We start from the raw sequence: 60948 nt of genomic DNA, 5'->3' as shown, positions 1-60948 counted from the left end.
CCTACTCACTTCGGTTCCTATTCCCCACTACTAATAATGAAGCCGAGTACGAAGCCCTCCTGGCCGGACTCCAGTTAGCGCAAAGTCTGCTCGTCAAATCTCTCAAAGTCCATTGTGATTCACAAGTCATAGTAAATCACATGTTGGGTACAAGTGAAGCTCGTGACGAGAGAATGAAGGAGTATTTGGACAAAGCGCAAAGCATCAGCCGAAGTTTCTCCTATTTTCGGATAATCCGCATTCCCAGAGCGGAAAATAGCCGAGCAGATACCTTAAGTAAGTTGGCCTCAGATCCGAGCTCAAAGGCGGAAGAATTAATGCATCGAAGCATTGATGAAGCCGAGGTACATTCAGTATCCAGCTCGCCGAACTGGATGACGCCGATCTTGCAGTATCTGGATCAAGGACAATTGCCCGAGGATAGGAGAGAAGCTCGGAAGATCACGTGCCGAGCACTTCGGTACGAACTTCATGAAGGAGTCCTCTTTAGAAAGTCTTACCTCCAGCCATTATTGCGGTGCGTAGGACCAGAAGAGACGGACTACATCCTCAGAGAAGTTCATGAAGGATCGTGCGGTAGCCACATCGGAGCCAGAGCTTTAGCTAAAAAAGTTCTGAGATGGGGATATTATTGGCCAACCTTGGTACAAGAAGCAGTGCAGCTCGTCAAGACCTGCCCGAAGTGCCAAATCCATGCAAATATCCCAAAGATGCCGCAGACCGATCTATCCACTATGCAGAGCCCTTGGCCTTTCATGCAATGGGGCATAGACATAGTGGGACCACTTCCTCAAGCTCCTCGGCAAATGAAATTCCTAATCGTTGCCGTGGACTACTTTACGAAGTGGGTGGAAGCTGAACCATTAGCTACGATAACGAGCTCGAAGGCATTGGATTTCGTCTGGAAGAACATAGTGTGCCGATTCGGCATACCCCACATCCTCATCTCGGATAACGGGACTCAGTTCACCGACAAGACGTTCAAGAATTGGTGCCAAGAGCTGAATATTCAACAGCGGTTCACTTCGGTCTCTCATCCACAAGCAAACGGACAAACGGAGGTAACAAATCGTATCCTGGTGAAAGGGTTAAAAGCTCGGTTAGAACAAGCCAAAGGACAATGGGTAGAAAATCTCCCTCAAGTCCTATGGTCCTACCGAACTACACCCACAATCTCCAACGGTGAAACTCCGTACAGTCTGGTGTACGGCACTGAAGCCGTAATTCCGGTGGAGATCGGCGTACCCAGTCCCCGAACTCTAAATTTCTCCTCAGAAATGAATGACGACGGACTGAGAGCCGAGCTAGATCTTGCCGAAGAAAAAAGAGAATTGGCATGCATAAAAGCAGCCAAGTACAAGGAGCAAGTAGCCCGGTATTACAACCAAAGGGTGAAGAAGCTGCAATTTCAAGTGGGAGATCTCGTCTTGAGAAACAACGAAGTAAGCCGAGCAGAAAAGCTGGGCAAGCTCGAACCCACATGGGAAGGTCCGTATCGGGTGTCAGAAGTCCTCGGCAAAGGGTCTTACAAATTGGCTCACATGTCAGGAGAACAGGTACCCCGAACATGGCACATTTCCAACCTCAAAAAGTTCCATTTGTAAGAGACAGTCCGGTCAGTCAGTCTTGAGTCCTGTTCGGTCAATGTGCTTTCTTTGGTTTGCTTGGTCTTTATTTGTCTCTGTGCGTTTTGTCTGTGTGTTTTGTCTGTCTCTGTGCGTGTCGTCTCTTACAAATGTTACTGAGGTATCTTGTTCTTCGAAGGCTGATCCCCTTCTTAGAACATGTACAAGCCAACGATTGAGAGTCAAAGCTTCTACAGAAGATACAAGACCACAATTCAGCTTAAACAAGCAGTTCGTCTGAAACGAGCTGCAATAAGCCAACGATTGTGAAGTCCAAGCTTCTAAAGAGGATACAAGACCACAATTCGGCTTAAAAATCAAGCACTTCATCTGAAACGAACTGCAACAAAAGTCCGATTCTCGCGATAAAACTTGCCTGAATTAGGACAAGGGAAAGTCCGATCCACGCGATAAAACTCGCCGAATTAGGACAAGGGAAAGTCCGATCCCCAAATTAGGACAACGGAAAGTCCGATCCGAGCGATAAAACTCGCCAAATTAGGACACAAGCTTAGTCCGGTCAAAGATGTTTATTTCATCAGACCAAAGACGAGTCCGGTCAAAGATGTTTATTTCATCAGGCCAAAGACGAGTCCGGTCAAAGATGTTTATTTCATCAAGACCAAGGACCAAGTCTGGTCAAAGAAGAGTTCACTTCATAAGACCGAGGACAAACATCAACTTACCCCGTACCATTATCCAGGATGCCGAAGTGATTCACTTCGCTCTTCGGGGGGGGTAGTGATGGAGTACGTACTAAACAAGCCAGCACAAAGCCCGAGAAAGAGTATTAGTTCGGCATGACCAAAGAGTTCGGCTAAGAGTTCAGTTCGGCACAACCAAAGAGTTCGGCCTCAGCCTACAGCTCGGTAAAAGCCAACCAATCAAGCTCTGCCCTCAGGTCGGCATCAAGCTCTACTCTCAGCATCGGCAAAAGCTGCTCGGCAATACCGAACTGGGAGACACGATCTATCTAGTGGTGGACCCATGCAGGCTCTCAGTTCTCCACGACATCCACGACATAATTACTGATGATGTAAGCCACCGCCTAATTAGTGGCCATGCAGGATCTCATGACCTCCGTGACCTCCACGACTTAGGGTGGTGATGCAAGCCACGATCTCAGTTCTATATATAAACGGAACTTAGATCCGATAGAGGATTCACCAACTCTAGAGAGAAAATATCATATAGCAAGCTTGTATTTGTAAGCTGTAGAAAACAGATCAAGCAATACAACTCTGCTCTCTTTTCTTCCCGTGGACGTAGATTTACCTCAGTAAATCGAACCACGTAAATCTCTGTGTTGTGATCTCTACTTTCCTGCATTTACTACCACCAAAAATTCGCGGATTCATCACTGGTTGATCGACACAAGAAGATCACTAGATCCAGGCTAAAAATATAATTATAAGTCTCATTAGATCCGGGCTTAATATATAATTATATTTGAGGTCATAACTTAAATTTTATTTCCTAGAGTTGAATTTATTTTTGTTTGAAACCTGAAAGGCGGAGCCACGCATAAAAATATTCAAAATATAATTAAATTCAGTTATTAGGCTTAGGGTTGGACTTGGACCTATAATAGTGCAAGCACAATGAATATTAAGCCCGGATCTATCGAGGCTTATAAATCCCAAGATCTGTTACGTAATTGTACTAATTGATACGAATCTTTTATTAGGAATTTTTATTCTTAAACAATTACATTTCCCAACCATACTTCATTAGTCATGATGAGTATTAGGGCTGACAAATCGTGCGGATTGGGTCGTTATCGGGTCAACCTGATAATGACCCAACCCAATAAGGCCTAACCCAAACCCGACTTGTTAAGGAAACTGTAAATCCGAACACGAACCCGACCTGCTACCTTCAAATCCGAACACGACCCGCATCCAACACGAACCCGTTATCGACACGATATAATATGGGTTGACACGACACGATAACAACCCGAACCTGATATTACACGATTAAACCTTAATTTTTAACCTAATTTACACAATTAAAATTCATTTTATACTATTTAAACCTAATTTATAAGAAATTAAAAAATTAAAGTAATATATATTTTTTTAAATAATAATAAAAATAATATTATTATTTCTTAATGGGTTACCCGCATCCGACCCGAACCCAACCCGAAATTATCGGGTTCTTAATGGGTCAACCCGATAAGGACACGGATCCAATAAGACTTGACCCCAACCCAATAATTTCGTGCGGATTCGTGTCAGATTATCGTGTCGTATCGAAAATTGACCGCCCTAATGAGTATGATGAAAGGCTGGTTATAAAACTAAGGCCAAACATATCATTAAGTCCTTATACTTTAATTGTTTATTTCAATAGATTCTTATATAATTTTGTTGTTTTAGTAAGTCTTTGTACTGTTATATTCGATATATTCCAATCTTTATTTAGCAAAATCGTTATTTTTTTCATTATAAAATAACATATCATATATCAATTATTTAAATATAGAGTAAAGGCCAAAATTGGTCCTGAACATATGGTCATTTTACCTTTTTGGTCATAAACTTTATCTTTTGGATTTTTTAGTCGTGCACATATGAAAATTTTATCATTTTGGTCCTCCGTCAATAGTTCCGTTAAAAACTTAACGGTCAACGAATTTAATCCGATTTTGACCAAATTAGACTTTTAATTCTGATTTTTAATTCACTAATTATTCCCTAATTATTTTAACAAATAATTCTGATTACTTGTGATTGGGGTCGTCAATAGTTTGCAAGCTTTCCCCACGCTTGAAAATCCAGCGACGGCGGTTGGAGGCGTAAGATACGGCGGAGTGTATCGGATTTAGCCTGTGAACTTGAAGAAAGCTTAAAATGAAGGAATTAGCTCTGCAATACAGCATTCCCCTCTCTTCCACCACAAAATTAGGAATTTTCCAACGAAGAAAATTTCCTTAATTTCAGTCCACTAGGAATAGGTGTGTAAATTGCAGCTCTGCCGCCGCTGGTAGCCGGTGAAAATCGAGCAAACCTCTACAAGTCGAAGAAATAGAAGATGGATTGCACAGCAGTAGGTATTACGCGCAGAGCAAAGAGGAGGTAGAAGTGGATGAAGATGGAGATGAAGCGACTTCGTCGTCGATGCTCCTGTCTTCGAGCATAAAGCCTGACAGGAACATTGCTTTGCTGGACGATTACGAGATGCAAGAGATGGATTACGTCTCCGACGACCCCAATCACCGGAGCGGCTACGTGGCGGTTAAAATAATCAGAATTATTTGTTAAAATAATTAGGGAATAATTAGTGAATTAAAAATCAGAATTAAAAGTCTAATTTGGTCAAAATCGGATTAAATTCGTTGACCGTTAAGTTTTTAACGGAACTATTGACGGATGACCAAAATGATAAAATTTTCATATATGCAGGACCAAAAAATCCAAAAGATAAAGTTTATGACCAAAAAGGTAAAATGACCATATGTTCAGAACCAATTTTGGCCTTTACTCTTAAATATATTCCACCTAATATCCAAGTCGGTAAATATCAACATAACATGAAGAAAGAGATAAAACAAGAAAAAATGACCTCGGAGAGAAGAGCGAGGATGTTGGGTTTGCGAACACGGCGGACATGACCTTGGAGAGAAGAGCAAAATGTTGGCGTCAAAGAGGGCGATGGAGGCGAGCCCCGAGCCCACGGCGGCGCCGTTCACGAGGGCGATGCCTTCCTTGGGCTGGAGCTCGAAGAAGCCGCCTTTGACGCCGGTGAGCTTGAAGGATTCCTCGGCATTGAGGGGCCCACGGCCTTGGAATTGGGACGGCCGGTCAGGAGCCCAGCGATGTAAGAAGAGGGGCACGAGATCGCCAGTGGTCGTGATTGTGGCGCGGAGAGGGAGGCATGGGGTGATGTTCTGGTTAAGGAATTTGGTGATGGCTTCAAGGATTTCGAATCGGATGCCGAAGTAGCCTTGGAGGAGGGTATTGATCCGGACTAGCGTCGCCGCTCTCGTTGCCGTGTTCGGCAGCGTGTGGTTTGATTCCGTCCCGTTTCCGAATATTCCGGCGTTCAAGAACCTGTTACCATTTTACTCTCTGAACATTTTCTGTTTCTGAAAAAAAGAGAGAGAGAGCCTTGTAGTTGCATAACATTATATGCGTAGGTTATTTGATTAGATTTGAATATGATTGTTAATAAATGTTTAGTTCCAATGAAATAAATCTGGAATTCTTTTTACTGTGGAATTCTAAGTTTTTTCTTGTGTTTTATCTCTTTATGTTGATATTTTCCAACTAAGATATTAGGTGGAATATATTTAAACAATTTCTCCCTCCGTCCCGCTTTAGCAGTCTCGGTTGCTTTTGCGCACTCGTTTTGTAAAAATGATAATATATAGTTAAAGTAGAAAAGTAGTAAATTAAGAGAGAAAATAAAGTAGAAAAATGGTAAAGTAAGAGAGAATAATATATCGAATATAAAAGTATAAGGACTTACTAAAACAGAAAAATTGTATAAAGATCTATTGAAATAAACCATCAAAGTACAAGGACTTAAGGATGTGTTTTGCTTAAAATTTATTGTGTTGGTTGCAACTTAATAATTTCATCTTAGGGTATCTTTGGTATCTAGGTAGGATTTAATCTGCATAGTTTAAAATTTATTAAACTATTTTTAGATAGGTTAAGCTAATATTGACTATTCTTTGGTATGTTAGATAAGTGAAAATCATACTATTAAACTATTTAGTTTTAGATGGGTAAGCTAATGTACTAACTATTAAATTATTTAGTTTTAGATGGTTAAGCTAATATTGACTGTTATTTGGTAGTATGTTAGATAAATAATGTGGATAACTTAATTTAACAATTAATATTATACTGTTTGTGTTAAAATGTAAATTGACCAATTATCCTAATAAAACAATCACCATGATTTCAACTAGAGGGTAATTAAGTAAGCAACATGAATTAACTTGATCGTAGTTTTACAATAGGTTGAGTGTATCTAATTAGGTGGAGTCAATTTATGTTAGTCTTTATTAGTGAAAGTAGTTATTGCCTTATTGGAACTTCTTCATGTGTTTGAGGAAGATCTAAGGGTTCCAACGGATAATTCTAATTCATGGAACTCTTCATCATTTCTTTATGTTCACCTTTTGTGTTTCTCTATCTTTTGAGTAATTAAATCTAGATCTACAAAGTAAATCTTGTGAAATGTAATTCACACAAAGGCTTGAAGATTAGCATTAGTATTAGTACGAGCGAAAAAAGTTTAGTTTTTTAAAACTATATAATATAGAATCGATCTACGTAGATGGTCATGATATATTATTTTTTTCAAATCGATTTTCGGGTAAATAAGAATTAATATATTAAAGTTTGTCTTTATAGAATGGAGTTGAGATTGTTAATGTAAGTTACTTAATCCCATATTGAAAAAAGTCTTCATTATTCTTTTATTTAAGAGGCTAAATTATTATTTGTAATAATTTTGTGCACAAGTGACAGGCTGTAAAACTCATACACGCACGCGTGCTACCGCCCATCCACCTAGCCGTGTGCTAGTAGCCTTGGATTTTGTTATTTTTTTGGATAAATGAATTTAAATTTAAAGGCCACACTATGGATGATTCGAACCCGTGACTTTAATTTGTCCTCATACATTAACCCCTCTACGGCTTGGCCAACTCACACACTGCCTTGGTTTCGGTAATTAGTCTTTGGATGGTCTTTGAACTGTTCTCTGGGCTGAGGCTTGGGATTTTTGGGCCCAACTTAATCTTTTTAAACCACTGAAATGGACCAAATTAAATCTAATAGTCCAATTCTGCATTGAACACGTAGCGGAACATAACATGGCAAATATGTATATGTGTCTCGTCATGTGTAGTTGTCTAATTCATATGTGCACACAAAGTCATCTAGGTACATGTTGCCTGTTGGGGTTATGTTGAACCATACACAACGGAATACTTGTATAGACAAATAAATCACGCATAAATCTATTTAACCGATTATGAGATAAATTAATTCACATGCTAAATAACTAATTTCTTATTAGTAGAAAGCAAATAATTCATGCATAAGGAATTTAACCATAACTCATGAATTCTACGTTTAAAAATTACCAAACTGGTTTTCCAAATAATCGAAGATTGCTTGAGACTTCTCCACGTGAAGTTCTTCGTACTCTAACACGAATCTTCGAATTTGTTTTCCGAAGGCAAGTTATATTCTTTAGGTGGACAAAACTTATTAAAACCAAAAGAACTCTATTAGAACCAAACCAGAATCTCTCTTAGAAGAAGATAAGAGAATTTCAAAATTCCAAGATGGAATTTTCAATAGTTATGAATGAATCATGTCTTCTCTCTAGTCTCCTTAATATAGAGTTATAATGCATCAAATTAAGGATTCATGGAGATTTGACTTGGGTCAAACTTGATGATATTTTACTAATTAAATTGAGCCAAAATTTAATTCAAGCCTAAATAGAGTTATAGTAAAATAATATTAATATTGATTGTCTATCCAATTTCTTAATAATAAAATATTTTTCCAAACACTTCTTGAGAATATTATTAAACTGGATTTTTCCAGCACACAATTAATTGCAATAACAATGCTAGGACGGCTAGACATTAATTATCACCACCCAATATATTAGGATTATTAGATTACGAGCGGTTTAATTATCTCTATTATTTAATTTATAACTCAATTTTGGAGTTCTATTTTCATATAGTACTTTTTCTTCGATTTTTTATGGATTGTATTAGGGATGTAATGAAATGCAAACTCTATATATTGTACAAACTCCAAATTATGATCTGAACCGTTAAAAAATGCCAACAGATGAGACATAACATCAACAGAAAATGTCAACGCAGTGTCAACGGTTAACACCGTGTTGACATTGTATTGAAATTGTGTTGATATCAAAATCTTGAAATTTTTACACTGTGTTGACGTTGTGTTGACAATGTGTTAAAGAGTTTGAAGTTTGTACAATATATAGAGTTTGCATTTTATCACTACCCATATTGAATATGTATATCTCTATGTTCAGTTTATTAACAGATATACCGTACCTTTGAGCCCTAATTAGATATTTTTTCGTGAGGGAGTGATATACTGGCTTTTAAATCAAGCCACCTCATTTTCTCCATGGTTGGATAAATTTGCACGTACTGTTTATTTTGTTACAAATTGAGAAAATTATTAAAAATACTAGTCTAATAAAACGGCAAATGCACGTTTCTTTAGACATATTTTAGGCTGGCGAACAATCATCTTAAATTCTTAAATGTAGAGCAATCCTGAAGCACATATACAAAATATTAGGTTGTGCCCAATATTTATCATCTAAGACTACTGCCCGGCCAAAACGATATTTTGGATAATTAGATATTAGAGTGGATAACCTATATATAGTGGTGGGGGGATTTTGATTGTGATCTAACACACGTTAACTCTAGTTTCTACTCCAAATATAGGAAGACATTTGCAAATGACATATGCTAATTTGTCTGATGTATCAAATTCATCACAGGATAGTAAAATATTTCATGCTTGATGAATGAAGAGATCAATAGCAAATTATGTATGTATAATGTTATGCAATATGTAGTCTTTGAGTTCATCTCAACCATATATAAGTGCTTGATACGTACTTTCTTAGTTTATTGATTGTACTAGTTTAGCATCAATTAGAGGGATTCTGGGGTCATTATTATTTTTCTTTAGCAGTTGTCGATGTTGCCATGTCTATATGTTAAAACTAATACCCTACTTAGAAATTAGGATGCCCATTAATAATGTAAATAATGTTGAAATAACTAGTATAACAATTTTTAGACTTTTAGAATTGTAAATAATTATTAATCCTTTGGTACCATTTATTAATCGTTCTATTTCATTATTATTTTTTTTATAATATAATTCACAGTCTAATAATTCATTTTATGTATAATATTAGTATAAAATAAAACTCCCGTGTTCCATTAACTTTTCAACCCACTTTCTTTACCTTTCTTAAAATTCGTGATAAGTCAAAGTGAGGCACGTATTGATGTAGGAGGGGAGTACTATAATTAAAAAAACAAAAAAAAGGGTAAAACGGGAATTGAACAAAGATGTAGATGTCGTCATTTTCTCAAAGGAATATGAGAGATGACAACACTATGAAATAAAATGACGATTTACATCAAAATTACATGTTATCGGTCACCGTCACCACCCAACCTCCTGCTATATCATTATAATTGATATAATATTCAAAGAAACAGGCAACTGCTTAATTCTGCTGAATCGTCGTTGTTCCTGTTTGATGGAGGCGCTGCCGCAGGACTGCTTGTCCCTCGTTATCGCGCTAACTTCGCCATGCGACGCTTGCTCCGCGGCGGCCGTCTCCACCGCATTCCGCACCGCCGCCGCCTCTGACGCCGTCTGGGAGAGTTTTCTGCCGCCTGATTATCGCGACATCGTATCTAGATCGGTTTCGCCGGTCAACCTCTCCTCCAAGAAAGATGCGTTTCGCCGCCTCTCATCCTCGCCGCTTCTCATCGACGCTGGCAAAAAGGTCATTATATGTTTAACGACGGTTTATGCGTGTGGATATATATTTCATTACTTAATAATTTCTTTTAGTATATTATAGATAATATCTAAAACTATTTTATATACTCCATGTGATATAGTATGTGCCAATTTAATTTCTCCCCTGTTTACGACGAAATTATCTAAATTGATATACTCAGATGGGCCCATAGGAGAAGTATTATTAGAAATTTTATTAAATTTATATTCTTATACTCGAATATATGTAGTATATCATAAAAAATCATAACGATATTATATTTGATAAGCATATTTCACAACTAGGATTAATATATAAAGAGAATAGTTTTTAACTATTTTTTACCTTTTAATTCTTATTTTAACATTTTCTTCTTGGGCTTAAGCATCTCTCCCATCAATGGATATCATAAACTTTTATAGTCCAAGTTCGTAAATTTGTAAAAGACCTTATGATATTAAGGGGGCTTAAGCCCATAAAAGTAATTTTTTTTTGGTATAATATCATTAAATTTTTAGTATTTTATATTAATTGTTGTGCAAAAATCTTGAATATTACAAAAAACATATTTATTGTAACATTATTGATGAGACGAAGCGGAGGAAGCATGACCTAATAAGAGTTATTAATGTGGGACAAATGCAGACATTTTCAATAGATAAAAATATGAACAAGAAAATCTATATGTTGAGTGCAAGGGAGCTCTCAATTGCTTGGTCGAAAAACTCTTTATATTGGTCGTGGAAACCGGTGGACCACTCGAGGTTAATTTCTTCAACTTACATCTTTTATTTTCATTTCTATAATAATTTAATCATTCAATTATATATTTTTCTTTGATCGCACAAAATCAGATTCTCCGAGGCTGCGGAACTAGTAATGGTCTCTTGGCTGGAATTGCATGGAAAAGTGAATATCGGAATGTTGTCCCCAAACACGACTTATAGAGCATACCTCATTCTTCAATTGGTGAATCGCGCTTTTGGATTGGATGTAGTTCCATCCGAGGCTTCGATTGAAATCGGAAATTACAAAATGAATAGAACAATTCATCTCGACAAAAATCGTAGGCATGGAAATGGAGAGGAAGATAACATGATTCATCCACGCGGCGACAAATGGTTGGAGGTGGAACTGGGAGAGTTCCATAGCAATGGGAGGAAGGAAGAAGAAGTGGTGAACATTTGGTTTAGAGAAACAAATGGTGTGCATCTCAAGGGGGGCATTGTTGTTGAAGGGATTGAGCTTAGACCTAAAACTTGAGACTTCTTGGAAGCACTATAATTTTAAGCATAGGAGACAATTCATTGTGTAATTTCATTCAGTCGGCACCAAATAATGAAGTTTTCTACTTGTGTCATAGTAATTTATTTTACAGTTTGGATGTAGCTTGCGTTTATGATCCTGGATAGAAGATTTTTATTGAATCATCAACCTTTTTTTTCTTTTTTTTTTCTTTTGAGACACTTATAATCATATTCATTGCAGTGGGTGCATTTACCGTTGGACATATTATTCACCTTAATTTGAGCTTTATCATAGTAATATTACTATGATAAATTCATTTGTATGTTCATGTCTAAGGCCATCCACAGTGGGGTGGAGATAGCGCACCCGATGCATCGGCACGCTATCGTCCGCCACTGTGGCTCCGCGGACGACGGACGATGCGTCGTCCGCGCCCGACGCTTAGTCTGCGGACGAAGCGCGGACGATATGGCATCATCCGCGCCATCGCCCGCCCACTGTGGGCGACGCGGACGATGCAACACGTTTTAGTTTTTTTTTTTAAAAATTCGAAAATTTGTTATATATATACCACAGCTTCACTTTTCATTTGTAACGTTTCGATTAACTTTTAAACTCTCAAATTACGCTATAAAATGGATTCCAGTGGATACTCAAGTCCTAGTAGCCCAATGTTTGGAGATGGCGCACGGTGGTCGGGTACACAACCTGGCGAATATCGGTCGTTCGACGCCAACGCGCAGTACGATCCGGACTTCAGTACGGATTCGTATGGTGGACCTCAACCAAACGTGCACGGAGGAAGAGACTTCCGGCACACCGATGTCCTCCCAGCGGCGTCCCCCATAGGCGTCAAGGCTGCGAAGAACAAGGGGAAGGCAAATGCGACATCCTCCTCGACCGCCGCCCCCATCGCCGATCCCGACTCCGACCCCTACCCCGACCCCGACGACACTTTCCTACGCGGATTTGGCAACGGCCTCGATGGCACGGACGTTGTTGGATACGCACAATGCCCTTATGAAGTGTATGGATCCGCCCAGAGCCGAATTCCTCCAGAGGTTGATCGATGAGTTGAGCCGGAAGTTGGGGCTTTTGTAGGATAGTCAATTTTTTTTATTTCTAACCCATGTAACTTTTTTTATAATCAATGAATTTTTTACCGTTCTTAGTTAATCGTTGTGTTTTTTCTAAGTTTGCATTTATATATTTGAAAATATTTAAATTAATTAACAAAACAATAGTAAAATGCTTAGGGCGCCCTACTGCAAGTGGAAGGGGAGGAGGATAAAATGCTGACGTGGCGGTGCATAAGGCGGGCTTTAGGGCGCTCCACTTTGGATGCTAATTCTTAAAATTGTTATAAATATGACACGAATCTATAAAGTATCAATAGTTGACATTTTGTATATTAATTGACACTTCCCAACATGACAACGTTCCATCTCCTAAGTAAAAAAAAAAACGTTCCATCTCCAAGTTACTAAAAATGTAACTTATTGACCTATCAAAATACTACATAACCAATACCGATCGTATTGCGCAATATTATATTTATATATTTTGAAGTAAAGAATTATTGAGACATCATACTTGATTTACCTTGCATAGAAATATTTATCTAATCGTGATCCAATCAGGTGTTATACCACACCTAGTGTATCAAATATAAAAAGTGACACTACACATATGTTGTGGAAATGAGATATACAAATCTTGTCGGGCGAAATTACAATGAAAAATAAAACAAGGAAATTACACGGAAAATAACTTAACAAAATTACACGGAAAACTTGTGGAACGTGGTAAGCCGAGTCGAGGAGTCCTCTTTGCTCAAGACGAGATACGCACCGGTAGTGCTCTCGGTTTGGCGTGTCGTTCCCAAAGATAAAACGGCTTTGTCTCTGAAGTAGCAGCACCGCTAGCAACAGAGCTCCGGCGAATGGGAGTAAGGCGGGGCAGAGCTTCGACGGGGAAGATTATGCAGAGAGGGAGAGAGCGTGAATGCAAGATGCTTGTGTATGTTCTGTGTAGAATGAAATGGATGCATGCCTATTTATAGGCTAAGTCCACCTGCAGGGCATTGATGGAGTCAACAGCCATTATGTGTGTCATGATGGCTTGACTGTAACCGCCGGGGGTTATTGATTGGTGCACTAGCTAGTGGGAGCTGAAGAGACACGACGCACCTGGACCCTATCCGCTAACTGAATTACCACTTACTCCCACCATTTTTCTTGTAGATGGAAAGCGGTAGCCATTATGTGTGCCATGATGGCTTGGCTGTAACCGCCGGGGGTTATTGACTGGTGCACTAGCCAGTGGGAGCTGAAGAGACATGATGCACCTGGACATGCTACACGAAGGGATACACCATGGACCGTCGGGGTCCATCGGGGACCTTTTGTCTCCCGTTATGCGTCGGGGTCTAGTGGGGACCTTTTGACTCCAATGGTGAGTCGGGGTCCAGCGGGGACCTTTTGTCTCCCGTTGTGCGTCGGGGTCCAGTGGGAACCTTTTGTCTCCCGTCATGCGTCGGGGTCCAGCGGGACCATGACGTCGACTAGGACCCGTCGGGGATAGCGTGGAGTTTGGGGTGGTCTAAAAAGAACAAGTGAGGCTCGAACCACGCTCAACGACCAGCTCTAAAGACCTATTCCCAAGGCACAAGGCACCAGGCACCCGGGGCACGGGTCACGGTGCGCGCGTGTGGGCTCTGTCACCCGTCTTATTCCACAATAATTAACACCTAGTTAATTAATCCCTTAGTCTTTTCACATAGCTCATTTCTAGCTTTATTGTGACCAACTTTAAATATATTATTTCTCACTCACCGAGAATCGTATTTGAGAAAATGAATAAACTACGGTCATCTACTAGGAACGTAGATCGACGTTATTGCCTTTAATTTCACGAAATTAAATGTCTTGTAATATTTATTATTAGTCAAAAATCATTTGACCAAGCACGATTCCAACAAACTATTCTGCTATTCATGATAGACTATCTACATTTATCTAGGTTGTGAATCTTAACTTTCTTTTATAAGGAACCGACTAAAAGATTTTATATAATTATGACCCTACCATTTAGTGAACAACTTATAAGAACTTGTTTGTTCGGCATATATACCCACTCCTTCCAATCTCTAAGAAATAGAGACTTTGGGAATGACACAATTTCTTAGAGACTTTGGGAATGACACAAATTTTAGTGTGAAATTAATAAAACAATTGAGTGAAAGAGAGAAAGTTCACAAAGTTGTGATAGTGGATAGATAATGAGAATCACATCATTAGTAGTGAGTCAATATTAAAAATTCGAAGCGAACTAATTTTGGTAAATTTAAACAAAAATGACAAAATTTTATTTGTTGGAGACAAATGAAGTATTCTTTGATAAGAATTTAAATATAATAATAAAAGATAAATCACGTGATAAATAATTTGTTCTCATCTATTCAATCTATAATATAGATGAAAAATTTGTTTGTTCAATTTATATTACTCCTTCAATTTAATCAATAAAATAATTTCTTAGTTATATATTTGGAAAATAATTATTTCAAATAGAAAGCTGGTGAAGCTTTCTCATTTTCTTACCTATAGTTGGTGCCCTATAATGTAAATTCGATACAGGCAGTGACGGAACTATATAGGGCCAAACCCCCGCGCCAGCGGGGGCATGGCCGGTACCAGACCCCGACCCCCGCCTATACAGCCGCCCTCCGACCGGTCTCCGCCCTAGAGCAGCCCTGCACTCTAGCCACTGCGCCGTTCTTTTGAATTGAAAATTGAATTAGGATTAGGGAAGAAGACAACTTTGGGCTTATTAGTTTTGGGTCAAATAATTTATTATTGGGCTGTTTTTATGTTTGCCCTTTTTGCCTTTTACCTTTTGGGCTATAATAAAATAATGTTGCCCTAAGTCCTTCACACATAGTATGCCCAAATCCTCACAAGTCAGAAATTCTCACGCAATACGACAACGCACTGTTGTCGCCTGCTGGAGATTTTGCAGCTATTCGCTGATTCAGGTAAGAACTATGTATGTATCAGGACTATGTAATTCAGTAATTCACTATTTGAAAGAATTGTAAAAACAATTTACTATCTTATTTGCAGCAATAGCGTAGTGCAGTACGTGATTTTTGATATAGTTCTTTGTTTGCCTCAATTCTTATTAATTTAATTGGTCTTTAGATTTGAACCACTTGATAGTTTTTTAATTAAATTAGAACTGACGTATTGTGCAAGTAGTACCGTAGTAGTTAGTGAATTTATTAGCATCTGAATTAATATAAACTACTATTTAACACTAATTAATCTTGTTGTAGTTAGTGAATTTATTAGCATCTGAATTAATATATACTACTATCTTACACTAATTAATCTTATTGTTATTAATTATAGTTATGCATCGGTATTTTTATAAAATACAAAAGAATGATTCAACTACAAGTGCTCCAGATGATAGTAGTATTTCAATTCCGAACGATTATAAATCAAGAAAGAATTAATGTTGTAAGTGTCGAATCTATCGCAGAAAACATAAATAGTGACCCGGCAAGACGAAAACAGACATTACAAAACATGGCGACTCGTCGAAAACTGTTATCATCTAGTGTGTCGTAAAAGTTGAACAGACATTACATGTAAAATTAAATATTTTGTTACGGAGTTTTTTTAAAAAAATTTAGCCCCGGCTTACTCAATTTTCTGGTTCCGTCACTGGATACAGGAGAAGGTGATGGACGTGAGAGCTATATACATATTCACCCACAATACTTTTTTATTCACATTGTGCAATAATTTTCTCCCATATAGTGTTTGAATTGTATTTTACTAAATTATGTAGCATTATATTATAACTACCATAAAAATCGTTTATAAAAGTTTATTAAATCTGATATGCGTACACTGAAAAATAAACTAATTCTCAGCTTAGACTTGGGAGAGATAGTCCAGCTGCGTATACATTGGCCCAACCCATTTGCAGCCCAAATACATTTTCCCACGACCTAGGGTTTATTCTCAGTTGCAAATTATAAAGCCCTCACTCTCAATTCTACTCATTCACCTCCACAGAGCGCAGCGTCTCTCCTCCACCTTCCGCATGTCTGGAATAGGTATTCGAATACACTGAAATTGATTATTTCAATTTTGTAATTTGCATCTCGATTTTTGTTTATATTCAAAGGAAATGGTGTTTGGCAGTGATGATTAGATTACTAACCCCAGCTCTATGAGATCTTTATTTTGTATGAAGATCAGGGACAATACTTTTTTCACGTCTCGTCTGAGCCACTCCATTTTTCTTTGTCATTTCTTTCATAAATTATTTGTAAACTTTTTATCCAGTCGCGAGTTTAGGTTTGAATCTGACTTCATCAGTTGGTTGTTTCATCGTTAAAAACTCTCCCTTTTCACAAATGTATATTCAATTGAGAAACAGAGAATATAAGTAACTCAATTTTTACCACACATTGGGGAAATGGGCTATAACAACTATCACGGTTGTAATTATACGTGTGATAGAAACCCCTCATTCCCAGACATTGAGAAAGCAGATATTTAATGCTTGTTTGCCAAGATGAATGACACGCAAGTTTGGCTATTCTGTTACATTATGAGATTATATTCTTATTAAACCTATTAGCGACTTCGGCCTAATTAATCCAAACAATTGGGGTAGATCTCGGATTGATGGGTCGAAACTTTCAGTTGGGGATACTTTGTGTTTTGCTTATAATTAATTTTATTGGCATAATTACTTTTGTTAATTTGTTAATTTATACACCCTCCGTTTGTGTATAGGAGTTTCATTTTTTCATTTTAGTCTGATTGTGAATAGTAGTCTCAATTCACTTTTACTATAAATAGTAATAGAGTCCTACCTTCCACTAAATCATTTTACCACATTTCATATATATATATATATATATATATATATAAAAGTGAGACTCGTATTCTATTAATTTTTTCCATTCACTTCTATTAAAATCCGTACCACCAAGAATGGTGAATGAAGGGAGTATCAGAATAGGAACTTTTATTCGAATTTTTAATTGTCTTACTTTTATCCATAAATTGAATCATTTTTATTTACAAGGGTTAGAGGGGAAGATGTACTCCCTCTGTTTTCCAAAGTTTATTCCAATTTAAAGTTTATTCCAATTTGATTCGGCTTGGATTTTAAGAAATTGTTTGACTTTGTATTAAATGAATATGTAGTAAAATAAGAATCACACATTGAGGTGATGGAGAAATTGTTTCATTTTGTATTAAATGAATGTGTTTAGTAAAATAAGGTTCTCACGTTTGGTAAGATTTGATGTGAGATAAACTTTGTGGAATGGATGAAAATGTTAAAATAAGACTAATTTTAGGTGGTGGAGGAAGCAGTTAGGAAGTAAATTTCTAGGTACAGTAGAAAATGAGAAATTGACGAAGTTAAACCTAGCTAATCAGACCTTCGCAAGTGCAAAATTTGAAAACATGGTATGAATTGATAAAAACATTATGACATGCATACGAAACCTGGCCATGTATGAATTCTCGGAATATAATTCATACTATGCATAATTGTCGATTCAAGTTTATACAGTTTTTGATATGTTGCTATATCACCTTTTCTTATTTTAGATAACATGTTATATCAATATGCAAATTATATTTAGAAATTTCGGAATATGAGTCTCGAATATGTTGATACGTATTTCAGAATTTAGGATTAAGCCTGTCAGAATATGAGGTTGAGGCATGTGAATTTATCATAATAAAGGTTTTTTACATTTTCTCCTATTTTCCTACTCTTTTTTCTTATTATTTGCCTTAATAAAAATATGAATAGACCAAACTACCCTACAAATTAAACTTTTAATCTGTGAATGAAGTTATATTTTAAAACGTGTGCGTGAAGTCCTCCTTCACGCTAAGACTCGGCGGCAGCGGCCGAGGTAGGGGAGACCAAGAATTGAAACTAATTAGCCAAGAATTCGAAGTGATGATTTAGCGGATTTTTGATGGGAATAAATGCAAGTAATAAATGAAGATCACAACACTGAAAATTACGTGGTTCGATTTACTGAGGTAAATCTACGTCCACGGGAAGAATAGAGGGCAAATTTGTATTGCTTGATCTCTTACAGATTACAATGCTGATTTGCTATATCAGATTCAGAATCTAGAGAGCTTAACCCTGGTCTATCTGATCTGAGTTCTATTTATACATTCGAACTAAGATCGTGGTTTGCAGCCCTGGTAGGGGGGTTGATAACTGCTTAATACCACTAAATAGATCGTGGGTGTAATGGAGGTCGTGGAGATCCTGCATGGGTCCACTATCTCCTTGTTCGGTCGAATACTGAGACCGAACTGCTGAACTTTGCCGATCAGCTTTTGCCGATCTGAGAGTTGAGCTCGATTGGTCGGCTTTTACCGAGCTATAGGCTGTGACCGAACTCTTTGATTGTGCCGAACTGAGAGTTGAGCTCGATTGGTCGGCTTTTACCGAGCTATAGGCTGTGACCGAACTCTTTGGTTGTGCCGAACTGATACTCTTTCTTGGGTTTTGGGCTGATGGGCCGTCACTGCTATTGGGCTCGCAATTATTGTTTAGTTGTTTAGTTCGTATCCCATCACCACCCCCCCGAAAAGCGAAGTGAATCACTTCGGCATTTTGGATAAGTGTAAGGGGGAGGCTGACGTCAGGGGACGTGCTCTGCACGTGTCTGCATTAAATGTGACAGCAAATCCGGCCAGAGAATCCATAAAAAGTGGGATTTGAAACGGTGCGACGAATTTGAAAAATATTTCCTTTCTTCATCATTGGAACACTTTTGCGATTATTTCTTCTGCATTCTCTCTCTTTTTCGTAAAATTTTCTTCCGCTTCTTCAAGAATTTCTTCAGACTTTCGACCATCAAATAGTAAGAATCATGTCTTCTTCTTCTGAAACTGTTTCTGAATCAGGTAGTGGTAGGAAGGGGGGTAAGGGATCTTCTGGCCGGAAAAAGTCCGGGGAGAAGACGGTAGAATATTTTCACAGCATTTTGAGTAAGGATACTGTGATATCCTTACACGGAAAATATTTTCTTCCTGGGGGGTTAGTGGTGATTCCCGACGACACTCATAGGGCTAACTCGCCGCCGGAGGGTTATGCCACCGTTTACGAAGCCTGCTTAGAATGCGGGCTTCGTTTCCCTCTTCCCCCCGCCTTTGTAGAGCTTCTTGATTTTTTCCAACTTCCTTTAGGTCAGGTGACTCCAAATTCTTAGAGGCACTTATCGGCCTTTGCTGCCGAGCTGCGTAGACTAGAAAAGGATCTGTCTCTGAGGGCAATCCTTAATTTCTTTCAGTTTAAGAGAAAGGGATCCTGGTTTTACTTGATCCCTTTACAGCCCTTTAGAGCCTTCTGTAAAACCAAATGGCCGATGTGGAAAAATCGCTTCTTTTTTTACAATAGGACAGCGGCTCCGGACTTTTCCTGGAGAGGGCCGAAGTCCGTAATTCCTCATCCTCGGGTAGAACCGTTGGACGAGCTCGAGGGCGGGCTCAATAAGATTCCCATGATTAGGAAACAGTATTTGGAATCTGAGCTCGTCAAGGGTGACTTCGTGTTCGACTCCTCGTCTTCGGACGAAGAGACTGAGGGTGAGGATTTCTTTTTTATGCTTTACTGCTTTAGCGGCGAAAACTAACTTTGTTTTCTTGCTTTTTGGCAGTGAACATGCTAAGCAGGCTTGGTCGTAAATCCTCTGAATCAAAGGAGCCGGAGAAACAGAAAACCACCAGCTCGGCGTCTGATGCCGAGAAGAATCCGAAGAGGCAGAAGACCTCTTCGAGTCAGTCTTCGGATCCAAAAAAGCCGGGATCGACCTCGGCAAAGGGGAAGGCGAAGACTCAGAAACCCCCAAAAGCGCCAGAGAGAGACATTGTCCAGGGGGGTTATGGATCAGGAGTGGTTACGGCCACTTCGGAACATATCTCTGAGCCCTTTTCATGGCCAAAGGACTTTGTAGAGGTGAATTTTCTTCTTGATTTTCTGGCTTTGCTTCTTTCCTATATTTTTTTTGTGGCCCCTCTGTTGACTTTTTCCTTTTTCCATTTTCAGAGGAACAATATGCTCTGCAAACTCGTCACAGTTGAACTCTCTAAAGCGTCCAGCGATTATGATGAGATGCAGAGGAATTTGAATGCTGCTCGTCACCAGGCCGAACAGGCTCGGGCAGACTTTGAGGGGGCAAGGGCCGCTATGATCTCGGCTCAGGATGAAGCCCAACGTGCCAAAGACCAGCTCATCATCCAGAGAGAGCGGTCGAAACAGGGGGAGGCGGCTGCCGTGGTTGCTCAGGGGGAGGCTCTCCGTGTTTACACGGAGAAACTCTTTTTGAGCAATCAATTTTCGGCCCTTATCGGTGATCTGCTGAAATTGATGACCGATAATGCTGAGCAGGAACCCGAAGTCGTCTTGCCGCTGTATGGCCGAGAGATTGCAGCGCGTCTCCAGAGTCTGCCGCTCCTTGAGGAGCTTGCGTCTTCATCGGTCCTGCTTTCTGCTGAACGAGTCCGTAATTGCCGTGCTGACCGTGACGAGAACATGGAGGCCATCTTTGCCTCCTTGGGGCCTGTTTCACCCGCTTCAATTTTCAAAGAAGAGGGTGAGCAGGAAAATGAGGCCGGCAAGGAGACCGAGCAGAAGGATCAGCAGACCGGCGACGGGCACGCCGAGCAAGAGGTTCAGCAGATCGGCGATGGGGGCGCCGAGCAGGAGGGAGGGAGGAGGGAGGCCGAGGCTGAGACCGAGGTCGACAAGGAGAAAGAAGCTGAAACCCACAGGGAAGCCGGAGACGAAACTGGCGAAGTATGATTTCGTCTCCCTTCTCTTAGTTTAGTTTCTTTCTTTCTATTTGTAAAATGGCCTTGAAGCCCTCCTTGTGTAAATTTTTTCTTGTGAGTGAAAAAAATTCTTCTTTCTACACTCGTGTCTTCCTTATAGCTCTTCTTAATCTCTTTTACTCCTATTGTGGTTTACTGCCTGCTCGGTAAACTGAAATGCCGAACTGACATAGCTGCTTCGTATTCTTAACTCTAAGGAGCTGGAGGTACTTCACTGGAAGCGGCTATACTCTTTGGCTTTAAATGAAGCTGAGAAAAAAGCTATAGATGACCAGATGAAATATGATGAACTCTTGGCTCGTTTAGTGGAGCTGGAGTCCAACAATAAGGACTTAGAGTCCATAAAGAAAGATCTGGAGGCCGAGCTGAATACTGTCATCGTTGAGAGGACTGCATATGAAGATTTCATCTGCGGGCGCGGGGGAATGACTATATCTGAAGTTCAGAATCAAGTTGATGAACAGTGGGAGAAGCTTCATGTACTCCGGAAGAACAATGTGCTGGAGAGCTCGGCTTGCCAACAAGTTGTGAAATCATTGTGGCGCTTGGCTTCTCTGTACGACATCATTCTTTCCCGGCGTCCCTCAATCGAGAGATTCCTTAGCCGTTTCCCGCTAACAGATGCTCACACTCCAACTCAAACCTCTAATCCACTTACTCAAAATTCTACTCCAAATCAGCAACGGACTCAGGAGCAACCGGAAACGTCAAGACAAGAACGCCCTGAAGTTCGTAGAGGAGTTGTGAATATGAGTGAGCAAGATCAGCAAATGCTTCGTGAAGAGACTCTTCGCCGCCGAGGTGCTAGAACTTCCCGGACTCAGGGAAGAGGCGGTAGGTCGATCAGAGCATCTCGTCCACCTACTTATTCTTCAACTGCTCGGAACGCCCGAACTCAGCATCATGAGGATTTTTCGGATAGGTGGCTCAACTTTAGCAATCGTAGACAGTAGAATAGTCCTTTGTAATAGTGTAACGCATTCTCGTAGGGCTGCGGAATTGTATGCCCAACAAGACTTAGTAAATGAAATTTTTTCATTTCGCTTCTATCACTGCGTATTTACAGTTCAGCGATTTTTTATTTCATTTATTGTACTCGTCCTCGGTCTTATGAAGTAAACCCTTCTTTGACCGGACTTAGTTAGTGTCCTTATTTGGCGAGTTTTATCGCTTGGATTGGACTTTCCTTAGTTAACCGAAGTGGTTTTCGGCTTATTGCAGTTCGTTTCAGACGAATTGCTTGTTTCTTAAGCTGAATTGTGGAGTCTTGTATCTTCCTTAGAAGCTTGGACTCACAATTGTCTTTAATACATGCTCTAAAAAAAGGGGATCAGCCTTTAAGGAGCAATATACCTCAGTAACATTTATAAGAGACAAAACGCACATAGAGAGACAAATAAAAAGGACGAAAAAGATTTTAACCTTTTAAAAAAACGAACAATAACCCTAGGACCGAACTAGACACAATAAAAATATGAAAGCACATAACCCTAGGACCGAACTAGACACAAGACTGACCGGACCTTGTCTCTTACAAATAGAACTTCTTGAGGTTGGAAATATGCCATGTTCGGGGTACTTGTTCTCCTGACATGTGAGTCAATTTATAAGACCCTTTTCCCAGGACTTCTGACACCCGATACGGACCTTCCCATGTGGGTTCAAGTTTGCCCAGCTTTTCTGCTCGGCTTACTTCATTGTTTCTCAATACGAGATCTCCCACTTGAAACTGCAGCTTTTTCACCCTTTGGTTATAATACCGGGTTACTTGCTCTTTGTACTTGGCTTCTTTTATGAAGGCCAATTCTCTTCTTTCTTCGGCAAGATCTAGTTCGGCTCTCAGTCCGTCGCCATTCAGTTCTGTTGAGAAATTAAGGGTTCGGGGGCTGGGTATGCCGATCTCAACCGGAATTACGGCTTCAGTGCCGTACACTAGACTGTACGGAGTTTCACCGTTGGAGGTTTTTGGTGTAGTTCGGTAAGACCATAGGACTTGAGGAAGATTTTCTACCCATTGTCCTTTGGCTTGTTCTAACCGAGTTTTTAATCCTTTCACCAAAGTACGGTTTGTTACTTCCGTTTGTCCGTTTGCTTGGGGGTGAGAGACCGAAGTGAACCGCTGTTGAATATTCAACTCTTGGCACCAATTCTTGAATGTTTTGTCAGTAAACTGAGTCCCATTATCTGAAATGAGGATATGGGGTATGCCAAATCGGCAAACTATGTTCTTCCAGACAAAATCTAATGCCTTTGAGCTTGTTATCGTAGCTAATGGTTCAGCCTCCACCCACTTTGTGAAGTAATCCACGGCAACGATCAAGAATTTCATTTGCCGGGGAGCTTGTGGTAGTGGTCCTACTATGTCTATGCCCCATTGCATAAAAGGCCAAGGGCTTTGCATAGCACATAGATCAGTCTGCGGCGTCCTTGGGATATTTGCATGGATTTGGCATTTCGTACATTTCTTAACTAGCTGTACTGCTTCTTGTACCAAAGTTGGCCAATAATATCCCCATCTCAGAACTTTTTTAGCTAATGCTCTAGCTCCGATGTGGCTACCGCAAGATCCTTCATGAACTTCTCTGAGGATGTAATCCGTCTCCTCTGGTCCTACACATCGCAATAACGGTTGAAGGTAGGACTTTCTATATAGGACTCCTTCATGAAGTTCATACCGACGTGCTCGGCATGTGATTTTCCTTGCTTCTCTCTTATCCTCGGGCAGTTGTCCTTGATCTAGATACTTTAATATTGGCGTCATCCAGTTTGGTGAACTGGTTACTGAGTGTACTTCAGCTTCATCAATGCTTCTGTGCGGTAATTCCTCCACCTTTGAGCTCGGATATGAGGCCAACTTACTTAAAGTATCTGCTCGGCTATTTCCCGCTCTGGGAATGTGGATTATCCGAAAATAAGAGAAATTTCGGCTAATACTTTGCGCTTTGTCCAAGTATTTTTTCATCCTTTCACCACGGGCTTCACTTGTACCCAGCATGTGATTCACTATGACTTGTGAATCACAATGAATTTTGAGAGATTTGACAAGTAGATGTTGCGCTAACTGAAGTCCGGCAAGAAGGGCTTCGTATTCGGCTTCGTTATTAGTGGTTGGGAATAAGAACCGAAGTGAATAAGTTACTTCGTGTCCGTCGGGAGCGATAAGTAGAATACCAGCTCCACTTCCTGTCTTATTCGAAGCTCCATCTACGAATCCAATCCAACAGTCCGGCGGCTCTACTTCGGGTTTCCGGGGCTGTGTTAGTTCATCATTGGTAGGATTTTTCTGTTCGGCAATAATAGGGATTGCCTGATCGAACTTTGCCTCTACAAGAAAATCTGCCAAGGCTTGTCCCTTGATGGCTTTCCGAGGTAGATATTCTATTGAATGTTCTCCCAACTCTATGGCCCACTTGGCAATTCTGCCTGATGCTTCTGGCTTAGTCAAAACTTGCCGAAGTGGAAGATCGGTTAAGACGTATACTTTGTGAGCATAGAAATATGGCCGCAGTCTCCTTGCTGCATTTACTAACGCCAGAACAATTTTTTCCAGAGGTTGATACCTTGTTTCGGGACCTCTTAATGCTCGGCTTGTAAAGTAGATAGGACGCTGTTTTAGGCCTTCTTCTCGCACAAGCACCGCGCTAATGGTTTGATCTGATGCTGCTAAATATAAGAATATCACTTCGGCATCTGTTGGAGCAGAGAGAGTAGGAAGTTCGGTTAAATAACTTTTGAGTTCGTCAAAAGCCTTTTTCTGTTCGGCTCCCCACTCAAACTTTGGTGCCTTCTTCAAAACATTGAAGAACGGCATTTGCTTTTCGGCTGCTTGGGAAAGGAATCTATTCAGTGCGGCTAGACATCCAGTTAGCCTTTGCACATCATGTATGGACTTCGGCATTGCCATGTTCTGAACAACTTGAACCTTTAGGGGATTTGCCTTGAGTCCTTCCTTTGAAACCCAATAACCCAGAAATTTTCCCGAATCTACCAAAAAGGTACATTTTTGGGGATTGAGTTTGAGGTTGGCTTTTTTGAGCACGTCGAGAGTGGATTTGAGATTGTTTTCGTACTCCGAAGTGCTTCTGCTTTTAACAACTATGTCGTCAACATATACTTCAACCTCTTTTCCGATCAGGTGCCGAAATAGCTTATCTACCATCCTTTGATATGTGGCTCCGGCATTCTTTAAACCAAATGGCATCTTTTTATAAGCAAAAATACCGAAGTCAGTAATGAAAGCCGTTTTTGAAGCATCATTCTCATCCATTAAAACTTGGTGGTATCCTTTATACAAATCAAGAAAACAGAAAATTTCGAAGCCTATCAGAGCTTCTACTTTTTTATCTATGTTGGGAAGGGGGTAGCAATCTTTAGGACAGTGCTTATTTAGATCCGTAAAATCTATGCACATCCCCCATCCTCCTTCTTTTTTCTTGATCATCACAGGATTGGCCAACCCAAGAAGGATATTTTACTTCAAATAATACATCCGCTTTCAGTAATTGGCGGACTTCGTCATGGATGACTTGATTTCTTTCTGCCGCAAAGAGTCTTTGCTTCTGTTTTATAGGCCGGACTGAAGGATCAATATTTAACCGATGTGTAATTACCTCGGGAGACACTCCAGTCATGTCCAACGGAGACCACGCAAAGACATCTTTGTACTCTTTGAGGAGCTGGATGGTCTTTTCCCGGAGTAGAGGTGTTCCCGCGAAACCGATCTTGACCGTTCTGGATGGATCATCTTCATATAACTGAACTTTCATCGAGTTCGGCTCCGGTGTGACTTCGTTCATTTCGCCTGCCTCTGACTCCGGCTGCTGTGATTGCTATGCTTGATGGTGCCGATCTGATTGTTCGGCACTTTTAAGCGCAATCTGCAAACATTCTTTTGCTCTCTTTTGATCACCTCGGATGACTGCTATCCCTCCTTTAGTGGGGATCTTGATTGTGAGGTGATAAGTAGAGCAAATGGCCCGAACTGTGTTGAGCCAGTCTCTTCCCAGTATAATGTTATACGGGGATCGAGCTTTTACCACAAAAAACTCGATCACCGTACTGGAGCTAGTAGGCGCTCTTCCTACCGTAATCGGAAGGCTGATAATACCTTCAGGGCGGGTGTCCTCCTGGGCGAAACTTTTCAGAGGAATTGGGGCCGGACTGAGCCGAGCTGGATCCACTTCCAGTTTATCAAAACATTCTTTAAAAAGAATGCTAACCGACGCTCCTGTATCCACAAACACTCTGTGGATCAGTTTGTTTGCCACTCCAGCTTGAATGACAATAGCGTCTTGATGAGGAGAAATGGCCGGGACGGGATCTGCATCTGAAAATGTAATTACTTCCTCCTTCTTCAGCCTTTTATGTATTGGCTCCTCTCGATTGAAGCCTCTGCGCTCTGATTTTAGAGACGATTTAGTCTTCCCGGCTGGGAGAGCGTCAATAGTCTGGATCACTCCATCATATTGCGGCTCGTCATCGTCTTCGGGATCCTGTTGCCTTTTAGGATCCTGAGGAGCGCAGTTCGCACTTCTCTGTTTCTTATTCTTTTTCGGCGGCTTGCTTTGGTATTTTTTTAACGTCCCTGCTTTCACAAGAACATCAATATCCGCTGCCAAGTTTCGGCACTCCTCGGTATCGTGACCGTGGTCTTGATGGAAGGAGCAATATTTATCCTGACTTCGGCGCGTGGCCGATTTCGTCATCGGCTTTGGTTTTTCGAACATATCAGAATGCAGTTCGAAAATTTCCGCTCTCGACTTGTTCAATGGTACGAACTGAGCGGGTGGTTTCTCAGGATTGAGACGTGGTCCCAATCTGTCTTGTACCGGTGCCCTTTGAATTCTTTCAAAAGGAGTTCGGCGAGGATGTCCCTGATCGCTATGATCGGGCTTCCTCTTGTCTCCTCTGGAAGAGCTGTCTAAAGACCGTTTTCGACGGTCTGCCTCATCCGCACGAGAAAACTGGTCCGCAATGTCCCACATCTCTTGAGCTGTTTGCGGACTGCATTCAACGAGCTTTCTGTAGAGAGCTCCTGGCAGAATTCCATTTTGGAATGCCGAAATGACAAGTAGATCATTGAGATCATCTACTTGTAGGCATTCCTTGTGGAATCTTGTCATGAAGTCGCTAATCTTTTCATCGCGACCTTGACGTATAGAAAGCAGCTGAGCCGAAGTGATTCGGGTTTCAGCTTTCTGGAAGAACCTCCTATGAAAAGCATCCATTAGATCTCTGTAAGATCTAATGCTGCCTTGAGGGAGGCTATCAAACCACCTTCTTGCGTTCCCGATGAGCAGCTCGGGAAACAGCTTACACATATGAACCTCATTGAGACCTTGGTTCGCCATATTATACTGATAGCGTCCCAGGAAATCATGAGGATCCACTAACCCGTCATAAGTCACTGACGGAGTTCGGTAATTCTGAGGCAACGGAGTTCTGGTGATATCATCCGAAAATAGAGTCTTCAGCGCTCCATACATAGCGAATCCGACATCTCTACGGTATGGTGGAGATGGAGTTCTCCTGTGATTTCGGTAACAAGGAGGAGAAGGAACATATCGGTGGTGAGGATTCTTTCTCCTGGAAGATACGACACTACTGCGGTAGTGACTTTCATGTCTGGAGGGGGAGGGAGAATCCGCCGTTTTCTTCTCCGGCTTCTGGCTCTTTTGCAGGAATGTTAAGAACTCATCCTGCTTCTCAGCCAAGAACAACTTGACAGCCTCATTCAAAGCGAACTGCTGGGGAGGCTCGGTGCGATGACTTTTTGAGTGGTTTGTTCTTTCACCGTGAGAACTGGAGGCAGATTTCTCCCGAGGCTGTTTTCCGGACCTACGGGCTGGACTAGCTTCCTCACGTTCATCACGGACGGAAGTATGGGTATTATGTGATCTGGTACGCATTTTTTGGTGGAAGAGGATCAAAAACTCGCTTTTATCACAGTTTTGGTTTTCTGCGTTCCCACAGACGGCGCCAGTGATGATTTAGCGGATTTTTGATGGGAATAAATGCAAGTAATAAATGAAGATCACAACACTGAAAATTACGTGGTTCGATTTACTGAGGTAAATCTACGTCCACGGGAAGAATAGAGGGCAAATTTGTATTGCTTGATCTCTTACAGATTACAATGCTGATTTGCTATATCAGATTCAGAATCTAGAGAGCTTAACCCTGGTCTATCTGATCTGAGTTCTATTTATACATTCGAACTAAGATCGTGGTTTGCAGCCCTGGTAGGGGGGTTGATAACTGCTTAATACCACTAAATAGATCGTGGGTGTAATGGAGGTCGTGGAGATCCTGCATGGGTCCACTATCTCCTTGTTCGGTCGAATACTGAGACCGAACTGCTGAACTTTGCCGATCAGCTTTTGCCGATCTGAGAGTTGAGCTCGATTGGTCGGCTTTTACCGAGCTATAGGCTGTGACCGAACTCTTTGATTGTGCCGAACTGAGAGTTGAGCTCGATTGGTCGGCTTTTACCGAGTTATAGGCTGTGACCGAACTCTTTGGTTGTGCCGAACTGATACTCTTTCTTGGGTTTTGGGCTGATGGGCCGTCACTGCTATTGGGCTCGCAATTATTGTTTAGTTGTTTAGTTCGTATCCCATCACCGAAATATCCGCAACAACTCTCCTTTCTAATCAGTTTGTACATTCTTCAGCAAAGTTGAATCAATTTCCCCTTCCTATTCAAAGCATACATTCCCCAGCAAAACTGCATCGCTTGAAAATTGCTGTTGAGTGATTGAGCGTGATGAGGAGGCCAACAAGGAGACGATCCAATGAGGAGAGATTATGCGATAGGAGGTGAATGACAATGCTGTTCGGAGGAGAGGATAGGATTTTCTGGATTGGGAGTATATGACGGCTGATGCACTCCGATTATGAGAGTAGGTACTATCAGCGACTCATAGACATGACAAGCGGATCAGATGGTGCAGTATTACGTGCGGGGGGAGGAAGAGCTCAAGAATTTTTTTTGCACCGGCTTTCTGCATTACCCTACAGGATGGAATCACAAATCAAACATGCTGTGGTCATTGTCACTAAGGTTAGGGGTGAAATTCATTGATGATCAAAGCCATTTCATCATGAGAAACGTCAAGGAACCCATTAGGGAGGGTGACTGATGGGGTACGTACTAAACAAGCCCAATAGCAGTGACGGCCCATCAGCCCAAAGCCCAAGGAAGAGTATCAGTTCGGCATTACCAAAGAGTTCGGCCCCAGCCTACAGCTCGGTAAAAGCCGACCAATCAAGCTCTACTCTCAGATCGGCAAAAGCTGCTCGGCAATAGTTCAGCAGTTCTGTAATGACCCGAAATTCTGTAACTCAGAAATTAGTTAAAATTTGTTAGGTTTTTTAATACAATATTTAAGTTGTAAGGTGTCGGATTAGTAGGGAAATAAATAAGTATAAATGTATTTTGAAAAAGATATAAAAAAATGAATAAAAAAAAAGAGAAGAAGAAAAAAGAAAAGGAAATTAGAAAGGGAGGAGAAATATCTCCCTCTAGAACTTACGGGAATTATCATTCCCACTCCTTCTACACTTTCATTTTTACACACATACACTGCCATGGAGTTACACACACACAACGATGTTGTCATCTCCTTCCGGCGACCGACTCCTTACTCCTCTCTCTCCCTATTTCTCTCTCTCTCGTCGGCAATTGAAGAAATTTTCCAGATTCTCCGTCGCCGTCTCCAGCTGCTTCAGTCGCTCCGACGCCGCTGCACAGAACCGTCGGCTTCTGCTCGCCGGGATAACGACGCTGCCGTCGACGTCTGCTACAAGCTTCGTTCGCTGCTGTGCAGCCCCCCCCGCCGGGAAGGTGCCACTGTACCGCCGGGAAGACGCGACGCTGCTGCTATCTCGCCGGGAAGACGCGACGCCGCTGTTGTCAGCAGCCTCCGTCGGTCATTCTCTGCCACTCTGTTGCCCCGATTTACCCCGAAACAGCCCCGACGCCTCTGATACCAACCCGATTCGTTAAAGGTAAGGTAACACAAGCAAGGAGGAACAAGAATCTGGGATTTCGATGTCAAGGCTCGTTGGACTTGAGGTAGTATATTCTATATTAGGTCCTAATTCTTGAATTAAGTGCACGTAATTGCATTTTGAGTTTTTGCGTGCTAAATTATGATACAATACGTGATTATCATATATTATCTATAGCTTGCAAATATGTGAGGGAGGCTGTGAATGATAATAATGAATGCTTTGAAACTTACTACGTCTATGTAAGGTGATATTGTGGGAAAACCAGTAATTGACGTGATATGTTTTGGAAATTGTTGGGCTGCTTGTTTGAATGTAGGGATAACATAGAGTACTTAAAGAGGGCTTTGGAAGCTTGCTTTGCTAATTTGATTTAGTTTAGGGATTATGTAGCTGGGAGGCCCTTTGCTTAACCTTGTGCTAGTGTCATTGTATTCCACAGTTAATTATTTTCTTGATCACAGTTCCTTTGTATGCTTGTTAGTTTGACATACATACGATAGACCAGAGGAAATAGAAGGAAAAAAAAAATACTCACTAGCTTTGGTTGATCATATCTGTAACCAAACTCTGGTTTCATTAGTTTTTTTTTTAAATAGGCAATCACATTGAGTGAACAGTTACATGGTTTCAATTGCAAAACATGTTGTCACATTTGCTTTATTTCTGGTTTACTTTATCACATTATCAGGCTGTGTTGGAAACAGTAGCTAGAGTGAAGCCAAAGAAAGCAACGAGACAACTATTGTGTCACGTTCTGGCAGCATATTTCGACTTCAGTTAACCAAGTAAACGACCTCATTTTCTTACCAAATTTTAGCTGAACATAGTTTTGCGTGTCTTCTGCCTTGTGACCGAAATTCAGCTTCATCCGAGTTCAAATAGATTTATAGTGATTTTTCCAATACAATCTGCCCTGTTCAGGCTGGTTAGGGGGAAAACGATTATAAACTCTAAATGACTAGGAATTTCCAGCTCAAAATTCATCCCTACAAACTACACATGTATGAACTTATTTTGCCTCTGATTTTGTTGAGTTTCGACTTTCGAGTCGGTCTGAATGATTTTTCATAGTTGGTCCATTTTCTGTAAAATCTTGGGATATGATAACAGTTGAAATGCTTATGCTTTAACCTTATTTTTTTGGACAAATGTATGAAGATATGATTCCTAATGTGAAATCTTGAAGGAGAAATAGTTGTTTTTGACTAAGCTAATGTCTTGTAGGATAAATGCATAAATAATAGACAATAATTATGAAATTAAGTTAGAAAATAATGGTTAATAGTATGAATTTGATACTTTATATGCGAAAGTGAAATATATATTGAAGGGTAATCCTACCCCAGGCAATAACAAGGACAAGGACAAGGAGCAGGAATAAAGGGATTCTTGTGTCAAGGGCGTTTTGGATTTCAAGGTAGTGTATTCTACATTAGGTCTTAATTCCTGAATTAAGTCTACGCTATTGCATATAGAATCTTATGTGCTTTTATGTGATTTGTATATGTTATTTGTGACGTGAAATATGCGAATTTTGTATATGCGATGGCATTGTGAGAGTTGAAATTTAATCTGTTTATCTGATCTGATATGGTATGAAAAGAAGATACTGATGTGTTATGTTAGTAATTATTGAAAATAAGTATTGATATTTAATTGAGTATATTTGACTGTGTTTACGCCCCGTGCTTGAGTGTGTTCTGTGGGTACAATTGGCATGCCATAGGACAGCAGCGCTGCATTATCTGTGATCTCTCGTCTTCTGGATAACCGAAGCGAGGATCGTCTGTTATCTGATGGGCCCCTATCTGATCGATCTGTCTGATATGCACCCTATGGGTGGTGGTCTATTCCCGGGATTATCTGTCTGCACCCTAATGGGTGGTCTGTGCGGCGTCCTCTCGAGGACCATGACCGCGTCTGTATCTGAATTCTGTTCTGATCTGGTCCGCGTACCCTAGTTTGTCACTAAGCACTTAATGGGGCTATATGTGTTCTATGAGAACAATGGTGATTGTTATATGTGTTATGCTATGTGATTGTGTGAAACCTATGTTATAACTCTGATATATCTGGTACATGAGAGCAGATTTTGTTATATGTGTTTGGATATGTGAAAGCTATATTCTTATGTGAAAAACGATATTATGTGATGCTAAATGATATATTCTGATACAAATGATCCTCTGATGCAAAAAGGTGAATCTGACATTGTTTGATATGATTTGACGTTGTATGAAGTTATGATGTTGCTCGACACTAGCAATTGATAATTGATCATGTTTATTGGTGTATTATGAGATTATATAATTATGCCTTCAGTAAGTCCCAAGAAATCAAAGGAGGAAAGGTCAGACCTTTATTGTTGGTTACTTTGATATGTATATGGTTATGAGAATGTTGGCGATCTGTATACGCGTTGGTGTATAAATAATATTGTGACATATTCTGTGGTTAGCTCGATAATTGGTGATGTGAACTTTACTTTGTGTACTATATTATTAGTTTATGAATTTATATGTGATTATGAATCTGGTAAATTCCATGAGATCAAGGAATGATGACCTAAATTTATGATTATGATGTTGGGAGTTTTGATATTAGATATATGTAAATGGATATGATGAGGTAGGCTTTGGAGTGTTTTCTAGATTAATAATAATGAAAACACGTAGGTTGCATAACGTTTACTTAACCCCGGAAATTAGGCTCTAATGTTGAGTATACTACTGGGCTTGTTGAAGCTCACCCATTTCTTTTTCCCCTCTGCAGATTAGAGGATCAGACCTAGCTCTTTTGTTGTACAGCTGCTCAGCCAGGTCACTAGCCAGTCTTTTGAGTTCGAGTAATTCTTGGATATGTTAGTTGTGGCATGTATAGAAAGTGTAATGTAGTTTGGACGTTTCACTTACTTCGTTATCCAGGTTGTATATATATATATATAGACTTTTGGGAAACAGGTTTATGGTCCAATTTCAGACGTTATATAGCAGTTTTTCTGTTTGCTAAGTAAATGAAAAATTAATTAATCTATAAACAAAAAAAAGAATCAAGGATTTTCTGTTAAGTCGGGATTTGTACCGAAAGGTGACATCACTTATTCGATTATTAAATTAATCGGGTTAGGGGTGTTACATGTTTTGGTATCAGAGCCTAAGTTTAGGCGGTCCTAGGCTTGAGACGTGTTTAGATGTGTCTAGAAACATGCCACATAGGATATTGATTTGAGTTATTGCTAGTGACCTGATGTGTATATGTTTTCCTGATGTGTACATGTTTTTCTGGCTTCAAGACTTGACAGTTTTTAGTTTCTGAGTGATACGGAAAACCTTTTTGTATAAGGTTCGAAATGGTGAATTGAGGTTGAGTAGACCGATGATCCTATAGTCATTTGGCCGGCTATTGAAATAAAAAAAAAGCTTGCATCTGTTGCACTTTAAATTGACTCTTCAACTTATATTATATACGATGCCAGTCGTCGTCGTGTTCTTGCTTGCTGTCTTCCTCAAGTTTGGCTTGCCCTCGCTTTCTGAGTAGAACTTTCTCAACAACACCACGAAAAAGTCCACTTTGGTTGCCCACTGATCTGATCATCCATCAAAACTAGGCTTTAAAGCTCCTTTAACTGATACGGTGTAGTAATATGAATATGCCAAATGAGAGTTATCCTTTGTGATCTCTTCCTTTGAGAATTGTTGTTTGGGACCCTCCAATGTGTTTGCCTTTTTGTCGACCCTATAAGATAATTGAAGGAAGTGATTTTTCCTCCTAGTACTGTTACCTTGGAGAAATTATCTTCTTTGATTAATTCCTAATAATTGCATCCTTCCGGGTCATCTAAACATTAAGTGTTTACTTATCTACCACCACTGAGTCAATATTTTCTATACAGAGTCTAGAGTTACTTGTAGTTTATGTGAAACCTGATTCTGACCCTTGAAACTTGGAATACTTTTGGTTGAACCTTCTGTCCTTCGTGATTTATTGTCTCAAATGACAATATTTCCGTATTTGTGACACTTTGTCAATAAATTTTTGTCTGAAGTTGTTCGAGCTTATGTCTTTTATAAATCTATTCGATAGTTGTTTTTAAGAGACAACACATCAACCATAATATCTTTGGTTGACCCCTTCGATATAAATTATTGGCGTTCTTTCCTGCCGAAATTACACTGATTCCTTTGCCTAACCCTATTGTTTAAATTGTCTTCTATCTCGAGACCTTTCCTCAACTTGAGATTTGAGTTGATGTTTTACCTTTGTCTCCAATAAATCTGCTTCAATCGTCATCTCTATGAGTTGTTTTTCTTTGAACTATCATCGAAACATATGGACCCAGCCAATGATATGATTCGTATGTTCCTATTGTTTCTTAACCATGATATTTGTTAACTTAAGACCAAATGTGGCTCAGAGAATATGCTAACCAGTCATTGTTCTATTGAAATTTTTACCACCTCAATCATGCTTTTCTGACCTTTAGATTATTGACAATTCGCTTATGTCCTACATATGCTTAAATTGTTCTGAAATGTAATAAATATCATATATGGAGCAAAGTTTCCATGTGACTGAGAAAGTAGTTAAGTGGAACTGGCCACTCCATGTAACTCGAATCTCAGTAGCGTCCTTCTTTGACAAACCGAGGGGTTTTAACTTTGAAGTCATTTCATTCTTACCATCGGTTACCTTTTCCAAGTTTGTTCGGTAATTATTTGATGAAATCTTTTGATCAGTCACTCTACTACAATGTATTAAAGGGATCATCTATTTTCTCATCATTGTTGTTTCCTATTAATTTTCCATTCCATGGAATTTGTGAATCAACTCTTCCAATTGGTATCTTCATGTCTTGATCCGAAATATCTTTTTGTGAAATCATATTCGTTGAACATCTGAGATGGTCAATCTCTGAATTTTCTTTTGAAGATCAAGTTTAACCACTTATTATTCACTTGATGCATCCAATAAGTTAATGATCCATTTTTGCATCAATAATTTCCTAAATCATGTGAACCGTATTAATCAATCTCTGTGTCAATCTATGTCTCCTGTCATCTAATATTTCTCGTACATCTGCACTAGAAAGTCATGCCTTAATGGATTTCTTTGTATCTGAGTTTGGATCACCTTGTCCAGGATCTTCTGTTTTGGCTTACTAGGAGGCAATATGTGTTTCCATACCTATTTCTTCCATAATGTGTAACCTTCTATAATTCGATATTGTTCTGTACCCTTGCCTATTGGAGTTGGTGATATTTTTGACCATCTGATGTTAGTTTCTGCTACCAGAACTTCTATCAAATCAAAGATAAACTAGTCTGTTCTTCCTGGATTTACCATTTTGAAAGTCTTTGTCCCATGTTTCTTAACGCTTATATGTCTTTGCTTGAACCTTGTATGTCTGACGGTTTTGAATTTCGTTAACTAATATTTATATGTGCTATTAAAATAACTTCACAGTTATTTATTAATGTGCGAATCTGTAACTTCATGCTAGATTAGTTCAGAATTTAAAACTCCCATGAGATTGTTTGTTAGAAATATTATATATACAATTTACCTGGGTTTAAGACTGCAATCTTCCTTTTATGTTGCAATCTTTGGCTGTCAGAACTGTGTTTGTAAAGTTAAGATTAACTATAGGAGTACTTTGACACATTGATGTGCTGAGGTAAACGATGTGCCCTTGATCTGTTATTTTATTTAAATGGCAGTATTTGATTATGACTTCTTTTGGGGACGAGTGAGATTAGGAGATTACCTTAAAGGAGTGGCACAGAAGTGCCTAACCCGACATATTGATTTAGATGAAATTTCGAGGACGAAATTTTTTTTAGGAGGGAAGAGTTGTAATGACCCGAAATTCTGTAACTCAGAAATTAGTTAAAATTTGTTAGGTTTTTTAATACAATATTTAAGTTGTAAGGTGTCGGATTAGTAGGGAAATAAATAAGTATAAATGTATTTTGAAAAAGATATAAAAAAATGAATAAAAAAAAAGAGAAGAAGAAAAAAGAAAAGGAAATTAGAAAGGGAGGAGAAATATCTCCCTCTAGAACTTACGGGAATTATCATTCCCACTCCTTCTACACTTTCATTTTTACACACATACACTGCCATGGAGTTACACACACACAACGATGTTGTCATCTCCTTCCGGCGACCGACTCCTTACTCCTCTCTCTCCCTATTTCTCTCTCTCTCGTCGGCAATTGAAGAAATTTTCCAGATTCTCCGTCGCCGTCTCCAGCTGCTTCAGTCGCTCCGACGCCGCTGCACAGAACCGTCGGCTTCTGCTCGCCGGGATAACGACGCTGCCGTCGACGTCTGCTACAAGCTTCGTTCGCTGCTGTGCAGCCCCCCCGCCGGGAAGGTGCCGCTGTACCGCCGGGAAGACGCGACGCTGCTGCTATCTCGCCGGGAAGACGCGACGCCGCTGTTGTCAGCAGCCTCCGTCGGTCATTCTCTGCCACTCTGTTGCCCCGATTTACCCCGAAACAGCCCCGACGCCTCTGATACCAACCCGATTCGTTAAAGGTAAGGTAACACAAGCAAGGAGGAACAAGAATCTGGGATTTCGATGTCAAGGCTCGTTGGACTTGAGGTAGTATATTCTATATTAGGTCCTAATTCTTGAATTAAGTGCACGTAATTGCATTTTGAGTTTTTGCGTGCTAAATTATGATACAATACGTGATTATCATATATTATCTATAGCTTGCAAATATGTGAGGGAGGCTGTGAATGATAATAATGAATGCTTTGAAACTTACTACGTCTATGTAAGGTGATATTGTGGGAAAACCAGTAATTGACGTGATATGTTTTGGAAATTGTTGGGCTGCTTGTTTGAATGTAGGGATAACATAGAGTACTTAAAGAGGGCTTTGGAAGCTTGCTTTGCTAATTTGATTTAGTTTAGGGATTATGTAGCTGGGAGGCCCTTTGCTTAACCTTGTGCTAGTGTCATTGTATTCCACAGTTAATTATTTTCTTGATCACAGTTCCTTTGTATGCTTGTTAGTTTGACATACATACGATAGACCAGAGGAAATAGAAGGAAAAAAAAAATACTCACTAGCTTTGGTTGATCATATCTGTAACCAAACTCTGGTTTCATTAGTTTTTTTTTTTAAATAGGCAATCACATTGAGTGAACAGTTACATGGTTTCAATTGCAAAACATGTTGTCACATTTGCTTTATTTCTGGTTTACTTTATCACATTATCAGGCTGTGTTGGAAACAGTAGCTAGAGTGAAGCCAAAGAAAGCAACGAGACAACTATTGTGTCACGTTCTGGCAGCATATTTCGACTTCAGTTAACCAAGTAAACGACCTCATTTTCTTACCAAATTTTAGCTGAACATAGTTTTGCGTGTCTTCTGCCTTGTGACCGAAATTCAGCTTCATCCGAGTTCAAATAGATTTATAGTGATTTTTCCAATACAATCTGCCCTGTTCAGGCTGGTTAGGGGGAAAACGATTATAAACTCTAAATGACTAGGAATTTCCAGCTCAAAATTCATCCCTACAAACTACACATGTATGAACTTATTTTGCCTCTGATTTTGTTGAGTTTCGACTTTCGAGTCGGTCTGAATGATTTTTCATAGTTGGTCCATTTTCTGTAAAATCTTGGGATATGATAACAGTTGAAATGCTTATGCTTTAACCTTATTTTTTTGGACAAATGTATGAAGATATGATTTCTAATGTGAAATATTGAAGGAGAAATAGTTGTTTTTGACTAATCTAATGTCTTGTAGGATATATGCATAAATAATAGACAATAATTATGAAATTAAGTTAGAAAATAATGTTTAATAGTATGAATTTGATACTTTATATGCGAAAGTGAAATATATATTGAAGGGTAATCCTACCCCAGGCAATAACAAGGACAAGGACAAGGAGCAGGAATAAAGGGATTCTTGTGTCAAGGGCGTTTTGGATTTCAAGGTAGTGTATTCTACATTAGGTCTTAATTCCTGAATTAAGTCTACGCTATTGCATATAGAATCTTATGTGCTTTTATGTGATTTGTATATGTTATTTGTGACGTGAAATATGCGAATTTTGTATATGCGATGGCATTGTGAGAGTTGAAATTTAATCTGTTTATCTGATCTGATATGGTATGAAAAGAAGATACTGATGTGTTATGTTAGTAATTATTGAAAATAAGTATTGATATTTAATTGAGTATATTTGACTGTGTTTACGCCCCGTGCTTGAGTGTGTTCTGTGGGTACAATTGGCATGCCATAGGACAGCAGCGCTGCATTATCTGTGATCTCTCGTCTTCTGGATAACCGAAGCGAGGATCGTCTGTTATCTGATGGGCCCCTATCTGATCGATCTGTCTGATATGCACCCTATGGGTGGTGGTCTATTCCCGGGATTATCTGTCTGCACCCTAATGGGTGGTCTGTGCGGCGTCCTCTCGAGGACCATGACCGCGTCTGTATCTGAATTCTGTTCTGATCTGGTCCGCGTACCCTAGTTTGTCACTAAGCACTTAATGGGGCTATATGTGTTCTATGAGAACAATGGTGATTGTTATATGTGTTATGCTATGTGATTGTGTGAAACCTATGTTATAACTCTGATATATCTGGTACATGAGAGCAGATTTTGTTATATGTGTTTGGATATGTGAAAGCTATATTCTTATGTGAAAAACGATATTATGTGATGCTAAATGATATATTCTGATACAAATGATCCTCTGATGCAAAAAGGTGAATCTGACATTGTTTGATATGATTTGACGTTGTATGAAGTTATGATGTTGCTCGACACTGGCAATTGATAATTGATCATGTTTATTGGTGTATTATGAGATTATATAATTATGCCTTCAGTAAGTCCCAAGAAATCAAAGGAGGAAAGGTCAGACCTTTATTGTTGGTTACTTTGATATGTATATGGTTATGAGAATGTTGGCGATCTGTATACGCGTTGGTGTATAAATAATATTGTGACATATTCTGTGGTTAGCTCGATAATTGGTGATGTGAACTTTACTTTGTGTACTATATTATTAGTTTATGAATTTATATGTGATTATGAATCTGGTAAATTCCATGAGATCAAGGAATGATGACCTAAATTTATGATTATGATGTTGGGAGTTTTGATATTAGATATATGTAAATGGATATGATGAGGTAGGCTTTGGAGTGTTTTCTAGATTAATAATAATGAAAACACGTAGGTTGCATAACGTTTACTTAACCCCGGAAATTAGGCTCTAATGTTGAGTATACTACTGGGCTTGTTGAAGCTCACCCATTTCTTTTTCCCCTCTGCAGATTAGAGGATCAGACCTAGCTCTTTTGTTGTACAGCTGCTCAGCCAGGTCACTAGCCAGTCTTTTGAGTTCGAGTAATTCTTGGATATGTTAGTTGTGGCATGTATAGAAAGTGTAATGTAGTTTGGACGTTTCACTTACTTCGTTATCCAGGTTGTATATATATATATATAGACTTTTGGGAAACAGGTTTATGGTCCAATTTCAGACGTTATATAGCAGTTTTTCTGTTTGCTAAGTAAATGAAAAATTAATTAATCTATAAACAAAAAAAAGAATCAAGGATTTTCTGTTAAGTCGGGATTTGTACCGAAAGGTGACATCACTTATTCGATTATTAAATTAATCGGGTTAGGGGTGTTACATGTTTGGTCTCAGTATTCGACCGAACTGGGAGATAGTGGACTCATGCAGAACCTCCACGACCTCCACTACACGATCTATTTAGTGGTGGACCCATGCAGGATCTCATGACCTCCACGACATCCACGATCTAATTAGTGATGATGTAAGCCACGACCTAATTAGTGATGATGTAAGCCACGACCTAGTTAGTGGTGATGCAAGCCACGATCTTAGTTCAATGTATAAATAGAACTTAGATCAGATAGAGAAAGAGAGCTCTCTAGACATCAAATATCATATAGCAAGTCTGTATTTGTAAGCTGGTAAACCAGATCAAGCAATACAATCTTGCCCTCCTTTCTTCCCGTGGACGTAGATTTACCTCAGTAAATCGAACCACGTAATTCCTTGTGTCGTGATCTATATTCATTACCTGCTTTTACTACCATCAAAAATTCGCCCAATCATCACTGGCGCCGTCTGTGGGAAACAGAGAACCAAATTTTTGATAAAGCGAGTTTTTGATCCTCTTCCACCAAAAAAATGCATACCAGATCACGTAACACCCATAATACCGTTCGTGATAACCATGAGGAAGCTAGTCCAGCCCGCAGGTCTGGAAAACAGCCTCGGGAGAAATCTACTTCCAGTTCTCACGGAGAAGGAACAAACCGCTCAAAGACTCATCGCACCGAGTCTTCCCAGCAGCCCGATTTGAACGAGGCTGTCAAGTTGTTTTTGGCCGAGAAGCAGGAAGAGTTCTTAATTTTCCTGCAAAAGGGCCAAAAGCCGGAGACGAAAACGGTGGATTCTCCCTCCTCATCCAGACATGAAAGTCACTACCGCAGTAGTGCCGTGTCTTCCAGGAAGAAGAATCCTCAACCCCGACATGTTCCTGTTCCTCCTCGGTACCGGAATCACAGGAGAACTCCATCTCCTCCATACCGAAGAGATGTCGGGTTCGCCATGTACGGAGCATTGAAGACTCCGTTCTCGGACGATATCACCCGAACTCCCTTGCCACAGAACTACCGAACTCCGTCGATGACTTATGACGGGTTAGTGAATCCTCATGACTTCCTGGGACGCTATCAGTATAACATGGTGAACCAGGGTCTTAATGAGGTCCATATGTGCAAGCTGTTTCCCGAGCTGCTTATCGGGAACGCAAGAAGGTGGTTCGATAGCCTCCCCCAAGGCAGCATTAGATCTTACCGAGATCTAATGGATGCTTTCCACAGGAGGTTCTTTCAGAAAGCGGAAGCCCGAATCACTTCGGCTCAGCTGCTTTCTACACGTCGAGGTCGCGACGAAAAGATCAGCGACTTTATGACGAGGTTCCACAAGGAATGCCTACAAGTAGATTATCTCAATGATCTACTTGTCATTTCGGCATTCCAAAATGGAATCCTGCCCGGAGCTCTCTACAGAAAGCTCGTGGAATGCAGTCCGCAAACAGCTCAAGAGATGTGGGACGTTGCGGACCAGTTCTCCCGTGCCGATGAGGCAGACCGTCGCAAACGGTCTTTAGACAGCTCATCCCGAGGAGACGGGAGGAAGCCCGATCATAGCGATCAGGGACATCCTCGCCGAACTCCTTTTGGCGATCAGGGACATCCTCGCCAAACTCCTTTTGAAAGGATTCAAAGGACTCCGGTGCAAGACCGATTGGGGCCACGTCTCAATCCTGAGAAGCCGCCCGCCCGCCGTGATTCCGGTTGAGATCGGCGTACCCAGTCCCCGAACTCTAAATTTCTCCTCAGAAATGAATGATGACGGACTGAGAGCCGAACTAGATCTGGCCGAAGAAAGAAGAGAATTGGCCTGCATAAAAGCAGCCAAGTACAAGGAGCAAGTAGCCCGGTATTATAACCAAAGGGTGAAAAAGCTGCAATTTCAAGTGGGAGATCTCGTCTTGAGAAACAACGAAGTAAGCCGAGCAGAAAAGCTGGGCAAACTCGAACCCACATGGGAAGGTCCATATCGGGTGTCAGAAGTCCTCGGCAAAGGGTCTTATAAATTGACTCACATGTCAGGAGAACAAGTACCCCGAACATGGTACATTTCCAACCTCATGAAGTTCCATTTGTAAGAGACAGTCCGGTCAGTCAGTCTTGTGTCTAGTTCGGTCCTAGGGGTATGTGCTTTCTTTGTTTTTTACTTGTGTTTCATGTTTGTCTATGTGCGTTTTGTTTGTCTATGTGCGTTTTGTCTGTCTATGTGCGTGTCGTCTCTTACAAATGTTACTGAGGTATCTTGTTCTTCGAAGGCTGATCCCCTTTTTAGAACATATATAAGCCAACGATTGTGAGTCCAAGCTTCTAAGGAGGATACAAGACCACAATTCAGCTTAAGAAACAAGCAGTTCGTCTGAAACGAACTGCAACAAAGGGAAAGTCCGATCCACGCGATAAAACTCGCCGAATCAGGACAAGGGAAAGTCCGATCCACGCGATAAAACTCGCCGAATTAGGACAAGGGAAAGTCCGATCCCCAAATTAGGACAAGGGAAAGTCCGATCCGAGCGATAAAACTCGCCAAATTAGGACACAAGCTTAGTCCGGTCAAAGAAATTTACTTCATAAGACCAAAGACGAGTCCGGTCAAAGAAGTTTACTTCATAAGACCAAAGACGAGTCCGGTCAAAGAAGTTTACTTCATAAGACCAAAGACGAGTCCGGTCAAAGAAGTTTATTTCATAAGACCGAGGACCAAGTCCGGTCAAAGAAGTTTACTTCATAAGACCAAAGACGAGTCCGGTCAAAGAAGTTTATTTCATAAGACCGAGGACCAAGTCCGGTCAAAGAAGTTTACTTCATAAGACCAAAGACGAGTCCGGTCAAAGAAGCTTACTTCATAAGACCGAGGACGAGTCCGGTCAAAGAAGTTTACTTCATAAGACCGAGGACGAGCACGATGAAATTTTTTCGCTGAGCTGTAAATACGCAGTGATAGAAGCGAAATGAAAATTTCATTTATTAAATCTTGTTCGGCATATAATTCTGCTGCCCTACAAGAAGGCGTTACGCCATTACAAAGGACTATTCTACTATCCCTGGCTGCTAAAGTTGAGCCATCTATTCACAAAATCCTCGTGAAGCCGAGTTCGGTCATTCCGGGCAGCTGAAGAATAAGCAGGTCGACGAGATGCTCTAATCGACCTACCGCCTCTTCCCTGAGCCCGGGAAGCTCTGGCACCTCGGCGGCGAAGAGTCTCTTCACGAAGCATTCGTTGATCTTGCTCACTCATAATCACAGCTCCTCTACGAACTTCAGTCCGTCCTTGTCTTGACGTTTCCGGTTGCTCCTGAGTCCGTTCTCGTCTTGACGTTTCCGGCTGTTCCTGAGTTCGTTGCTGACTTGGAGTAGGGTTTTGAGCAAGTGAATCAGAGGTTTGAGCTGGAGTGCGAGCATCTGTTGGCGGGAAATGCCTAAGGAATCTCTCGATTGAAGGACGCCGGGAAAGAACGATGTCGTACCGAGAAGCCCAGCGCCGCAATGATTTCACAACTTGTTGGCAAGCCGAGCTCTCCAGCGCATTGTTCCTCCGGAGTACATGAAGCTCCTCCCACAGTTCGTCAACTCGTTCCTGAACTTCAGATATGCTCATTCCCCCGCGTCCGCAGATGAAATCCTCATACGCAGTCCTCTCAGCGACGGCAGTATTCAGCTCGGCCTCCAGATCTTTCTTTTCGGACTCTAAGTCCTTATTGTCGGCCTCCAGCTTCACTAAACAAGCCAAGAGTTCGTCATTCTTCATCTGGTCAGCTATGGCTTTTTTCTCAGCTTCGTCTAAAGCGGAAGAGTACAGCCGCTTCCAGTGAAGTACCTCCAGCTCCTTAAGAGTTAAGAATACAAAGCTGCTATGTCAGTTCGGCATTTCAGTTTACTGAGCAAGTAGTAAACCACAACAGGAGTAAAAGAGAGTACGAAAAGCTATACGAAGACACAAGTGCAGAAAGAAGAATTTTTTCATTCATAAGAAAAAAAATTTTTACACAAGGAGGGCTTCAAGGCCATTTTACAACAAGGAAGAAACTAAACTAAGAGAAGGGAGACGAAATCATACTCCGCCAGCTTCGTCTCCGGCTCCTCGGTAAGGTTCAGCTTCCTTCTCCTTGTCTGCCTCAGCTTCAGCCTCGGCCTCCCTGCTCCCCCCAGCCTGCTCGGTGCCCCCATCACCGATCAGCAGCACCTCTTGCTCGGCCTGCCTGTCTCCGGTCTGCTGATCAAGCTGCTCGGTCTCACCCTCTCCGTGGAAAATTGGAGCGGGTGAAACTGGCCCTAAGGAGGCAAAGATAGCCTCCATATTCTCGTCCCGGTCAGCTCGGCAACTACGAACTCGGTCAGCAGAAAGCAAGACCGAGGACGAAGCAAGCTCCTCAAGGAGCGGCAGACTCTGGAGACGAGCTGCTATCTCTCGGCCGTACAGCGGCAGGACGACTTCGGGCCCCTGCTCGGCATTATCGGTCATCAGTTTCAGCAGATCACCGACAAAGGCCGAAAATTGATTGCTCAGAAAGAGTTTCTCCGCGAAAGCACGGAGAACCTCCCCTTGGGCAACCACGGCGGCAGCATCCCTCCGTTTCGTCTGCTCTCGCTGGATGACGAGCTGGTTTTTGGCAAACTGGGCTTCATCCTGGGCCGAGATCCTAGCAGCTCTGGCCTTCTCAAAGTCTGCCTTAGCCTGTTCGGCCTGGTGACGAGCAGCCGCCAACTTCCTCTGCATCTCAGCATAGTCGCTGGACGCTTTAGAGAGTTCGACTGCGACGAGCTTGCTGAGCATGCTATTCCTCTGAAAATGGAAAAAGGAAAGAGTCAACAGGGGCCACCAAAAAAACATAGGAAATAAGCAAAGCCCAAGAATCAAGAAGAGAAGTTACCTCGGCAAAGTCCGTTGGCCATGCAAAAGGCTCACAGACATGCTCCGAAGGGGGCGCCAAGACGATGTCTCTCTCCGGCGCTCTTGGGGGCTTCTGGGTCTTCCCCTTCCTATTTGCCGAAGTCGACTCCGGCTTTTTTGGATCCGAAGAAGAGGTCTTTTGCCTCTTCGGATTCTTCTCGGCATCAGGCGCCGAGCTGGTAGCCTTCTCTTTCTCCGGCTCCTTAAGCTCGGAGGATTTGCGGCTAATCTTATTTAGCAAGTTCACTGCCAAAAAGCAAGAAAGCAAGGTTAGTTTTCGCCACAAAAGCAGTAAGGCACAAAAAAGAAATCCTCACCCTCAGCCTCTTCGTCCGAAGACGAGGAGTCGAACACGAAGTCGCCCTTGACGAGCTCAGACTCCAGGTACTGCTTCCTAATCATAGGAATCTTATTGAGCTCGCCCTCGAGCTCGTCCAACGGTTCTAACCGAGGATGAGGAATCACGGACTTCGGCCCTCTCCAGGGAAAGCCCGGAGCCGCTGTCCTATTATAAAAAAAGAAGCGATGTTGCCACTTTGGCCACTTGGTTTTGCAGAAGGCCCTAAAAGGCTGTAAAGGGATCAAGTAAAACCAAGATCCTTTTCTCTTAAACTGGAAGAAATTAAGGATTGCCCTCAGAGACAGATCCTTATCTAACCTACGCAGTTCGGCAGCAAAGGCCGATAAGTGCCTCCAAGAGTTCGGAGTCACCTGACCTAAAGGGAGTTGAAAAAAATCTAGCAGCTCTACAAAGGCAGGGGGAAGAGGGAAACGAAGCCCGCATTCCAAGCCGGCTTCATAAACGGTGGCGTAACCCTCCGGCGGCGAGTCAGCCCTATGAAGGTCGTCGGGAATCGCAACCTTCCCCCCAGGAAAAAAATATTTTTCGTGTAAGGATATCACAGTATCCTTACTCAAGATGCTGTGAAAATACTCTACGGTTTTCTCCCCGGATTCTTTCCGGCTAGAAGACCCCTTATCCCCTTTCCTACCGCTACCTGACTCAGAAGAAGAAGAAGAAGACATGGTTCTTACTCTTTGAAAGTCTGAAGAAATTCTGAAGAAATTCTTGAAAGCGGAAGGAAATTTTTACGCAAAAGAGAGAGATTGCAGAAGAAGCAATAGCAAAAGTGTTCAACTGATGAAGAAAGGACGTATTTATCAGATTCGGAGAAGATTTCAAAATCATCGCACCGTTTCGAATCCCACCTTTTCAGGATTCAACGGCCGGATTTTACTGTCGCATTTAATGCAGTCACGCGCAAGGCACGTCCCCTAACGTCAGCCTCCCCCGTACCTTTATCCAGAATGCCGAAGTGACTCGCTTCGCCGAAGTGATTCACTTCGCTTTTCGGGGGGGGTAGTGATGGGGTACGTACTAAACAAGCCCAATAGCAGTGACGGCCCATCAGCCCAAAGCCCAAGGAAGAGTATCAGTTCGGTAAAAGCCGACCAATCAAGCTCTACTCTCAGATCGGCAAAAGCTGCTCGGCAATAGTTCAGCAGTTCGGTCTCAGTATTCGACCGAACTGGGAGATAGTGGACTCATGCAGAACCTCCACGACCTCCACTACACGATCTATTTAGTGGTGGACCCATGCAGGATCTCATGACCTCCACGACATCCACGATCTAATTAGTGATGATGTAAGCCACGACCTAATTAGTGATGATGTAAGCCACGACCTAGTTAGTGGTGATGCAAGCCACGATCTTAGTTCAATGTATAAATAGAACTTAGATCAGATAGAGAAAGAGAGCTCTCTAGACATCAAATATCATATAGCAAGTCTGTATTTGTAAGCTGGTAAACCAGATCAAGCAATACAATCTTGCCCTCCTTTCTTCCCGTGGACGTAGATTTACCTCAGTAAATCGAACCACGTAATTCCTTGTGTCGTGATCTATATTCATTACCTGCTTTTACTACCATCAAAAATTCGCCCAATCATCAGTGACATCCTTACCTTGTTGTAGTATGAGAGAGAGAGGCGAGGAGGCTCCGTTGATTTCTCTACGCCAATTTTTCCTATGGCAATACCTTTGAAAATTTTTATTTTGATGTAGGCTGTGTCTAGATTTTGGTAAACATTTTAGGTGCAAAATATCACCCCAAATGCAAGCTCTTAGGGCATCGGTAACCCCGTCCCCATTTCCGGCCCCAAGTCCCCTCCACGTCATCATTCCTCTACAGTTGCGGCCCAGGCCCCAACTGCTATAACCCTGCAGGTTGCGGCCCGGGCCGCAACTAATAAATGACACTATTCACAACTCCAATCTATTTTTAAAGTAAAATAAAAAACGCTGTAAATTTATAACACGGAAAATTTAATTTCATCGAATACTGCAAAATTACAACATAAAAATTTTAAAACTGAAAATAAAATACATAAAAATATAACGTCAATTCTGGAAAACATTGGTACGAGGAGGTATTTTTTCGAATTCTAGGAAGAAATTTGAAGTTGAATGTGAAGTTGAATGTGTATGAAAATGGTGTAGTATTTATAGAAAAAAATTTCGAATTTAAAATATAAAAAAAAAATTTGGTTGCGGCCCGGCCCGTCACCGTGCAATGCTGGGCCGGGACGCGGGACTTGCGGCCCGTCTCCGTGCAACCCCGTCCCGGGCCGGGACTCGGGACGCTCCCCAGGCCGGTCACGCGTCACCGGGACGGGCCTGAGCCGTGCCGCCCTTCCGTGTAATGCATGGGACGGGCCGGGACTCGCAATTTGCGGCCCGGCTATGTTGCTGTTTGCCACAATGGTGTGTTTTAATATATTGCTGCTTCTGTCTTAGCGTGAAGCAGAAGGACCTTCACACAGAGTTCAAAGATTAAAAGTTTAATTTGTGGGGTAATTTGGTCCATTTATATTTTTTATTAAGTTAAATAATAAGAAAAAGTCAAAAACCCTGTTCTGGAAAATTCGCGTGCCTCAATTCTATATCCTTAGGCCATCTGCAACGATGTCTCTTATCCGTCCCTAAATTAATATTCTTGGGCCCCACTGTACTTTTTTACTCCATCTCTTAACTAAGGGACGAAATTTGCAACCTTCCATCTCTTATCCGTTCCTTAACCGTCTCTTAAATTACTATTCATTCAATTTCATTTTTTATTTTTATTTCCAACAAATTCAATTAATAAAACACACTTCATTAAATAAAATAAAATACAACATAAAATAAAAATACAACTTAAAATTCAAAAAAATAAAAAAAAATACATAATTAAAATCCTAAAAAAATAAAAATTTCATAATTTAAAATACAATTTTATAGAAAATAAAAAACTACTCCGCCGGCGAATCATCCCACGAAGGCGGTGGAGGTGCACTGAACCCACCTGGAGGCGGAATACCAAGTTGTCTTGCCATAAACTCAATTCCGGCAAGATAGGCTTGGTATTGGGAGACGTTATGCGGGAAGTGTCCGCCATTGTGGCGGTCATGTACATGGACATTAGGGAGTTCGAGGGTGCCCCCGAGCCCGCAAGGCTTGATTCGGCTCGGCCCCTCCTCCCTCTAGCCGCCTTCGCCGCATTTCTCCCTTGCGGCCGACGGCGCCCACGGGAGGACCCTCCAGCATCGTCTGCCGTGCCCTCAACCTCCTGCGAGGCAAACTCTTGTGCGGCGCTGCCCGAATCGCTCTCACTAGATGAGTATTGGCCATACGCTGTGTGCTTCGTGTGCTTTGAGGTCGAGCCCGAGCTGGACCGAACACCGTCGGCCCACCTTTCCTCGTCTTTAACAACCTCCCAAACATCGACATGTTTGAATTGTTTGCCGGTGTCGTCGAAGTAGACTCGCAAAGCCGACCTCAGAATGTTGGCTCCCGTGGCTCCGCTTTGGTAATGAGCCGCTTGACTCTTGTAGATGGCGCAGATTTTTTTAACCTCTCTGTCGACTCGGTCAAAGTGAGCGCGGAGCATCTTAAATGTGCGGCGGCGGGACCCCTTCGGCTTAATCTCGTGGTAGGCCTTGGTGACCTTTTCCTAAAAGCACTTCCGGGATTGTTGATTCCCGATGATGGGATCGTACGAGACGCTGATCCAGACGTTGTAAACAACCAGCGTTTCCTTGGGGTTGTACGGATGCCGGCCCAGATCCTACTCCTCCGCCTCCGCCCTGGAGCTTCCACAGCCTCGGCCTCCTTCCGGAATGGGTTCAACCGAATAATCCTCCCAAATTTGGGATAATCCCTGCGAATACCTCGGGACGGAGGGACGGGCGTATGCATCCACATCAAAATGGGGTGGTTGGTACCCCCCGGCGTCAACGAACTTTGGGTGCCCGGCGTCGACGAACCGGAACCACCACCCAGGACATTGTACATGCCCCCCCAGTTGCCGAACGCGTTGATGTCAAACCCGCCGGAGCCACCACCGCCAAAGTTTCCGTCACCGGACATTTTGTGATAAGATGTTAGATGAAAATTGGAGAGGAAATGAAGATGATTTGGGAAGAATAGATGTGTATTTGTGTGTGAAATGAGGATGAATTAGAAGTATTTATTGAGTAAAAAAATAAAAAATAAATAAAAACGGTAATATTAACGGTAATATTACTGTTTTTCAATTTTTTATACTATATTTTTTTAAAATTCGAATTTAAAAAAAAATAATTTATTGCGCCAGCCTGACGATGCCCACTCGCGGGCCGGCGAGTGGGCGTCACGCATGGCGCCGGAGCGCGCAACGTCGCGCGGGCGCGTGGCGAGACGGCTCGGCATCCGTCTCGGCGGGACGGGACGCTCGGCGGTCTGGGGACGAGACGGGATACTGCAACGCGTCTCGCCGCCGTCTCGTCCCGGCATGACGGGTTACGAGCCACCTGCGTGACGCGTTGCAGGTAGGGATGTCAGTGTAGCCCGCAACCCGTGGGCTGGCCCGATTAGCCCGCCAAATTTATAGGGTTAGGGCCGGAAATTTCTAGCCCGATAAAATCAAAACCCGATTAGCCCGTACCCGATTAACCCGCAACCCGTTAGGGCCAGACCCGAAAACCCGATGGGCTGGCCCGAAAACCCGATAAAATTTCTATCATTCAATATTTTTACTTATAATTTGACACTTCATTGATTAATTTATAATATATATATAACTAAAAAAATAACTTTCAATTTTATATTAAATATAAATATTATATATTGAATTTTTCATTAATATAAAAATTGATAAATATATTTAAAACTTCAAATTCACTAAAAGAATATTTAAATTACTAAAACATGCATTAAAATTTCACAAAATATCTCAAATATTAGTATTTCATCATGTTTATCTCAAATATCTCATAATTAAATATTTTACATTTAATAAATATAACTATTTTTCATCATTATTTATTGGATTGATCGCATGTTAATTTTATCGGTGGCAACCCGATTAACCCGTTGGGCTAGCCCGAAACCCGAGCTTTTAGGGTTAGGGTTGAACTTTTATAACCCGAAAGAAATCACAACCCGATTAGCCCGCACCCGATTGACCCGCAACCCGAGCGGGTTGGCCCGAAACCCGATGGGCCGGCCCGATTGACATGGAGATGATTTGGGAAGAATAGATGTGTATTTGTGTGTGAAATGAGGATGAATTAGAAGTATTTATTGAGTAAAAAAATAAAAAATAAATAAAAACGGTAATATTAACGGTAATATTACCGTTTTTCAATTTTTTATACTATATTTTTTTAAAATTCGAATTTAAAAAAAAATAATTTATTGCGCCAGCCTGACGATGCCCACTCGCGGGCCGGCGAGTGGGCGTCACGCATGGCGCCGGAGCGCGCAACGTCGCGCGGGCGCGTGGCGAGACGGCTCGGCATCCGTCTCGGCGGGACGGGACGCTCGGCGGTCTGGGGACGAGAAGGGATACTGCAACGCGTCTCGCCGCCGTCTCGTCCCGGCATGACGGGTTACGAGCCACCCGCGTGACGCGTTGCAGGTGGCCTGAAAGACTAGCAAATTTAATCTTAAATTTTAAAAGGTTACCGAATTTAGGCCCATATTCCGAAATTTTTTATTATAATTTGTTGGGACAAAAAAGCACAATGGAATAAGATAAGTACAAAACTTTGCAATACCATAATATATGTATTGTCATGTCATAATCACGGGTTCACCTAATTTAGCGTTTGGCTTATAGTATGTCTTCTGACCGCATAGTAGTTGTCCACATGGAATCATTACACATCATTAGAGCATCTCTATAATATATCAGTCACAGGCTAGCCATAAACTACTCATGTTATATTATCAGCACTAAAAAACTCTTCCTACCACATCATCAGGACAAGCAACTGGACAAGCAATAGGCTAGCCACAATAAACAAATTATAAAAAATAAATAATTAACAATCACACAAAATATAGAATTAAATTTACGACACAGATACGGAAAAATTCAATAATAATAGTAAAATAAAAAAAAGTACATTAATTAAAAAAAATCTAACGACGTGCAGTCCTCCGCGCGCACAACTCTTTAATTAAATCCTTTTGGAGTCGAATATAAGCATCCACTTGGCGCATGTCGGCATGTGCCTTGAGGTGGCCGACTTCATCGTGAGGTACCCCCTTCGTACGTTGGGGGCGGACACGCCGTGGCTTGGGCCGACTTCATTAGCATCTTCATTGGCCCAACTAGTCAGCTGTACACTTTCATCTTCGACAATCATGTTGTGCAGGGTAATACTGGTGCACATTATATCAGCAATGCAGTCGACATGCCACAAACGCGTTGGACCCCTAATTGCCGCCCATCGAGACTGGAGCACACCAAATGCGCTCTCAACATCCTTTCGCGCCGACTCCTGTCGTTCCGCAAAGTAGGTCTTCCTCTCATCTGATGCGCATCTGATCGTCTTCACAAAGACGGGCCACCTAGGGTATATCTCATCCGCCAAGTAGTAGCCCATATCATGCAAGACCCTTTGTATCAACCGGTTTATCTCGCGGGACGTATAGGCCTCCAACTCTTCGTTCATTTGCCGTTCGTACTCCTCAGCATCACCACCACTACCACCACTACTACCACCCGCGTTACTCATTTCACGTTGTTGCTCTTGTACATAAATTAAGATGGAGAGAAAACTCGTTAAAACAAGTGGTGTGAATGAAAATGACGTCGCGTATATATAGTGTTTCGAAAAAAAAATATTGAGCTGGCCGATCGCTCGTCGATCGGGAGCCTGCAATGGCGGCCAGCGCCCGAAAATCGGCGTCGGGTCGCTGATTTTTTTGCCGAAATGGCGCTCGCCGATTCTAATGATTCGGCTAGCGGACCTGCCAGCGCTGGAAATCGGCTAGCCTGTCCGCTCGCCGCCATTGGAGATGCTCTTAGTGGCAAAGAGAAAAGACCTTCATCGTATATACTACTATAACGATATACAATTAGTGCACATTGCACAATTTTTTTTCGATTGAATGATTTATCTTGTTACTAATTTATAGTTGTAACAAGACTCCAAAAAAAGGGGCGGTGAACAAACTACGACTTTTAAAGAATGAATATATCTTAAATATTATAAATGCTTGAAAATAAAACCGTATTTGCATTTGAAATTTTGATGATGTCGTAATGTATATGTGCTCGTCCAATAGAAAGTGTGAAATAAAACCTAATTAGTTGTTCCCATAAACTTATTACAAAGTTCATGTCCCAATTACAACTTCAATTCTTATTTTCAACAAAAATTTATTGATCAACCCAATTAATAAATTATACTATAATTTATCGACAATATTCTAAATTCGAACGTATTAATCTGAAGATAAAGGAAAAACTTACGCGTACATCAAACTCATGAAATGAAATCCTTATCTATACGTATATAAAGGAGGAGTTTTGAAAAAAAATAATAAGATTGTCATGATAAATTTTATAAGAAAATTAGGGTTTAATTTATTTGCGTGCTATTTTTCTACTATTTGGCATGTAGTTTTCATGCAAGTTTATATTTTGAATTGAGTGAAGAGATAATAACTTAAAACTAATGTTATTTTTTAAATATAAATTTTGCCAATAAAAATGAGATATCGTAAAAAGAAAAACATACCACTCCCTTCGTTCCTCTGTAGCTGAGTCGTATTCCTTTTTATGGTTGTTCCACTGTAACTGAGTCATTTCCTATTTTGGTAAAAAGCACCAACTTTTCTTCTCTCTTACTTTACTAGCTCTTACTTTATTCTCTCTTATCTCTCTACCTTTTTTATTTTCTACTTTATTTTTCATTCACATAACTCACTTGTAACACAATTTCTTAAATTTTGTACCGAAAAGAAACGCATCCACTACAGAAGGATGGAGAGAGTATTACGTATCACTTAAATAAACAGTATAGAGATATTGTAATAAAATATACTCCACCCTAGAAAGACAATAAAACGAAGTCAGGTTGGGAAATAAATAGAGTAGGACTCATTTCATAATAGGGGTTAGGAAGTTAGCGGCCTATGTTATGTTCCATCAAATCTATAATATCTATGTTTGCAAGCAATTGCTGAATTTTTTTAAAAAAATTTAACGGAAAAATTACTAATGTTAATATCATCTTCAGCGAAGAAGGTATATAGAAAAGGTATATCATATATTTATTTTCTTTAAATAAAATATACATCTTTCTGAAAAAATAATAAACTTCAAAGAGAAAATGTATATAGAAAGATAAATTATTTTCTAAACTTTAAAAATAGTGCAAGATGCATTCCAAAACGATAAAGTACAATACTTTTTCATTGAAAAATAATTTTTCATGAAAAAAAGATAAATACAGTAGTTATAATATTTTACCATTTCATTGATGGAGAGGTAAATATACTTCTTTAAAATGAAAAAAAATATATAATACATTTTCAAATATCTTTCCCTTTAGAACATAATTTTTTATGAAAAGAAGACAAATATAATAGTTATAAGACATTGCATCTCCATTTATCTCCTTCCCTTGAAGATACTCTAACATCATTAATTAGTACTCCTAACTATCAAACATCAAAATATTTAGATCATCTTCATATAATTTATTGTTAATGAGAGACATTAATGTTTCAAACTATAATTTTGTTGAATATGATTATGTATATTGTCAATTTAATACTAAAATTTTAATTATAGAAATTCATAAGTAGATATAAACTCAAAATGCTGATATGATATCATGTACGATGAGAAATGTTCAGCTGAGCGAAACTATGTGGGCGTGAGGTGAGCGACTGCTGACATGTTTAATGAACCTTCATTTGTTTAATGAATTTTCCTTAAATATTCTCTCTTTAATAGTATATTTTATTGTAGTGGGGCCTTCAATTTTTCTCTCTCACACGCTCTTCTTCTTCTTCTTCAACCATACGAGTGATAATGCTCCGCAGATAGTCAAATGAAGCAATACCAAAAAGTATATTTTGCTTGTTATTGTACGATTTTATAGGCAATTACTGACTTACAGTAAGTAGGACTATGTAATTTTTATCTTTTGATAGACTCCTGCAAAAGTCTGGTAGTCATCTTCACTATCCCCTTCCTACCCACCTTATAACAAATTCTACTTTTTTTAATTTATTGAAAATAATATCCTCAATCTTAAGATTGAATAATGGGCTATTATTATCATCGACATGATTGCAAAAATTTGATTTTGGTTGTCGAAGGGAAAGAAACGAGTTCAAATGAGATGACCATGGATGTCTCTTTACAAAGCGCAATTTTTATAAAATAAAACTGCAAAAGTTATCTGATTTTCAAGAAATTTTATGATTACTTAAGTAGAAACTTATGAAAAATAACTGCATAAAAGTATTTGATTTCCAATTGATTAGGAATATTTGACATTCATTAAATCCTGGAAGCAGAACATTGACCCCACAATCCACTATAAAATAGTGGATTGTGGGGTCTACGTCCTAAAATAGAAAGATTCTAACGTTTCTATTTTTAAGGAACGATCAAAAATGGAAATAGTTACTATTTTTGAAAAACGGAGAGAGTATTAGTTAACAACATAATACTAATAATAATAAATATAATATTAAATTTATTACTATTAGTACAAATTTAGTTACTTATTACTCATTTCGCTCCACAAGAGTATACACTTTCATTTTTAGTCTGTCCCACAAAAGCATGCACTTTATAATATTGGAAACATTTTTCTCTCTAATAAGGTGGAACCCATTCTTTACTAACAATACTTTAATTACTTTTTCTTTCTATCTCTCTATTACTTAACCAATTATGCATTAAAACTCGTGTCCAACCAAAAGTGCATACTCTTGTGGGACGAAGAGAGTACAATTGTTATTGAATATGATTCGTAAATTCAAAATTATGTTAAGATTTTTAGGTATTAATTTATAAAATTATTAATATAATTATATTTGTATAGCCCTCCGTTCTATAATAGTGAAAACATTTCTTTTTGGCACGCAATTTAAGAAAAATTGTGTTAAGTGGTTGAGTTAAAGAAGAATAAAGTAGGAAATGGAAAAGGTAGAGAGATGAAGATAGAATAAACTAAGAGAGTAAAGTAAGTGAGAAGAAACATATTGACTTTTACTAATAAAGAAAATGACTTCACTACTGTGTAACGTACCAAAATGACTCCACTACTATGTAACGGGGGGTGTATAATAACAACAACATGAAATACCTATATAAGAATCTTAAGAGCATCCACAATACCGCCCTAGCCACTGGCGTGGTGCTAGGTGGTCAGCTGGGCGCGTATTGCGAGCGCCTAGCCGAGAGAAGGAGAGAGAAACGCCCGGGAGCGGGCGTGACCGAGAACCACTCGGAGGTCTCTCGGCGCCTAGCGACCGCCTAGCCGTCTGAAAATTTTTAAAATTTGTTATTTCAACTCTGTTTTAACGTAATAGAGTAATTGAGTAATTGAAACAAATAGAAACGAAGAGACCCTTGTTTGGCTAGCGGCAAACAATATAGATACAAGGCATATTAACAAACTCTATATATACGTCTCGTTGCATTTCATTTTATTCACACCACTCGTAGTAGTTTTATTTTTATTTTATTGAAATATGTTAGAACTTTCTCCATTTTTTGTCCAATTATTAATTTCGCATTTGTATTAATTTGATAAAATGAAAGAAATGAGAGGGTTAGGCTGGGTTGTTACTTGGCTATGGAAAGGTTAAGATATTGGCTAGGCCTTGGGAATGACATGATAATATTGTAGGAAGAGTTTTAGGTGGGGCTGTTGCTAGGCAGTGATTGGGCGTTCATTGGCGTACAAAATTCTTAAAAATTAGGAGTACTTTAATGTTTTATTACTTTCCCAATATAATTATGACAAATAAATAGCGGGATGTATGTCGGACATCCCAAAAACACTTCCTACCACATCATAAGGACTTCTCACTGCACTGCCACGTCATAAGGACATCCCACTGCATAGTGGCGAACATCCCCAAGGACATCCCGACGGACTTCCCACAATAATAAAATTTACAAATTCACCAAATTCACCAAATTAAACAATTTACGGAATTAAACAATTTACGGAATTAAAATTTCGACACAAATACGGAGAAATTGCAACCACTTTATTTTAAAAAAAAATACATAGTACAAAAAAAACATACATAATTATTAAGAAAAAATTACATAGTTAAAAAAAACCGCCGTCTCACTCCTTGGATTCCCCGCCGCTAGTCCCCTCGTCGTCCCCGCCGGTAGTCCCCTCGTCGCCACTCTCCGCCATATCTCCCAACCCCAAATCGCGCCGCATACTGTTGATGATATCCTTCAGCGACGACCTGTAATGGCGATCGGTCGATGTCCGCCATTCAACCATTGCACGTAACAGGGTTTCATGTTGCGCGACGTGGGCGAGTGAGGGGAGCTCGGGATCGTTTTGGGTAGGAGCTGCCGATTGGGCCTCAGCGGACCCGCTGACGCTTCCACTCGCCATCCGTGCCGTGGACTTTTGCCCCACTGGCCGACGGAGGCGGGCAGACGATGAAGGTGTCGGGAACTCTGCCTCTGCGGGGGGGGGGGGGGGAGTTCGTGGGAACCAGCACTGCTACTGTACTCCCCGGAGGCGCTGATCTTCGTCCTCTTCGGCCAGCCAGATTCAACACCCGCAGTAAACTTGGCCGAAGTCTGCACCACAAGATACACCTCCCAATATTTGAATTCCCCGAAGTCCCCCACAGCGCCTTTGAACTGATGGTGAGACAAAAGCTTCACATCCTCGGCAGACATGCCGCTGGTTGCCGAGCGGAGGCTGTTTGTGTAAATGCCGGCGAATCGGCTGAGCTGCCTCTTCAGCCGCTCCCACTGTTTCCTGCATTGCTCTCCGTTATGAGTCTTCCTCCCTGGCGGTTTGAATTGAAGGTAGCTTTGGCTAATGCGCCACCACATCCTGTCGATATGCTGGTTAGCCCCGATATATGGATCCTCCACTATACTGATTCACACCTTTGCAAGCGCGATGCACTCCTCTGTGCTCCAGACGGTCCTATTTTTCCCGCTGGATCCCTCCCCCACCTCAGTGGTCACCGCCTCACCATCGTACCCCGCCGCAGGCAAGGTAGTGCCCCGTCCACTGCCCCTTCCTCTCCTTGTCCTCCCCCTCCTCCATGACGCCGTTGGTGCGTCTGTGGGAGAATCCCGGATCAGGGATAACCCCAACTCCTCAAACGAGAACGTCTCGATGTAAGTGAACTGAGTCTCGAGAGGAGTACTCGGGGGGTTGTCCGTCGACAGTAAATCCATATAGGGGCGATAGACATTGTCCACCGGTGATTGGGGGACCCCCTGCCTACTCCACCCGCAGCGACAGGCGAGCCTTGCATCATCCTCGGCATCATCATCCCGGTCATCTGGGGCGGCATCATCCTCGGCATTCCGTGCATCATCCCCGGCATTGGGGCATTTGGGGCATCATCCCATACCAAGGCGGGTACATGTTGTAGTACCCGGGCATCATCCCTGCCGTCATTTGGGGTTGGTACATCATCCCCGCCATTCTGGACATCGTGGCGGACATTGGGGTACTTCCACCAACGGGAAAGATCAGTCCCTGTGGCCCTCTCGTAGCGAGGGAATCACTATCGTGGTGCTCCATTTATCTTCGAAAGAAAAATATTTAGAGAGAGAGATACTCGTTAATACAAGTGGTGCGAATGAAATTAAGTTCAACGAGCCGTATTTATAGAATTTTTAAAAAAATAATAAAATAATCGGGACTTCCGCGCGGACGTCCGTGGAGTCAACGCAATAGCGGACGTCCCGAAAACGCCGCGAAATTCTGGTATCCGCAGCGGACATCCGTATCCGCGTCATCACTGCACAATGGCAGACGTCCCGCGTGGAACTTTGGCACGCCGACCGGACGTCCGCTGGGACGGGCGCCACATTACACAAATGTTATTTTTTTTGGTAACACAAATATTTTAGGACCATTACACAAATTTTAATGATAAAGAAAACCATTGGATCTCCACGTATCAGTACTACTTTAATTCTGCCGTCGACATCACCCACTCCGATGGCTGCCCATGCCAATATTGATAGCACTATAAAAAATGTTCCTTCACTCAAGTCTCTCACGAATCATAACTTAAATAATAGAGGTAACATCATTTTTGGTCTACGAACTTTGCCAAAGTATCATTTTTGGTCTGTGAACTTTAAAAATATCATTTTAGGTCCGTGAACTTTGAGTTAGTATCATTTAAGGTACCTTTTACTATTTCTAAGTTTTTTTGGACGAAAATATCCTTAATACCTTAAAGTTTATATATTTTAAATAAATTTATCATATACTCATATTTTTTTATAAATATCTTTACCATATATTTTTGACAAATTTTTTAAATATAATTTAACATTAAATATTATCACTTAAAAAATTGCTTCTTCAATTTTTTATATTATTTTTTTTAAATTGAATAAAGAACTTTTCTTTAATAATAAAAAATTGAATAAAGATATTTTCTTGAATGTTACAAAATTAAATGATAATATTGAAGGTCAAATTATATTTAGAAAATTTGTCAAAAATATATTGTAAAGATATTTATAAAAAGATCTTTATTCAATTTTTTATTATTAAAGAAAAGTTATTTATTCAATTTTAAAAAAAAGTAATGTAAAAAATTGAAGAAACAATTTTACTTGCATGTCACAAAATTAAGTGATAATATTTAAGGTCAAATTATATTAAGAAAATTTGTCAAAAATATATTGTAAAGATATTTATAAAAAAATATGAGTATATGATAAATTTATTAAAAATATATACACTTTAAGGTATTGAGGGTATTTTCGTCCAAAAAAACTTGGAAATAGTAAAAAGTACCTCAAATTATACTAACTCAAAGTTTACGGACCTAAAATGATATTTTCAAAGTTCACGGACCTAAAATGATACTTTGGCAAAGTTTGTGGACCAAAAATGATGTTCCCTCCAAATAATAACCTCGGACTCCATTAATTCAACTCCTGTCTCAAGCTCGTGATTAAAGAAATGTCAGCTTCAGAGGGCGCTGCTTCGATGAGAACTCTCAGTGAGATATCAGAGGAGGAAACTGTTCACTTCAGCGTCGATCTTGTTGCTGCTGCTAGAAGAAATATCCGCCTTTTTAGATCGGTCTCCGTTTCTCCCTGGCATAATCACAAACCCACCATTTTCGAAGCTGTTAGAAGGCCAGTTTTCCTAAAGGATTATTCGTTATTTTTCTTGATGTTTTTCTGCATTTTTCTGGATTTTTAGGTGTTAATTAAGTTACTTTAATAGTATTTTGGAAGCTATTGGAAGGCCAGTTTTGTGAAAAAGATTGAGTTTTTTTTATCATTCTTGATTTTCTCTTCATTTATTGTGGACTTTTAGGAGTTGGAGTTAATGCGATTCTTGTTTTTTTTTCTTGCAGGTACGATGAGATATGGATGCCATTAATTGCTGATCTCACAACGGGCTCGAAGCCTCCAATGCTTCTTCCACCTCTTGATGTTGAATGGGTTTGGTTCTGCCACACTCTTAATTGGGTAATTAATGTTGATTCATTAGCTACAATTTTTTTCCCTTTTTGCGAAAGAGATTATTTTTTTAATGGGTACTTGATGTAAAACTGTGTTAGGCCAACTACAGAGATTACTGCCAGTCAAGATTCTCAAAGCTCATAGGAAAACCAAATATTTTTGATGAGGAAAATGAAGATTATGCATTGGAGAGATGCAGGAAAGTCTGGGAGCACAAGTTCCTATCGGAGCCCTTCGAAAACGAGGCCGATGGCGATGGCGAAAATTACCCCTCTTCTATCAGTGAGGATTTGTTGGATCAAGTGTCAAGATGTAGTAGTCTTTGTAGAATGTATGCTGAACCCTACTATAGTGAGATGGTGTATTTAGTGGCAGCCAGGCAGAGATACAGAGGTTTCATCTACATGGTTCATAGGTTTGGTGATGAATGCTCTTGCATTGTGCCCACCTCAGATGTTTACCTAATGTGGCTTACTCATCAGGTGACTTTCTTCAACTTGAATATTTGATCATTTTGGAGCTATTTTTTGTAGTTGCTATGGATATAGAAATGCCTTTTTGAATGTGACATTGATGGCATAGATTCACTGCTGCAAAGTTGTGTCTTTTTTAATGTTAATAAGGGAGAAGCACATGGAGCTTATTCAGGGAGTAGCTTTTTGCCCATGTTGCCTCTCTGTTTTGTTGTCTTTCCACATATGCGTGATTCACGTTGTGTTTTAGGTATAATAGGGGAACTTTGTAGACTACATGGCTTTTATTTTGTTGCTCTTTGTTACAATCAGTTAAGTAAATTTCATATTGTTACAATCAGTTAAGTAAATTTCATAACTGCATAATTCTACAAGAAAACTATATAACAAACTAAGTACTTGGATCAAGAGAAATTTTTTGGCATGTCTTGTGACTAGAAAGTGAAATTGTAATCCAAACTTTTGAAAGGCATCTCATCTTGTGTTTATGAGAAGTGATTGTTTTTCGTTCCCTAATTGTCATGTTTTCCTTTCTATACATTGTGCAATGTATATGAAGATATATG

General features: G+C 40.6%; 2 protein-coding genes, 1 non-coding gene and 1 pseudogene across 4 annotated transcripts in view; 3 read left to right on the top strand and 1 right to left on the bottom strand.

Moving 5' to 3' along the window:
• Positions 1–4409: 4409 nt before the first annotated feature.
• LOC121796708 lies at positions 4410–8775 on the bottom strand (annotated as a pseudogene).
• A 1049-nt stretch (positions 8776–9824) lies between these two features.
• On the top strand, positions 9825–11544 carry LOC121793943 (F-box protein PP2-B15-like). Its single transcript, XM_042191964.1, has 3 exons — positions 9825–10187; positions 10830–10948; positions 11039–11544. The coding sequence occupies exons 1-3, from the start codon at positions 9936–9938 to the stop codon at positions 11445–11447; spliced, it is 780 nt and encodes a 259-aa protein (XP_042047898.1). The 5' UTR covers positions 9825–9935; the 3' UTR covers positions 11448–11544.
• A 5096-nt stretch (positions 11545–16640) lies between these two features.
• On the top strand, positions 16641–16745 carry LOC121797496. The gene has a single exon (XR_006049861.1). It is a non-coding gene; the product is annotated as a small nucleolar RNA snoR69Y (small nucleolar RNA).
• Positions 16746–59391: 42646 nt separating this feature from the next.
• The window catches only part of LOC121795376 (glycine-rich domain-containing protein 1-like), a 3917-nt gene continuing 2360 nt past the window's right edge, over positions 59392–60948 (top strand). Inside the window, exons 1-3 of one of the 2 annotated variants that reach the window (XM_042193897.1) lie at positions 59392–59576; positions 59801–59915; positions 60008–60391. In XM_042193897.1, the coding sequence (XP_042049831.1) occupies positions 59398–59576; positions 59801–59915; positions 60008–60391 (678 nt within the window). In that variant the 5' untranslated portion in view covers positions 59392–59397. The remainder of the gene's footprint in view (positions 59577–59800; positions 59916–60007; positions 60392–60948) is intronic. The other variant, XM_042193898.1, reaches the window with a different exon arrangement.

The sequence above is a fragment of the Salvia splendens genome, chromosome 3, assembly GCF_004379255.2.
Source record: "Salvia splendens isolate huo1 chromosome 3, SspV2, whole genome shotgun sequence".
Taxonomy (NCBI): Eukaryota; Viridiplantae; Streptophyta; class Magnoliopsida; order Lamiales; family Lamiaceae; genus Salvia; species Salvia splendens.
This window is presented reverse-complemented; position numbering and strand designations above follow the sequence as displayed.

What these genes read in the sequence shown, in the direction of transcription:
- LOC121793943 (XM_042191964.1), top strand. Translation starts at nt 9,936, where the DNA reads ATGGAGGCGCTGCCGCAGGACTGCTTGTCCCTCGTTATCGCGCTAACT. An exon ending in TCATCGACGCTGGCAAAAAG is followed by an intron (nt 10,188 to 10,829) that starts GTCATTATATGT and finishes GGACAAATGCAG; the next exon opens with ACATTTTCAATAGATAAAAA. An exon ending in AAACCGGTGGACCACTCGAG is followed by an intron (nt 10,949 to 11,038) that starts GTTAATTTCTTC and finishes GCACAAAATCAG; the next exon opens with ATTCTCCGAGGCTGCGGAAC.